The sequence below is a fragment of the Scyliorhinus canicula genome, chromosome 9 (assembly GCF_902713615.1).
Source record: "Scyliorhinus canicula chromosome 9, sScyCan1.1, whole genome shotgun sequence".
Classification (NCBI taxonomy): Eukaryota; Metazoa; Chordata; class Chondrichthyes; order Carcharhiniformes; family Scyliorhinidae; genus Scyliorhinus; species Scyliorhinus canicula.
This window is the reverse complement of record NC_052154.1, coordinates 69,023,313-69,084,344: the sequence shown is the minus strand read 5'-3', so window position 1 is coordinate 69,084,344 and position 61,032 is coordinate 69,023,313. Positions and strand designations below refer to the sequence as shown.

The 61,032-nt window shown below is 45.3% G+C and overlaps 1 protein-coding gene across 1 annotated transcript; it reads left to right on the top strand.

Annotated features, from left to right (window-relative positions):
- The first annotated feature begins 3,798 nt into the window (after window positions 1–3,798).
- On the top strand, window positions 3,799–53,290 carry LOC119971391 (ADP-ribosylation factor-like 2 binding protein). The gene is made up of 7 exons (XM_038806860.1): window positions 3,799–4,075; window positions 17,076–17,145; window positions 23,613–23,674; window positions 28,734–28,840; window positions 35,458–35,543; window positions 47,240–47,336; window positions 51,635–53,290. Exons 1-7 carry the CDS (start codon window positions 4,057–4,059, stop codon window positions 51,740–51,742), a joined length of 549 nt encoding a protein of 182 aa, XP_038662788.1. The 5' UTR covers window positions 3,799–4,056; the 3' UTR covers window positions 51,743–53,290.
- Window positions 53,291–61,032: the final 7,742 nt, after the last annotated feature.

Below are 61,032 nucleotides of genomic sequence, written 5' to 3'. Positions count from 1 at the left end.
AAAACCATAATGGGAGTTATGTACAGACCTCCTAACAGTGGTCAGGACCAGGGGCGCAACATGTACCGGGAAATAGAAAAGGCATGTCAGAAAGGCAAGGTCACGGTGATCATGGGGGACTTCAATATGCAGGTGGATTGGGTAAATAACGTAGCCAGTGGATCCAAAGAAAAGGAATTCATGGAATGCTTACAAGATGGCTTTTTGGAACAGCTTGTCATGGAGCCCACAAGGGAGCAGGCTATTCTGGACCTAGTGCTATGTAATGAACCAGACTTTATAAAAGATCTTAAAGTAAGGGAATACTTAGGAAGCAGTGATCATAATATGGTTGAGTTCAGTCTGCAGTTTGAAAGAGAGAAGGCAAAATCGGATGTAATGGTGTTACAGTTAAATAAAGGTAATTACGAGGGCATGAGAGAGGAACTGGCGAAAATCGACTGGAAGCAGACCCTAGTGGGGAAGACAGCAGAGCAAAAATGGCAGGAGTTTGTATGCATAATTGAGGACATTGTACAGAGGTTCATCCCCAAGAAAAGAAAGATTATCCGGGGAGGGATTAGACAGCCATGGCTGACAAAGGAGGTCAGGAAATGTATCAAAGAAAAAGAGAGATCCTATAAAGTGGCCAAAAGCACTGGGAAATCAGAAGATTGGGAAGGCTACAAAAACAAACAGAGGTTAACAAAGAGACAAATAAGGAAGGAGAGGATCAAATATGAAGGCAGGCTAGCCAGTAATATAAGAAATGATAGTAAAAGTTTATTTCAATACATAAGAAACAAACGACAGGCCAAAGTAGACATTGGGCCAATTCAAACTGATTCCGGAAGGCTAGTGATGGGAGACGAGGAAATGGCTGGAGAACTTAATAAGTACTTTTCGTCTGTCTTCAAAGTGGAAGACATGAGTAATATCCCAAAAATTATAGAGGGTCAGGGGGCTGAGTTGAGTATGGTTGCCATTACAAAAGAGATGGTGCTAAAAAAGCTCAAAGGTCTTAAAATTGACAAATCTCCTGGCCCCGATGGGCTACACCCTAGAGTTCTGAGGGAGGTGGCTGAAGAAATAGCGGAAGCGTTAGTTGAGATCTTTCAAAAATCACTGGAGTCAGGGAAAGTCCCGAACGATTGGAAGATCGCTGTTGTAACCCCCTTGTTCAAGAAAGGATCAAGACAAAAGATGGAAAATTATAGGCCAATTAGCCTAACCTCGGTTGTCGGTAAAATTCTAGAATCGATCGTTAAGGATGAGATTTCTAAATTCTTGGAAGAGCAGGGTCGGATTAGAACAAGTCAACATGGATTTAGTAAGGGGAGGTCGTGCCTGACGAACCTGTTAGAATTCTTTGAGGAGGTGACAAGTAGGTTAGACCAGGGAAACCCAGTGGATGTGGTCTATCTGGATTTCCAAAAGGCCTTTGATAAGGTGCCACACAGGAGGCTGCTGAGTAAGGTGAGGGCCCATGGTGTTCGAGGTGAGCTACTGGCATGGGTTGAGGATTGGCTGACAGAAGGCAGAGAGTTGGGATAAAAGGTTCTTTTTCGGAATGGCAGCCGGTGACCAGCGGTGTCCCACAGGGTTCAGTGTTGGGGCCGCAGCTGTTCACCATATATATTAATGATCTGGATGAAGGGACGGGGGGCATTCTAGCGAAGTTTGCCGATGATACAAAAGTTAGGTGGTCAGGCAGGTAGTGCTGAGGAAGTGGGAGGCTGCAGAAGGATCTAGACAGTTTGGGAGAGTGGTGCAGGAAATGGCTGATGCAATTCAACGTGAGAAAATGTGAGGTCTTGCACTTTGGAAAAAAGAATCCAAGCATAGACTACTTTCTAAACGGTGAGAAAATTCATAATGCCAAAGTACAAAGGGATCTGGGAGTGCTAGTCGAGGATTCCCTAAAGGTAAACATGCAGGTTGAATCTGTGATTAAGAAAGCGAATGCAATGTTGTCATTTATCTCAAGAGGGTTGGAATATAAAAGCAGCGATGTGTTACTGAGCCTTTATAAGGCTCTGGTTAGGCCCCATTTGGAGTACTGTGTCCAATTTTGGGCCCCACATCTCAGGAATGACATACTGGCACTGGAGCGTGTCCAGCGGAGATTCACACGGATGATCCCTGGAATGGCAGGTCTAACATATGATGAACGGCTGAGGATCCTGGGATTGTATTCATTGGAGTTTAGAAGGTTAAGGGGAGATCTAATAGAAACTTACAAGATAATACATGGCTTAGAAAGGGTGGACGCAAAGAAACTGTTTCTGTTAGGCGAGGAGACGAGGACCTGTGGGCACAGCCTTAGAATTAGAGGGGGTAAATTCAGAACAGAAATGCGGAGACATTTCTTCAGCCAGAGAGTGGTGGGCCTGTGGAATTCATTGCCGCGGAGTGCAGTGGAGGCCGGGACGCTAAATGGCTTCAAGGCAGAGATAGATAAATTCTTGATGTCGCGAGGAATTAAGGGCTACGGGGAGAATGCTGGTAGGTGGAGTTGAAATGCCCATCAGCCATGATTGAATGGCGGAGTGGACTCGATGGGCTGAATGGCCTTACTTCCACTCCTATGTCTTCTGGTCTTATGGTCTAAGGTGGTCCACGTGGTCCACATGATGGTAGTCTGGATGAGCAGGTTCTTTGAGGAGGTGGAGGACAGATGTGGGGGGTAGTCCGGCGAACCATGTACATATGCTTTGGGCATGTCTGAAATTGAGGGGATTCTGGCAGGGATTTCCGGACGTTATGTCAGAAGTCCTGGGAGGGTAACTCAGAGTCCAGAACTGGCAATATTTGGGGTATTGGAAGATCTGGGGGGAGGGAGGCCGATGTCCTGGCCTTCTCCTCCCTGGTGGCCCGGAGACGGATTTTACTAAGATGGAGGGACTTAGAGCCCCCAAAGTCAGGAGTGTGGGTCAGCGATATGGCAGGGGTTTTCAAGTCTGGAAAAATCAAGTACGCCTTGAGAGGATCCACTCAGGGGTTTGCCTGGAGATGGCAACCATTCATCAATATCTTCAAGGAAAATTGAGCGTCAACAGTGAGGGGAAGGGGAAAAAAAGGGGGCAGAAAAACAGGAGCCATGGCAATGATCGATAAGGACAGGGAACTTAGTATACGGGGAATTAGAAATAGGGCCGGGTAGTAGGGGACGTTGTTTTCTGCTTTCGTTCTTTGGGTGTTTTGCGTGTGTCGGCCCGCGGTTGTTTAAGAAATGGTAAGGTGTTAAACTGTGAAAATTACATGCTTCAATAAAATATTTTCTGAAAACCAGAGAACACTTTCACAATTGCGTAATAGATCACGAACTACATCAGAATCACTGCAAACTGTGGTGTCAGATACTTCAGCAGTTCCTAAGCATGAGAATGTTATGGAGAACATTGAATGTATACGTTCTGAGTAGCACAGTCATCTACCTATATACGTGTATATATATATATGTATGTATATATTTATTTATATGTCAGCTGACCCCTCAGACTGTCTAGAGGAAGTTGAAGAGAGGCTGCTTGGGCATGATTTCACTGTTTTTTCATTTGTTCTCGTGTATAGTTTACCCACAGTTAAAATTAATGAATTGTTTACAGCTTTAACTGCACGTTCTTGTACTAAATAAGGCCATCCGCCAAGAACATTGAACGGGACACAGCAGGAGTCTGATTGTCCCCCTGGCGGAGCTCAGCGCACCAGCAGTCTGATTGTCCCCCTGGCGGAGCCCAGCGCACCAGCAGTCTGATTGTCCCCCTGGCGGAGCCCAGTGCAACAGCAGTCTGATTGTCCGCCTGGCGGAGCAGAGTCGGACTCGCGGCTAACGGCTGCCGGTTCCAGAGCTCGCGGACCGGAAGTTGTGGGTCAATTTAATCCGAGGAAGAGCGCGGTTGGTTAGTGGGGAGATTACAGAGCTGAATGTTGCTGATCTGAGTTCAGTGCCACCGCCTGTCTCCCATTTCCCCGCACTCGGTCCTGGGAACCTGCGGCTTCCCCCATATTTGTAGTGGGGACGGTTCTGTGGTGGGACCGGTTACTTCCGTTGCTGTGGAGAGGAGCCTTTCAACAATGGCCTGGAGATTCCCAGGTGAGAGATTGGGAATGGGGGGTGCTGGAGATTCCCAGGTGAGAGAGTGGGAATGGGGGGGAGCAGGGTTAGTGGGGACTGGAGATCATCAGGTGGGAGACGGGGTTGGATATCCCGTGTGTATAATATTTTACGGTTAGCTACGGAAAAATACAATGAGAGATCTTGTCTAACAACAATTGATTAGGTTAGGGCCAATTTCAGTGGGAACTGATCTGACCCACGTAAACTGAAATCAAAGATTCGCAGGCAAAGCTGAAATGGAATTTTAAAGAGATGGTTGGGTGACGGTGGTGGTACATTCCCACAAAAGGGCAAATGTAGGGTAACTAAAGCCAAGGCTCCCTTAATGATGAAAGTGATTAGAGTATAAGAGAAAGCAGAAAAAAGAGTTCATATTACAGATGTCATGTTGACGATACATGTGAGAATTTGAATATAAACCCAGTGGTTAGTGCTACTGCCTCACGGCCCCAGGGTCCCGGGTTCAATTCCGGCCTCTGGTGACTATGTGGAGTTTGCACTTTCTCCCCATGTCCGCGTGGATTTTCTCCGGGTGTTCTGGTTTCCTCCCACAGTCCAAAGATGTGCAGGTAAAGTGGATTGACCATGCTAAATTGGCCCTTAGTGAACAAAAGGTTAGGTGGGTTACGGGGATAGGGTGGAGCCTCGGCTCAATATGGAAAGTTCAGAGTGGAAGTGGGAAAAAATCAATACAAACATCAAAGATTACAGGAGAAAACTGGCAGCTAACATAAAATAGAATCTAAATGTCTTCTATAGGCATTTAAATAGTAAAAGTGGGGATTAAAGGCTTGAGCCATTTCAGTACTAGATGGGGACTTGTGCTGAGGTACTAAATGATGACATTGCATTTGTCTTTACTATGGAAGGAGAGGTTATTGGGACACTGGGTGGGTTAAAAATTGATTAAGAGAAGGTATAGGAAAGACTAGGTGCGGGATTCCCTAGTTCCCCAGCCGTGTGTTTCTCAGTGGCGCGTCATTCACTGATAGCAGGATTCCCTGTTCCTGCTACTTGTCAATTGGATGTCCCATTGAAGCCACCCAACACCGCCGAGAAACCTGAGGACGGGGGTATATTTTGTATAATGAATTTATGCTTCAGCAATTCTTTTGCTGTGGTCTAAAACTTGGTTCTTTATTCAAGCAGTCTTCTACAAATTCTTTAATGGGGTTAACTGTAATTTCCCTCCAATATTGTGCATTGTTCTTCGGAATATGGAATAAAACTTTAATTGGATGTAGCTCCGAGTGCGGCGGTTCTCCTTTTGTAAGTTCTATTGTGGGAAAAGGGAATCCCAACGGCTGGAGAGTACTCGCCTAGCTTCACTTAAGGTTGATAAATCCAGATTCAATGAAGATGGGAATTGAAGAGGCATTTGTTATAATCTCCCAATCCTCCTTCAGAGTTGGGGGTGGTGCCAGCGGACTGGAGAATTACAAATGTGGCACTTTGTTCAAAAAAGACCAATGCCAACAGGCCAATTACTTTAACCTTGGTGGTGAGGACACTAATTCAGAACAAAATTACCAGTCACTTAGACAAATGTGGATGAATTAAGGAAAGCTGGCATAGATTTATTCAGGACAAATTGTGTTTACCTAATTTGATTGAGTTTTCATTGAAGTAACAGAGAGTTGATGAGGATAATGCGGTTGATACGGTATAAATGGACTTCCAAACACATTTGATAAAGTGCCATATAACAACTTTGTCAGCAAAGGTAAAGACCGTGGAATAAAAGGACAGTGGCGGCATGATACGTGGTTGGCTGAGTGATAGGATGCACAGAATTCTGCTGAACAGTTTTTCAGGCTGGAGGAAGTTATATAGTGGTGTCATACAAGAGTCACTATTAAGACCACTTTTTAAAAAATCTATATTGATAATCTAGTCTTGGATGTGCGGGGCACAACTTCAGAATTTGCAGATGATACAAAGCTTAGTATTGTGATATAGACAGGCTGATGGAATGGAAATGTACCAAATGAAATTTTATGCAGCAAAGTGTAAAGTGATAAATTCTGGTTGGAACACTGAGGAAAGCATACAATTCTAGAGGAGAGGGTCGTGGGAGATCTATGTTAGCAAATCATTGAATGTGGCCGGGCAGATTAAGAAAGTTGTTAATGGATTTTATAAATCGAAGCATTGAGTGCATTGAGTACAAAATCAATAAATTGTGATGAAGCTTTAAAAAACTTTCAGGTAATCTGAACTGGCACAAAGTCCAACATGATGGCATACTGGTGTGACAGTTTACTTAACTTGGGGGATTTGACAAAGTTTTAAGGGTCAATCTCTTTCTAAAATCTAGTCAAGTTTGCATTTAGCATTTAACTTAATTTTGGCATTAACTTGTAGTTTCTTTCAGTCTTATTCAGTGGTAAACTAACTGCCTGCTAGAGGCAGTTACACAGGTGGCTAATTAGAGCTGGTTATTTGGTAGGCAAGGCCTAACTCGGGCTTCTGGAATTTCAGCTGGTATAAATACAAGAGATTTTGCTTATGCAAAAAGTAAATTGTGTGAAGGCCTGCTCGATAGGGGACTGCTGCGACACGTTACTTAGATAATTTGGGAAATTTGGTGATTTGCTCAGTGTAAAGCATCAGTTTATACGGTGACATGGTACTTTGTCTTTAACTTCCTTAGGCCTGCAAACAATTTTGGAAAATCATTTTGAAATCTAGTGTTGTAGTTCTCATGAGCAACTTGATCCACTTTATAGGTTAATTTCAGTTTTAGGCATGCCTTTCTGCCTGGTAGACAGCATTCTCATTTTGAATTCCATAGAGGTTGAGAAATTCTCAATGTTTTCGCAGATTTGCCATGGGTTGGCCGTTGACTTTTTATATTTGTCCCAAGACATCCGGTCCCGTAATATAGGGGGATGGTGTGCACAAGGTGGCTCCTGCTGGAGTATTGTACTTCCCCCACCCCCTTTTTTTTAGTATCAAGGGGTGTTTTCTTTTCATACTTAATGGTATAATGACTGAAGTGCCCAGAAAAGGCAGGGGAAAGAAGGTCAACAGTAGAAATTCGTCGACAGAGTTGGAGCCCTTTCCAAGTTCGGCGGCAGGTAAAATGGCGCAGTCAGTCTCTGAGGCTCCAGCCACTCCACTAATCATAATAATCTTTATTAATGTCACAAGTAGGCTTACATTAACATTACAATGAAATTACTGTGAACATCCCCTACTCGCCACGTTCCGGTACTGATGTAGTCCTGATATTGATGAATCCTTGTGTTTTCTCTCAATAAAAGGACCAATTCCGTGCAGTGGTAAAAGTTCACTTTTCACTTTAATATGAGGCAGTGCAGCTGGCGATTCACGATTTCTTATTCTTCAATAAAACAATTTGGCCAACTGACCAGTACAAAACGTCATAAACTTAGAAGATACTTAGAGGTGATTTAAAAAAGAAAGCACATGGCAGAGTAAAGGAGCATAGGTCAAGGACAAGCTTAGAGAGAGATAGTTAGAAGTGGTTAGAACAAAGGCTAACTTTCTGGGCACCTCTTTTAAGGAGATGTTTAGCTTTTGGTTAACCCTTGCTTTGTCTCTAATTGGCTCTTTGCCTGGAGGACCTTGTCTTTGGTTTGCCCAGCTAGATGTCCATCAATTAACTGATGAGGTTATCAGTATAGATTGGATGGAATTTACGGCAGCATGACTTCGTTTTATTCAAGTTTGTACCTCTGTGTGTGCATCTTTTTCGGTATGGAACTTGATCTCTTTAATTGTTTTGTCTGAGGAGATTGAAACTTGACTAATCTCTGTCCAGCAGGGCTTCCCTTCTCTGGCTGTTTCTGTGACTACAAATGGCATTCTAGTATTGGGTGCATACCTTTGTAAGATCAAATCACACTCCATACACATATTTCTCAGTTTTGGAGACTGCATTTTCCAAGTTCAGAAACTTACTGGGACATGGGGCGGAATTCTCGGCTGAGTTTCACGACGGCCTCTGAGGCCGCTCCTCGCCCCCTATTCTCCCCTCCTGGCGGAGCTAGGAGCGGCGCTCCGTAACTCTCGGCCGCAGGGGCATCGCGCCGAGAATGACGCGGCCGGCGCGCCTAATGACGTCAGCCGCTCATGCGCAGGTTGGCCGGCTCCAACCCGCGCATGCGCGGCTGACGTCATGATGCTGACAGCTCGAACCCGCGCATGGCGCGTTGGCCGTCTTTCCCTTCAGCCGTCCCACAAGACGTGGCGGCTTGATCTTGCGGGGCGGCAGAGGGGAAAATAGTGCTCCGATTGAGACGCCGGCCCGACGATCGGTGGGCACCAATGACCCTCCCGAGCACAGTTTGTGGTGCTCATTCCCCACCAGGGGGCCCCCTACAAGCCCCATACGGGCCATCTCACACACGTTTCACAATGGCAGCGACCAGGTGTGCTGCCGACGGTCGTGAAACGGTCGCGAACGGCAGGCCGTTCGGCCCATCCTAGTCGGAGAATCACCGTTCACCGTGAAAGAACGGCGAGCGGGCGATTCTTCCGAGCGGGGAGGGGAGAATCAAGGGGGGGCGTGAAATTTGTCGGGGGGCCCTCCTGCGATTCTCCCATGCGGCGTGGGGAGCGGAGAATCGCTCCCATGGTTCTTGCAATCAGTACCCTTTGCTAAAGTAACTGCAGCTTTCCTGATTAAAACATGATTCTTGATTGTAGGCTTTCAACAAATCCCTCGAGTATCAAAACTTAGTTCTATCAGGTACACAGAGGGCGAATTCAGAATGTCCAATTCACCTAACAGCACGTCTTTCTGGACTTATGGGAGGAATCCAGAGCACCCGGAGGAAACCCATGCAGACACTGGGAGAAGGTACAGACAGTGACCCAAACTCTGTTGGCGCTGTGGTTGGAGCCCTGCCTCCCAAAGACTATCTCGCAGGATCAGACGGGCTTTGTCAAGAGTCGACAATTGTCGGCCAACATGCATCGCCTTCCCAAACCGAAGGTGATTATGTCCCCGGAAGCTGAAGAGGCATTTGATAGAATGGAATAAGAGTAACTGTTGAGATTCTTGGGAGCTTTGGCTTCAGCCACAAATTTATTTCCTGGATTTCACTATTATTTAGGGTCCTCACCGCCACTGTTCGTATGAATGTCCTGAACACTGGTTATTTTCTGTTGAATAGGTGTACAAGTCAAGGCTATCCACTGTTTCTCCTCCTCCTCTTTCCCCCCCCCCCCCCCCCCCCCCCCCCCCCCCCCCACCTCTCCTTCCCCTACTGTTTGCTTTGGCAACAGAACTGCTCGCTATAGGGCTGAGGTGTTCTATCAATTGGAGGGGGATAAATTGGGAAGGAGTGGAGCATCGGGTGTCACTTTATGCGGATGACCTACTTCTCTATTATGGACCCAGTACACACTCTATAGACGAGATTATGAAACTGATTAGTGTGTTTGGCTCCTTCTCTAGTTACAGAGTGAATGCTTCCCGTCAATCCAACTGGGGATGTTATCTTTTTGCCTGGCCATGTCTGGTCACCTGGCCTTGGCTTTTGCTATTTGTGGATCTGGGTGGACCACAACTGGGCCTTGCTTCATAAATTAAATTACGCTAACCTGGTCAAAAGTATCAAAATAAATGTACGTTTTTTAAATTTAGAGTACCCAGTTATGTTTTTTCCAATTAAGGGGCAATTTTGCATGGCCAATCCACCTTACGTGCACATCTTTGAGTTGTAGGGGTGAGACCCACGCAGACAGTGGGAGAATGTGCAGACTCCACACAGACAGTGACTTAAGGCCGGGCGCACAAAAGTATCAAAATAGACTTGCTGAGGTGTGATAACCTCCCCCTATCCTTAACGGGGAGGGTTCAAACTATTAAAATAAATGTGCTCCTGAGATTTTTATTTCTCTTTCAATGTCTCCCAAATTTTCTTCTCAAGTCCTTTTTTGTCAAAGTCAACAAATTAATATCTTCCTTTATTTGTGCGGGCAAGACTCCCAGAATTTGTGAGGCTTTGCTCCAAAGAGACCGGTAATCGGGAGCCTGGCCTTAGTCAATTTATTGTTTTACTATTGGCAGCCAGTGGTCAGAAGATATTGTTGTGGTTCAGTGATCCCGGTTCCATTTGCAGATAAATTAAAGCGAGCTCCTGCACTGCTTCTAGTTTCCATACAAGAGTTACTGCACCGTTGCTTTTTCCCCGGCAAGATTTTCCTCTAATCCAGTGGTGATCTGGCACCCTGCGGGTTTGGAAGCAGTTCAGGCAACATTTCAAACTCTGTTCCCTGCCTTCGCTAGCCCCCATCTGCAACAACCACCTTTTTCTACCTGCGAGTTTGGACTGGATGGTTAAGTCTTGGGAGAGGAAGAGTCTGGAGAGGTTTGGAGACCTGTTCGTCCAAGCGAGATTTGCTAGTTTTAAAAAGTTGACTGAGAAATTTCACCTAATTGGTTCCAGTCTTTTCAGGTATTTCCAAATTTGTGATTTTCCATGCAAGATTTTCCTCTCCTTTCCCTTGGCATCACCCTCTTCTGAGTTGAAGACGGTCTTGCCTTTGGCCACGTCTGGTGGGGGGGGAGAATTATTTTGAACATACAGTCCCATACCCTTTCAAAGGAGTCTGCTCTGTTCAGTGAGGTGAAGACAAATTGGGAGGGTGAATTGGGTCCCATTCTTGATGGTGAAGTGTGGAGTGGGGCCCTTCACAGTGTCAACTCCACATCTTCACGTGCTCGGCTAAGTTTGATTCAATTCAAGGTTTTGCATGGGAATCATCTGACTAAAGCCAGGATGAGTGAATTCTCCCCCGGGTTGGATGATAAGTGTGAGTGTTGCTCTCGTGCGCTGGCTAACCATACACTTATATTCTGGTCCTGTCCCAAGTTGGTAATCTTCTGGAGCTCTTTCTTTAACACCATGTTGAAGATGTTCCATGTAGATTTGGATCCATGTCTGCTGGTGGCCATATTTGGGATATCGGACTCGTCGATGCTTCTGACGGGTGAAGGCGGATGTTCTTACCGTTGCCACATTGACAGCTGGAGACGAGTTCTGCTTGGGTGGCGGTCTCCTACTCAGTCTAGAGCCTCGGCTTGGTTGAGTGACCTCGTGTCTTTTCTACATTTGAAGGTCAAGCACATATTAGAGGGTTGGTAGAGAGGTTCCTCCTGAGATGGCAACATTTAAGGAGCTAGTCACCGTCCGCTGTTGGGATGTTTAGTTTAGTGTTTGTGTTAATATTAATATGTGCTTTCGTTTTTTTTTCTTTTTCTTCTATTGTGTATTTCTGTTTGATTGTTTTGGATGGTTTTGTTTCATATGAAATTTTTTTAATAAACATACTTTTTTTAAAAAGTATTTGTCCGGGGCTTCCAGTGACGGCGGGCGGGAGGCGGCCGCGCAACGGAGGGCTCCCGATCAGGAACGGCATTTTCGGGGCTTTAAGCCCAGTCCCCGGGTCCACGGAGGCGCCAAAGGCAGGGAGAAGGCACGGAGGAGGCACAGTAGAAGAAGATGTCCAGGATCAGCAAGAAAGCGGCCGGTAAAAGAACAGCTGAGGGCCCGTCGGGGAGTGGAGAGGTCACCAGGGAAAAAGGAGGCTGGAGCACTAGGGGAGGCCGCATGGCTGAAGAAATAACTAAGGTAATGGCTGCAGAATTCAAAAGGCAGTTTACAAAACACCTGGAGGCGATGAGGAAGGAGACGAGGGAGGTTTTGAGTGTGCTGGTGGAGGAGGCGATTTCCCCGGTGATAACGGCGGTGGCGAGTGCAATGGCGGAGGTGCGGGCGCAAGGGGAAGCGCTGAAGGTAGTGGAGGAGACGGTGGCGCAGCATGATGATCAACTTGCCTCGATGGGGAAGGAGATGTGGAAGGCAATGGCGGTGAACAAGGATCTGCGAGGAAAATTGGAAGACCTGGAAAACGGGTCCAGGCGACAGAATTTGAGGATTGTGGGGCTGCCCAAAGGAGTTGAAGGGCCGAGGCCGACTGAGTATTTTGCCGCTATGCTGGCAAAAGTATTGGGACAGGGTGAGGATCCCTCCCGATATGAACTGGATCGGGCTCATCGGTCGGGGTGAGGTGAGCCACCAAGTGTAGTGACTTTGTGCTTCCGTAGGTACTGTGTGAAAGAGAAGGTCCTGTGCTGGGCCAAGCAGAAGCGGGTGGTGCAGTGGGCTGTAGCTGGTATACGTGTCTACCAGGACTTTATGGTGGAGCTGGCGAGGAGGTGGGCTGCTTTCAACCGGGTGAAGAGGGCACTGTACATTAGCAAGGTGCAGTGCGGCATTGTATATCCAGCGAAGCTGAGGGTGACTTGTAAGCTCAAGGACTTTTATTTTGGAACGGCGGAAGCAGCGGAGGAAGGCAGAAGGACTGTGGCAGAATTGAGAAATAGCCAAGTGCCGATGTAACCTCAAGACTGTATTTTCTTCTTTTTTGTCTCGTCTTTTTTTGTTTCACTGCGTCCGGGTGCATGGGCTAAAGGAGCCAATGGTGCATATATTTGGACAAGGGAAGTGATGGGATTTGCACTCGAAGTGAGGGCTCATTGGGGTGTAGGTGGATATGCGGAGTGTGTGTGCTAAAAGGAGATTTCTGGGCTTTCCGAGGGCCAGGAAAGGGACCCGGGCGGGGGCCTCCGCGCTGGCCGGTTTAAACCGGCCAGTGAATGGGAGTGAGGTGGGGGGAGGGGCTGCGGCCATCGGAGCCTGGCAGAAAAGGGTCCGAGTGGTCTAGCCGGAGTGGAAAGTTGGGGGGAAGGAACCGAGGTTGGGGGAAGGAGTTTTACAAGAGGCAGTGGGCGGGAGGAGTTGGAGGGGAGGGGTTGTATGGTTTACAACTCTTCGGTATCACATACGGTACTCTTTCGGAGGTTGGACAGCGTTGAGTGTGGGGGTGGGGGGGGGGGGGGGAGTAGATTCTAGGGTGACATGGGGTGTTTGGGGGGGGGGGGGGTGGACTCTCGGGTGACCAGGGGCGGTCCCGGACTCCTTTTTTCTCCTTTTTTTTTTGGGAGGGTTTGTTTTATTGGATGCATATATTGACAGGTGGGCTGTTATTTGGGGTGGTGGGAGAAAGGGATCGTTGTTATTGTTAAGAGGATTGACTTTGTATTTGTTACCGTTTACTGTTTGGGGGTGGGGTGGGAATTTTGGAGGAAAATGTGAAAATGGAGAATAAAAACATTTTTTAAAAACAGTATTTGTCCGACTACAATCTTGTAATTTGATAGATTAGGATTGCAATGTAGGACAGCACGATGGTGCAGTGGTTAGCACTGCTGCCTCATGGCATCGAGGTCCCAGGTTCGACCCCGGCTCTGGGTCACTGTCCATGTGGAGTTTGCATATTCTCCCCGTGTTTGCGTGAGCTTCACCCCCACGATCCAAAGATGTGCAGGCTCGGTTACGCTAAATTGCCCCTTAATTTGAAAATATGAATTGGGTACTCTAAATTTTAAAAAAACCCAGCATCCCCTGCTCCTATGTCTCGTTTAAACTCTTGAGGGGTGTCCATCCATTCTGAGTTTAATACCCCAATACCTGTTTATGTCGCTTACCTTCCCCAGGAAGGTTAGTTTATTTGCTTGTGGTTCATCTGTTTCTTGTATGTGACTATTATACAGGTTTTCAGTGTTTTCGAGTGACAAACAGTTTAAAAGTACTCTATTTTTCCACAGTTGTGACATATTGTACAGCCTTACAGGGCATTCTTCTTGCTTGAGCAATTGGTTCCCGCAACACCAAAGACATTTTAAGATGGCGGTTGACAGGCTTCAGCTTTGGTACGCTTTCTCTTCTGGGGCATACAAACTGAATGGTCTTGCTTGACCTTCTCCACAGGATCTCTCCTTGGCCGTGAACAAACACCCAGTTTCTGTTTCGTGAATTCTGGGTTTGCCTCGCAAACCGCTGTTTTCTCTAGTGCTTTGCCTAGGACCCTGACTGCAATTCTATCATCAATCAGCTCATCTTTTAAGATTCCATAATCACAGTTTCCTATCAATTTATAGAGATCTTTATGAATGAATCCATACTTTCACATTTATTTTATTAAATTCAGTCCTTTAGTATTAAATTCCAACGGACACTAAAAGTTTGTAGAACTTCTTCATAACAAGTTGAAGTCTCATCAACCCCTGCCTTGCTATCACATTGTCAACGGTGGATTCTACTGCATAAAGTAGTGTATTGGTCCTTTGATCTTTTTTGTATAATCCTGAAGCAGTTTTGTGCCTTGTGAAGCTTTGCTGGGCCTCTTGTGAGCCTCCTGCACTCCAAAATGGGGTTCCAGGAGTGATAGTGTGAACTTCATACTTCTGCTGAGCTCTGGAATTGTTCCTGCTTCTGTGCTGCTACTTGATTCTTCAGGCCTCTGCTCACTGCTGTCCAGTCCCTGGGCCTCAACTTGTATCTGCTCTGACATCTTGATGAGCTTCCTTCGAGGATCTCTTTGTTTGCCAAGCCTGTATATTCTTTTCAAGGTTCACTGGATCCTGAACTCACTGCCACCATGTTCTATTGCATGGTCAAGGTCTGGATGGGGATTTGGGGGATTGTCTGTTCTCCCAAAGAATGCTACTTGAGTATGTAGTTTGTCAAAATTATTGCTCTTTATTTACATATATTTGGATCTTTACACAAGGCTGGAGCTTCTCTTTCTTTACTTCTAAGTCCTGTGATCTGACGTCATTATCATATCAGCATCATGTATGCTTCTAATGTTAACCCTGTTACTCTGCAGCTACCTGTGAGGACAAGGAGAAAGACTGCAGGGAGGACAGCCACAACGCAGACCAAGGCACCATGACTTAGAAGGCTGTCCAGGGAAAAGTGCAGAATAGAAATGTGGTAGTATAATAGGAGACTCAATTAGGGTTCTGGTTAATGTCTTCGTCAATGAAGAACAAGTATCCCGAAGGGTGTGTTGCCTGGAAAGGTTATCTCTTGGCAGCTGGAGAGGACCTTGGAAAGGGAGGCGGTAAATCCTGTCGTTGTGGTGTGTGTTGAAATAAACAGCATAAGTAAGAATCGGGCAGTGCCGCACAAAGTGTATCAGGAATTAGGTTCTGAATCAAAAGCAGGACCTCCAGGTTAATAACATCCGGAATGGCACATGAATAAAAAAGGTAGGCTCTATTTGGAGTAAGACCACAAAGGGATAAACAGGATAATTACTCAGGTAACAGAGAGATGGCAGAAATATTTTAATTGATTTGCTTTGGTATTTATCAGGGAGATAGAACAGGTAGTTATGACATTGAATGAAAAGATGAGTAATGAGGTAAGTATATTAAAAAGTGAGGCATTACTACTTATATTCTATAATTCATTGGGAAAAGGTGTGGTGCCAGAGAATTTATTTCTTCTGCTATCAGTGTAGTATTGGTAGCTGAGTAAAACTTATTTTTATGTTGTGGATTCTGTGTAGGCATCTTGGATTGCTTTGACTCAGTTATAAAAATACCAAATTCACAGGAGTATCCAATAACAAAATCACAATTTGGGTGTCTTTCAGTCAGCATCCAAGCCAGTACTAGATGCTGGTTTATAGGGTTCCCTCTCGAGCAGCTCAGTAACACATCAACACGGCACCTCGCTCAAGTGGAATAATAGTGTTCTGATGTATTTTATCGGCCTGACTGTTGTTCTGGTTCAGAACACGAGGAAAGTTAGTTCTGGCGAAATTATTAAGTGAAATAATTTTGTCAAGAAACTGATTACATATATTCACTCCACTTATAAATACAATTATGGGTGAAGTGTTGAAGGCTTTGACGTAGCTCAAAGCTTTATAAGTAGTGCAACAATCTTATTGACTTTAATAATTATTTCAGCCAGTGGTGCCTATAATCGCTATTGTGCCAACTCACTTCATCTCCAAATCTAAGCTTATCCTGACCCATTTTCAACATGGCGATTGCTCCTTCTTCTGTGTTCGCACTTTTTTCCACTGAAGCTGGGCACAGAGTTGAGACTGAACCTTCCTGATCTGGATGGCACCATTCCATATTGAGCAGCGAATTGGGCAACATTCTGCTAAGGAATCGGGAAATATTTCTGTCTGGTTTTGAAACGGAGACTTTTCATGTGTGAGATGAATCTGATATCCACTACACCATAGGAAACACTGCTAAAGTATCGCCACAGTTCCAGAGGACCATAGGCTGCTCTTTCCCTTTGAGAGCTGATTATTCATGATTAAACCCGAGAATTACCACATCTCAAACGAGGGGCAAGGTTGAGAAAGCGGGGCCTTCGTGAATAACCTCAGCCGGTATGGGAATTCAACCTGCGCTGTTGGTGTCACTCTGCATCACGAACCAGCTGGCCAGCCAACTGAGCTAATCAATCCCCAAAAACAGTTTTACGGGCAGCACGGTGACTCAGCGGTTAGCACTGCAGTCTTATTGCGCCTAGATCCCAGGTTCGATCCCGGCTCTGGGTCACTGTCTGTGTGGAGTTTGCACATTCTCCCCATGTTTGCGTGGGTTTCGCCCCCACAACACAAAGATGTGCAGGTTAGGTGGATTGAACACGCTAAATTGCCCCTTAATTGGAAAAAATGAATTGGGTATTCTAAATTTTTTTTAAAACAGTTTTACTCAGTTGCACTTGATTTATCTGTAAAGCGATTGCAGCAGGACTTGAACTTACATTGTTAAGCCAATTAATTGCATTGCTAAAGACCAGTGATAAGCATTGGCTTGCCTATAAATGGACACAGCTGTAACAGGGTGTGGATGGAACTGAGACAGTCTTTCATTCGACTGAGCTGTTTTAAGAATAAATCTATTTGAGGTAAAAGACTAGTTTTAGACTAATTGTTTCACCATATACAATTACTGGAATTAACAGAGCTTTCGATTCTTATCTGAGGTAACCTACCTATATAGTTTGTATAGCATAGAACTTCAATCTCTAACATGATACATTTACAAATGAAAAATTATATATAAAAAATAAGAACTTGGCCTACTTATGTGACTTGTATTTTTTGTTCTGGATAGTTGTGTTTGGTACTGGAGATCGAGTGGTAGAAATGGAGGATACAGAGGATGACGATCTTGCCACATCTGTGTAAGTAAGCTTCTGCCATTGATTTATTGTGTTAAGATTTGGAGTACAAAATGTGAGACTTGGAGAACTTTTTGTAATTTTTCAATGGTCTCAATAACACGAAACAACAGCAAAAAAGGACTTTTTTCAATGGCAAGGACAGAAACTGCATTGTAACACAGCCTTGATGATGCATTATTCATCATTTGGTGTCCTCTAGTGATCTTATAAGCATGTGAATAATCAATTTTTCTTCAAGTCTCCTATGCTCAGAATGTCCTTGAAACCGCAACAGAAATTATATAATCAAACTTCTTCCTTCATATGAACTTATTCAGGTTAAATTCAGGTAACCTCAACTTCATATTCCCGCATACGCCCAATAAATTTTCACCCCCTTGCTTATTAAGAATCTATCTGCCTTTGCCTTAAACAGTGGCCCCTAGTTCTGGATTCTCCCTCAAGAAGAAACATATGGATGAAAATGGAATAGTGTAGGTCAGATAGGCTTCAGATGGTTTCACAGGTCGGCGAAACATCAAGGGCCGAAGGGCCCGTACTGCGCTGTAATGTTCTATGTTCTACATTTAAGTAATGACACCGTGGCAAATGTTACTGCGGTGATATAAACATCAAATATCTACCCATTTTGTGGTCATTAGTTGGGAATCCTATGCTTCCCCTTTCAAGCAGCTTACTTTATCTCAGATTTTGTGAAGATCTTAAGATACCTCCAAATTCAAATGTTGTCTTGTACATTTAAGACTCATCACAGAAATGTTCAGGATATTATGCAACCAAAAATGAACTAAATTTTAATCATATCCCATGATAAGCATCTGAATGGGGATGCTACCAAAAAGATGACCAGACATTCCAAAAGGGAAAGTATACAGGAACAGCCAGGAATTCATTTTCACTTTTAGCCAATCTTGATAACAATTGGTATGCAGGAGGACACCTGTCATAATCACAGAGTTGTTACAGTGTAGAATGAGGCCATTCAGCCCATGGTGTCTTGCACTGGCTTGCCAAGTGAGCAGTTTACCCAATGCCATTCCCCTTTTTTCCCATAATCCTGCATATTCTTCCCTTTCAGATAACACGCTAATTCCCTTTTTGAATGCTTGACTGAACTGGCCTCCAATACACTCTCAGGAACTCCATGCCAGGCCTCAACCACATGCTGCGTGGAAAACTTGTTTCATATCACTTTTTTTTGCTTCCTTTGCAGTTACATCAAATCAGTACCCTCTCGTTCTCAGTCTTTTCATGAGTGGGAATCGTTTTCCCTATCTACCCACATGGTTTTGAATACCCTTCTCTCTAATCTCCTCTCAGACGTCTCTCCTCCCAGGAAAACATCTGTCCAAAGGAGGCCATCCGGCCCTTTTGAGCCTGCTCCACCATTCAATGAGAACTTGGCTGATCCGATTGTAACCTCAACTTCATATTCCTGCATACGCCCAATAAACTTTCACCCCCTTGCTTATTAAGAATCTATCTGCCTGTGCCTTAAACAGTGGCCCCTAGTTCTGGATTCTCCCTCAAGAAGAAACATCTGCTCCACATCCACCCTCAGGATCTTGTATGTTTCGGTCAAGTCGTGCCTACTCTTCTAAACTCCAGCGGATATAAGTCTAGCCTGTCCAACTTTTCCAAATCAGGTGTAAGTTTAGTAAACCTTCTCTGAACTGCTCCAGGTCTCACCGATGCCCTGCATAACTGAAGCATAAGCTCCCTATGTTTGTATTAAATTCCCTATTCGATAATCAGACCTATTAGCTTTCCTAATTACTTGCTGAACCTGTATACTACCTTTTTGCAATTCATGCATGAGGACCCCCAGATCCCCTTACATCTTAGAGCTCTGCAATCTCTCATCATTAAGATAATATTGTTACGACACCCTGGGCCAGAACGTGGTCAATTTCAACCCCACTTGACCCGGAGTTGCAGCACGGTGGAAATTAACTTTTATTTTAAAATACCCCAGGCGTTTGGCTGCCGAATAACTACAGTCACCAACTTGTAAATTTAAATACAATTTAACTTTGTATTATTAACAATAACTAGAATTAAATAGGCAGTAAATACAACTGGTTAACTTATAACTAATCTGACCCCCCCCCCCCCCCCCCCCCCCCAACCCCCAACCCTTTTAAGTCACGGCATTCTATACATACACACACACAGACAAACAAACACAGAGGGGAAAGAGGTGTGTAAAATAATAATGATACTAATAGGATAAGAGTCTTTGTTTCAGTTGGATGTTTCCCAGTTTGTTTCTTTAGTCTGGGCTTTCGGATGGATGTTATCTTTTCTTTCAGCTTGCAATGGTTTTCACTTGGGCTTACAGAAGTAGCAGGTTTTCAGCATTCAAGAAAAAAGAGACAGCTTCTTTAAGGGCCTGGAAGGTTTTGACTTCAGACAATAGGCAGCAAAGCAGACAGAGAGAGCTGCTTCCATGGTGAGGGTCCAGTGGTTTCTCCTGGATTCTCTCCAAACAGCTCCATCTGACAGGAACTAGTCACTGTCGGTTGCTGATCAGAATACTGTTCCTGCCCAATCCCTTGGCCACCACCAACCAATCAAAATTAACCCCTCCAATCTCTTGGGTGTCATAAAGTTCCTCTGTCCATAATACATAACTTTACGCAGTGTACTACTTTGACAGTTTGAGATCCTTACTTCCTCTGCTCAACTTAAAGATATGCCTCCATTAACGATCCATGGATCAAAATCTATAAAGTCAAAATGAAAGAAATAGGACGAAGGGAATCAACAGTAAAGGGCCCTTACAATATGCTTGCTTTTTATATTTTCCTGCCAAAATTGACAATTTCATACTTCTCCACATAATGCTCCATTTGCCAGATCTTTGCCCACTCAATTAACCTATCTTTACTCTTTTGTCGCCTACTTGTGTCCTCTTCATATCTCACTATCCTACCTATCTTTGTCATCAGCAAATTTAGCAACCATACCTTTGATCCCTTCATCCAAGTAATTTCTATAACTTACAAACTTTTGACGCCACAACACTGATCCCAGTGGCATACCACTTGTTACATCCGGCCAACCAGAAAAAAATTAATTTATGTCTATCCTCTGTTTCCTGTTAGCTAACCAATCTTCTATCCATGCCAATATGTTACCCCTTACACTATGAGCTTTTATATTTCGCAATGACCCTTGATGTGGCACCTTATTAAATGCCTTCTGGAAACCTAAATACAGTGCACAGATTCCTCTTTATCCTCAGCATAAGTTGCTACTTCAAAGACCTCCATCCAATTGGTTAAACATGATTTGCCTTGCACAGAACCATGTTGACTCTGCCTTCGTGCCATGCTATAACGTCTTTATCATCTCAACTTCTGCACTCTGTCTACGTAACTGAAGTTCCTCATCCTTGGACCATTCTTGTGAATCTTCTCTGCACATTCCAATGCCATCACATCCTTCCTAAAGTGCAGTGCCCAGAACTGGGTGCAATACTCCAGCTGGGGCTGAACTAATATCTTAGACACATTCAACATAACCTCCTTGCTCTTGTACTCTATGCTCCTATTAATAAAGTCTAGGATACTACGTGTTTTATTGAGTACTCTTAACCTGTCCTGCCACCTTTGATGTCAAATGATAAAACAACTCCAATGTGATTTTCTCTGACATTCATACCAGGTCAATTTTAAACTTAAAATACCAAAATCTTTCCAATATTGAAAAAAACATTTATTATCAGAATGATTGATTGCACTAATAATTTTTTTAAGAGGGTCCAGGAACAGAGAGACTTGGAGATGTATATAGATAGACCTTTTGAAGGTGAAAGGACGGGTTTTGAAGGTTGTTAAAAAGCATTTGGAATTCTCATCATAAACCTCGGCACAAAAACAAGGGAGTTCTGCCAAACCTGTATAAAACACTGGTTAGACAGCAGCTGGAATATTGTTTCTAATCCTTGGTACCACTCTTTAGAAAGGAAGTTGAGGCTGAAGAGATGGTGCACAGATTTACTTGAATGGCATTAGGGTTGAAAGACTTTTATTATGTGAAGAGAATAGAAGAATGGGCTTGTTCTCCTTCGACGAAAGAAGGTTAAAGGGAAACTTGATAGCAGTATTTAAAATCATGGGTTTTGATGGAAGAAATAAGGAGAAACTGTTTCCTTTGGCAGGAGTTGGCAAGCAGCGAATACAGATTTATAGTAAATGGCAAAAGAACTAGATAATTCAGCAACAGTGAAGTCGTCGAGAGGGATGAGGTGGGAAAATGCAATGAGCTGTTGTGATATGGAATACACTGCCTGAAAGACTACTAGAAACAGATTCAATAATAACTTCCAAACAGGAATTGCAGAGCTGTGACAAATGAGAAGGAGATTGGGACTATTTGGATAACTCTTTCAAGGATATGGGTCAAATGGGCCACTTCTGTTCTGGGTTATTCTATGATTCACAGTGATTGAATGCCAAATTGTAGGTTTTGTTGCATCCTGCTATTGGAGTGTTAGTGATAATTTCAGGACTAAATTAGGTAATTATGTATATAATAGTGTGGAAACCTTCCACCTTTGCTGTTCAAATATATCTTCAGCTTCTCTTGGAGGGACAAGATCACCAACTTGGATTCTGGAGCTTACTAATTCTGCCAGCATACACTCATTACGGAGCCAACAAAGTCTGCGATGGTTTGGCCGCATCATCGAATGTATACCCAAAATACCTTTTTTTGTGCGGTGAATTGGCCACTAGGTCACCACCTGACGGACTTTCATGCCTTCACAACAAGGACACCTGTAAGTGAGAGATGTAGATAGCAGACACCAATACAGCCAAAGAGAAATAGAAGATAGCCATCGATGATTGGGACCTCTGAAGGAGCATCAGAAAAGACGAGGAGAAATGGAAAGCTCACCTGGCTGAGAAGAGGCCCAGAGAAAACAGGCCAATGAATTGTGTACCTTCTTTATCCACTATCCTGTGTGCAGCAAATAGAAAAGAGTTTGCACTCCAGAGTGGGGCTCCCGAACCACACCAGGCGATGTTTAACACTGAGTTGACCACCACTCCCAAATTGTCTCATGAAATAGAAGGCTGCCAGAGAAAAATAGTTGTGTGGAAGTAAATCCTTGATTCCTATTTATCCTTCAGGTTAATTTACCCCTCATTACAATTTTTAAAGCTTAGCATACATAGCAAGTTGCACCTAATTTGGTTGTAGGAAGAACAACAACTTGTATTTATGTAGCGCCTTCACAGAAGGATTATAAAGCAAATTCGACACCAAGCCAAAGGAGTGAGGAGACATTTGAGCAGATGGTCATCAACCTGGTTGAAGAGGTGACTTTAAGGTAGTATCTAAAAGGAGGGAGACAAACACAGGGGTTTAAGAAGGGAATTCCTGCCTTTTGGGGCTTAGGCGGCTGAAAGCGTTGCCAAAAATGGTGGAACAATTTGATGGGATGCTCAGTGGGCCAGAATTCAATGAGCATGGACATTCCTGAGGGCTGTGAGGCTGGAGGAGATTACAGAGCTAGGTAGGGATGAGGTCATGGAGGGTTTTGAAAAGACGGATGAGAATTTTAAAACGGAGGAGTTGCTAGACCAGAAAGCTAATACAGGTCAGCGAGAACAGAGAAGATGGGACTTGGTGTAAATAAGAAAATTGTCAGCAGAAGGTTTAATGACGTCAGGTTTAGGAGGATGGAGTATGGAAGGACAGACCAGGAGTGTTTGCCACCAATGATTGGGACCTCTGAAGGAGCATCAGAAAAAACAAGGAGAAATGGAAAGCTCACCTGGCTGAGAAGAGGCCCAGAGAAAACAGGCCAGTGTCAGAGGTCACAATCATTTGTGTTTGAAGTAACAAATACTCGGATTGGGTTTCAGCGGCAGATGAGTTGGGACAGGCACAAAGTCAAGCGATGTAGAAATAGGAAGTCTCAATGATTGTTTGTTTATGTGGTCAATAGCTCATTTTCTGGTCACGTGTCACCAAGGCTGGTTTAACCTCATACTGTTGCCAGAGAGAGGAATGGAGTTTGTAGCAGGGACTGAAGATGGTGGCTTCAAATTCCCAATGTTTGGTTGGAGGAAATGGCTGCTCATTCAGTGCTGCATTTCAGATAAGCTGACCGATGAGGTAGAGCTGGTGGCACCGGTGTACATGTGAAACTAGCACTGTTTTCAGATGATGTCGCCGATGGGAAACTTGTAAATAAAAGGGGAGCGTCAAACAGATATAGTTTGAAGGATCTCAACTTGCACACAGCAATCAGGACATGTCAAAAACATGTCATTCATATTAGCTGAAGGTGCAATATGGCTCCCCCTCCCACAATAGTGATGTTTGAATCAATGCCCATTTCTGGAAATTAGATATACATGATGCATAAAAAATAGTAATATTGTATAACTATGCAATAATTACATTTTTAAAAAGTTGATATCCCTTTTTTCATCTCTTTATTCATCCAGTTCATCTGCTATTGATGCTGAGTTTGATACAGTCATTGGGCACATGGAAGATATTATTATGGGTAGGTGAAAACAGTGCTAAATAAATTAATTTAAAGTTAAATTTTTTACCTTGTTTTCGCACTTTGTAGCTACCGCCAGTTTCACAACCATTTGCTCCAAATTACATTTGTAGCATTCTAAATATCTTAACCCTTATATTTGGCTTGTTATTTTAATTGGTATGTCATTGCTGTACTATATGGAACCAAATTTGAGATATGAGAGAACAGAATTGGGAATAGCATCAGCTGTTGGAGTTTATTTGTATCCAGAGTTTGTGTTCACATTCATAGATTTCTTTTACAGTTCAGACAGATATTTTACACATTGCTTAAGATAATATAACAGCAGGAGAGTTACACCATGTAATGCATGGTTAATTTGTATTAACAAGGGAAGTGTTTACATGTTGACTTACTAGTATATGTAAAGGACAGCCTAAAAGAAAAGTGGCTGCTACTAGGCTCATCTGCCCATTACACTGGTGCTTTATTGAGGCTGATTTGACTCTTGTAAGTCACGAAACAATTCCTGATCCTCTAAGCAAACACACTTTGTTAACTTAATGCTCCTGGAAAAAAATCCTAGTTTTCAAATTGGCAGTTGCTTGTAAATTGCTCACATTTCTGAAGTCAATTTGATTTCAGAACCAAAGTATAATCTCTGTAATCGCGTCATGAATTCCTGTTCTTCCTTATCAATTGAGACAAGAAGAATGTACATTGATTTTAGGAGGGAGAAACAGATCAGAGAAGAGAAATAAACAGTGCACAAATTTAAAAAAAATATGCAGGGGGCAACTTCCAGCATGAACGTTGAATACATAATTGAATGCGGGGGTCTTCTGTCATCAACCATCACCCTCCGCATTCTTGGGGAGGAGAGGGAAGGCTTGGTCCTTGCCAATCGGATCCTTGGGAGTGCCGATTCAGTGCAATTTCCCCTACACCGAGGCCAAGGTCACAGGCTGGGAGAAATCAGCATAACATTTCTAATGGCGCAGCCCATCTCTTTCCTTCCCCTGGCCCCAAGCAGCATTAAAACTGCAGGTCCAGACACTGCTGTTGCTTCTTCTCCTCAGGGGTTGGGGGGTGGGGTTGCAGGGGCTGGTGTGGGTGCTGTTTCTTTCCCCACCCATTCTCCCTCCCACCATATTTCCTTCTGGGTAAAAGCAAATTACTGCGGATGCTGGAATCTGAAACCAAGGTGAAAATGCTGGAAAATCACAGCAGGTCTGGCAGCATCTGTAGGGAGAGAAAAGAGCTAACGTTTAGAGTCCAAGATGACCCGTTGTCAAATCTGAGCTTTCATATTTCCTTATAAGAACATAGAACATAAGAACTCGGAGCAGGAGTAGGCCATCTGGCCCTTCGATCCTGCTCCGCCATTCAATGAGATCATGGTTGATCTTTTGTGGTCTCAGCTCCACTTTCCCGCCCGAACACCATTACCCTTTGTTCTTCATAAAACTATCCATCTTTATCTAGAAAACATTTATTGAAGGAACCTCAACTACTTCACTGGGCAGGGAATTCCATATATTCACAACACTTTGGGTGAAGAAGTTCCTCCTGAGCTCAATCTTAAATCTCTTCCCCCTTTATTTTGAGGCTATGCCCCCAGTTCTGCTTTCACCCGCCAGTGGAAACAACCTCCCTGCATCTATCCTATCGATTCCCTTCATAATTTTATATGTTTCTATAAGATTACCCCACATCCTTCTAAATTCCAACGAGTACAGTCCCAGTCTACTCAAACTCTCCTTGTAATCCAACCCCCTCAACTCTGGGATTAACCTAGTGAATCTCCTCTGCACACCCTCCAGTGCCAGTACATCCTTTCTCGGGTAAGGAGACCAAAACTGAACACAATACTCCAGGTGTGGCCTCACTAACACCTTATACAATTGCAACATAACCGTCCTAGTCTTAAACGCCATCCCTCTAGCAATGAAGAACAAAAGTCCATTCGCCATCTTAATCACCTGTTGCACTTGTAAACCAACTTTTTGCGACTCATGCACTAAGACACCCCTCTACACAGCAGCATGTTTTAATATTTTATCATTTAAATAATAATCTCTTTTGCTGTTATTCCTACCAAAATGGATAACTTCACATTTGTCAACATTGTATTCCATCGGCAGCATGGTGGCACAGTGGTTAGCATTGCTGCATCACAGCGCCAAGGTCCCAGGTTTGATCCTGGCTCTGGGACACTGTCCGTGTTGAGTTTGCACATTCTCCCTGTGTTTCCATGGGTTTCGCCTTCACCCCCACAACCCAAAGATGTGCAGGGTAGGTGGATTGGTCAAGCTAAATTGGCCCTTAATTGTAAATAATGAATTGGGTACTCCAAATTTAGAAAAAAAACATTGTATTCCATCTGTCAAACCCGAGCCCATTCACTTAACCTATCCAAATCCCTCTGCAGACTTCCAGTGTCCTCTGCACTTTTTGCTTTACCACTCATCTTAGTGTCATCTGCAAGCTTGGACACATTGCACTTGGTCCTCAACTCTCTTGTGAGAGCCATGTTAGGCTGGAGGGTTTTAGTTGAAAGTAAGTCCCTCAAAAATGTTATCTGTTAGCTTTATGCCTGAAAAAAATCAAACTTTTACTCTGGTATGTATGGTATGTAAACACATAAAATTGAAGAGCAATAAACGCAAATAATATGATGCAGTGGCAATGAAGGAAACATAGCTTGAATATGTTGAGGACTGGGCCCTTAATATTCAAAGATATAGGGCGCGATTCTCCGCCCCCCACGCCGGGTGGGAGAATAGCGGGGGGGCCTCCCGTCATTTTTCACGCCCTCCCACTATTTCTCTCCCCCCCCCCCCCCCCCCCCCTCACGCCACGAATCGCCGCTCGTCGTTTTATACGGCGAGCGGCGATTCTCCAAGGCCGAGCGGCCGGGCCTTCATGCCCGTTTCAACACGGCAGCAAACACACCTGCTCGCTGCAATCGTGAAACGGGTGCCAGATTCCCGTTTGGGGCATCTGGGGGCCCGATTGGCACGGCAGTACCACGGCCTTGCCAAGGGGGGACATAGGCTCGCGATCGGTGCCCACTGATCGCCCCGCAAGTTCAAGCCGTGGGGCTGCTGAGGGAAAAGACGCCAACTGCGCATGCGTGGGTTGGCGTTGTCCAACCTGCGCATACGCAGCAGACGTCATCGGCCGCGTCAGCCGGCATGACGCTTGACGTGCGGCCTTGACGACCGTCGTCAAGGCCACGCCGCCATGACGCACGGGGCCACGCTCCTAGCCCCGCCTGGGGGGGGAGAATCGGCCCCGGAAGTGGGCGTGAAGGCTGCCATGGGTCACGGCCTGTCCCACGGCAGTCTTTACGATTCTCCGCATTTGCGGAGAATCTCGCCCATAAAGCTTTCAAGAAAAGTAGAAAAAGGAGGTGGGCTGATAGTACTGATTAGGCAAGGTGTTATCGTGTTCGAAAGAGCAACAAGGACAGAATCCATTCGGTTAGAGTTGAAAATGATACGATCACACTCCTAGGGATATTCTGTAGACTTCTAAATAGTGTGAAATTTAACTTCACCAGAGAGGACTTTGATCAACGTCTTGTTCTTTGTTCCGTTAACCTAACTGTATTCCTGAGACATACTTTTGTCCCTGCATCCTGGTTATGGGGGCTTTCTTTTGGGAAATCTGCTCTCTGAAGTTCCCTTGTCCTGTCCAACCTCTCCTGATACTAGCTTACAACTAACTCAAAGTTATTTCTGTCCCAGAGTGGTCCCTGGTTGCTAAGCAACAACCTAGTTTTTCTTTAAATTCGGTTTGCTTTCATGTCGTAAACCGTCAGACGTCTGAAACCAACCCAACTTGTCATTAACCCGTTCAATACAAAATTAATTTAATTAAAGATATACTTTATTTCTAATGCCCAAAATTATAAATCTAAACTACTTAAAACTACCTCTGTTTTCTGACACTGTTAGTTGATTGAGCCTGCATGTGATTTCTATAGAGCAATCCAGTCCGTCCCTGTAAGTTTGTTTTCTTCAAACATCCATTCATATTCATTTTGAAATCATCGATTCACCATCATGATGGGCTGTGAGTTTCAATTCCTTACCGTTCACTGTGCAAAAATGTTCATCCTCATATTTCTCCCCCCCTCCCCGTACCTATTTCCCAAACCATAAATCTGTGTACCCTGGTCCTTTGTACCATCAACCATTGGGAACAGTGTGTCCTTGCCTACCTTACTCAAACCTGTCATAATCGTGCATGCCTCTATCAAATGTCTGCTCAGTCTCCTTTGCTCCAAAGAGAACAATCCCAGTTTCTCTAACCTAACCTTGTGGCTAAAATCTTCCATCCCTTGAACCACTAAAACGCCTCTCCACTCTTTGAAAGACTCTCATACCTTTCTTAAAGTGTAATAATGAGAACTGAACATAGTACTTTAGTTGTGGCATAACCAGAGCTTTATAAAGCTTAAGTACAACTCCCCTGCTATTATACCCTCAATACCTCTACTTATGAAGCCCAAGGGGCAGTACGGTGGCACAGTGGTTAGCATTGCTGCCTCATGGCATCGAGGTCCTAGGTTTGATCCCGGCTCTGCGACACTGTCCGTGTGGAGTTTGCACATTCTCCCTGTGTTTGTGTGGGTTTCGCCCCTACAACCCAAAGATGTGCAGGGTAGGTGGATTGGTCACGCTAAATTGCCCCTTAATTGGAAAAAATGAATTGGGTACACTAAATTTATTTTTAAAAAACTTATGAGGCCCAAGATCCTATATGTTTTGATAGCCACTCTCTCAACATGTCCAGCCATATTCAAAGATCTATGCACATGGATCCCCAGGTCCCTCTCTCCTTGCACACTGTTTAGAACTATGTCATTAAGTCTGCAGAGAGCCACCATGCATGCGATGGGCCAAATAGCCACTTCTGTTCTGTAAATGACTCTGACTGCAGAGTCTGACTGGTTACGTCAACAATTTCTGTATCTGTTTAGTGACACTGCAATATATGCAAATACAGTTGGTCATCGAAACTTGTATTTAATGCTGCAGAATGTGTTCTTTTAATCTCTTTCTTTCAGACGAAGACTTTCAGCAGTTACAGAGAAATTTTATGGACAAATACTATTTAGAATTTGAGAATACTGAAGAAAACAAACTTATTTACACTTCAATTTTTCAAGAATATGTGAGTATCTTCCCTTGATTACTTTTTTTGGTATTTCTCTGACAATCTTGAGATGTTCTAGAATACATAGATTCTATCTATAATTTCCTGAAACCTCCTAATAAAACTAACATTCTGTACCAATGGCAGTATGATTTTTATATGAGAATCATAGTAAAGATGGGGTGATGAGAGGAACTAGAAAACTGAAAAGGATTTTGATATAGCTCCAAAGGGGAAAAGAAACTGGGAAATATTGTCTGAGAAAAAAAAAGGAACTCTAGTGTCAGTAGATATCAGTAATAGTATCCAAAGTAAGAATACCTTCCTCTGGAAATTTTTGTATTCCAGGACCAAGTAGCCATTTATTTTCCATATCTTTGTGTCATATGTTGTTCTGTGGGGGAGGGCTATTCAGTTGGTTTGATTTTCAAAAGATATAAAGTCTTACATGATTCTTTTAAAGTGTGCGATTTAAAAAAATATATATATAAATTTAGAGTAGCCAATTCTCTATTTTTTCCAATTAAGGGGCAATTTAGCGTGGCCAATCCACCTACCTTGCACATCTTTATGGGTTGTGGGGGTGAGACCCACGCAGACACGGGGAGAATGTGCAAACTCCACACGGTCAGTGACCCGGGGCCAGGATCGAACCTGGGTCCTCTACGCCATGAGGCAACAGTGCAACCATTGCACCACCATGCCGCCTGTAGAAGTGTATGATCTTAAATTATTTGATGTGTCTACGATCGAGCTAATATGAGAACATATTTTGCACGACAGACAATCCTTGGACTTGCGACACAATTAGTTCCTGACAACTGCAACTTATGTTGAAACATCTTAAGTTAGTACCGATTTTCCCATAAGAACAATATTAGAAATCAGGGACTGGTTCCTGATACCTGATTTTCACCAAAATAACCAGGAATGTTGTCCTGAGTCAATTATTAAAAATAGGAATATAGCAATAACTTAATATTGTGAAATAGTTTTAAGAAAAAGTTTGGAAACACAAAGATTCACTAAGTTGCGTCAGGACAGCAACTGAGTATCTTGAGCCAGGAATGATGCAGAACGTTGATGTGCACTTATGAATTAACTCGTTCGCTGGCATGGCATTGTTTTTTTTTATAAATAATTTTTATTGAAATTTTTACAAAATATAAACATCTTAACTCTATTAACGTACAACCGCGGTAACACCCCATAAACAATGCCCCCCAGCTTCAAGAGCAACTTCAAACAAAAGGAAGAAACAAAAACAAAGAAAAAGAGAAAAGAAAAAAAAACAAACAAAGGAGAGAGATAGCACCCTCCACAAACCCTTGTGCACAGTTCTCCCTCCCCCCAATCCTTACCCCCCCCCCCGGGTTGCTGCTGCTGTTGGCCTGTTTCCCTACCGTTCCGCCAGGAAGTCCAGAAAGGACAGTGGTGGGAAGTTGTGTGTGGAGGCTGAGGAGATAAGCGAGATACTAAATGAATACTTTTCGTCAGTATTCACTCAAGAAAAAGATAATATTGTGGAGGAGAATGCTGAGACCCAGGCTATTAGAATAGATGGCATTGAGGTGCGTAGGGAAGAAGTGTTGGCAATTCTGGACAAGGTGAAAATAGATAAGTCCCCGGGGCCAGATGGGATTTATCCTAGGATTCTCTGGGAAGCCAGGGAAGAGATTGCTGAGCCTTTGGCTTTGATTTTTAGGTCATCATTGGCTACAGGAATAGTGCCAGAGGACTGGAGGATAGCAAATGTGGTCCCTTTGTTCAAGAAGGGGAGTAGAGATAACCCCGGTAACTATAGGCCGGTGAGCCTAACGTCTGTGGTGGGTAAAGTCTTGGAGAGGATTATAAAAGATACAATTTATAATCATCTAGATAGGAATAATATGATTAGGGACAGTCAGCATGGTTTTGTGAAGGGTAGGTCATGCCTCACAAACCTTATCGAGTTCTTTGAGAAGGTGACTGAACAGGTAGACGAGGGTAGAGCAGTTGATGTGGTGTATATGGATTTCAGTAAAGCGTTTGATAAGGTTCCCCACGGTCGTCTATTGCAGAAAATACGGAGGCTGGGGATTGAGGGTGATTTAGAGATGTGGATCAGAAATTGGCTAGTTGAAAGAAGACAGAGAGTGGTAGTTGATGGGAAATGTTCAGAATGGAGTTCAGTTACGAGTGGCGTACCACAAGGATCTGTTCTGGGGCCGTTGCTGTTTGTCATTTTTATAAATGACCTAGAGGAGGGCGCAGAAGGATGGGTGAGTAAATTTGCAGACGACACTAAAGTCGGTGGAGTTGTAGACAGTGCGGAAGGATGTTGCAGGTTACAGAGGGACATAGATAAGCTGCAGAGCTGGGCTGAGAGGTGGCAAATGGAGTTTAATGTGGAGAAGTGTGAGGTGATTCACTTTGGAAAGAATAACAGAAATGCAGAATATTTGGCTAATGGTAAAATTCTTGGTAGTGTGGATGAGCAGAGGGATCTCGGTGTCCATGTACATAGATCCCTGAAAGTTGCCACCCAGGTTGATAGGGTTGTGAAGAAGGCCTATGGTGTGTTGGCCTTTATTGGTAGAGGGATTGAGTTCCGGAGCCATGAGGTCATGTTGCAGTTGTACAAAACTCTAGTACGGCCACATTTGGAGTATTGCGTACAGTTCTGGTCGCCTCATTATAGGAAGGACGTGGAAGCTTTGGAACGGGTGCAGAGGAGATTTACCAGGATGTTGCCTGGTATGGAGGGAAAATCTTATGAGGAAACGCTGATGGACTTGAGGTTGTTTTCGTTAGAGAGAAGAAGGTTAAGAGGTGACTTAATAGTGGCATACAAAATGATCAGAGGGTTAGATAGGGTGGACAGCGAGAGCCTTCTCCCGTGGATGGAGGTGGCTAGCACGAGGGGACATAGCCTTAAATTGAGGGGTAATAGATATAGGACAGAGGTCAGAGGTGGGTTTTTTACGCAAAGAGTGGTGAGGCCATGGAATGCCCTACCTGCAACAGTAGTGAACTCGCCAACATTGAGGGCATTTAAAAATTTATTGGATAAGCATATGGATGATAAGGGCATAGTGTAGGTTAGATGGCCTTTAGATTTTTTCCATGTCGGTGCAACATCGAGGGCCGAAGGGCCTGTACTGCGCTGTATCGTTCTATGTTCTATGTTCTAAAGGGCTGCCACCGCCTGAAAAACCCTTGTACTGATCCCCTCAGGGCAAATTTCACCCTCTCCAACTTAATGAACCCCGCCATATCCGAGATCCAGGCCTCCATGCTTGGGGGCCTCACATCCTTCCATTGGAGCAAGATCCTCCGCCGGGCTACTAGGGACACAAAGGCCAGAACCCCGGCCTCTATCGCCTCCTGCACTCCCGGCTCCACTGCAACCCCAAAAATTGCGAGTCCCCAGCCTGGCTCGACCCTGGATCCTTGGAAAATTGCCCCTTGGAAAAAAATAATTGGGTACTCTAAATTTAAAAAAAAAAAATCTCTCCAGCTTCGGACAAGCCCAAAACATGTGAACATGATTCGTGGGCCCACCCGCACATTATCCACACCTATCCTCCACCCTGAAAAGTCCTCAAACACCCCATTCACCCCTAGCGAGTCTAAAACCGTGTTCCCATTCCTTTCCAATCTCCCTCACCGCCTCCAGCTTTCTCAGTTGATGTGCCTACATCCTACTCGCCTTTTCCCCATATTCATAGACTGCCCCCCGGCCCTCCTCAACTGCCCCACCGCTTTACCCGTAGATATCAGTCCAAACACCATCTGGAGTTTCTGCCGCTCCCTCAACAACTCAGCCTCCGGGGCCTCCGAATACCTCCTATCCACCTGCAGGATCTTATCCACTAACCTCGCCATCTCTGCCCGCTCTGTCTTGACTCTATGTGCCTGTATTGATATAAACGTCCCCTCACCACTGCTTTCAACTGCTCCCATAGCGTGGCGGCCGAAACCTCCCCCATGTTTTTCCGCTCCACGTAACCCCCAATAATAGCCCTCACACGCTCACAAACCTCCTCATCTGCTAACAGTCCCACACCCAGCCTCCACAGTGGGTGCTGGCCCCCTCCCTGATTCACCTGCAAGTCCACCCAATGTGGCGCGTGGTCTGAAACCACAATTGGCGAGTACTCCAAACTGACCACCCCCTCCCACGACGTCCTATCCATCACCAAATAATCGATCCGGAAGTACATCCTATGCACATGGGGAGAAGAACAAAAATTCCTTCACCCTCGGCCTACAAAATCTCCATGGGTCCACTCCTCCTATACACTCCAGAAACTCTTTCAATTCCCTCACCATCGCTGATACCCTCCCCGACCTCAGACTCAACCGATCCAATTTTGTCTCTTTCCCCCCCCCCTCCCTGTTATCAGCCGATGCAAGTCCAGGTCAGGGATCTTCCACAGCACCCGCCTCATAAACTCAACACCGTCCCAGTTTGGGGCGTAAACATTCACCAAAACCACCAGCACCCTTTCGAATTTCCCACTCACCATAAATAATCTCCCCCCAGAGTCAGCCACTATTTTCCCAACCTCAAATGTTTTCCCAACCTCAAACGCAACCCGCTTATTTATAGGAACGCCACTCCCAGCATCTTCAATACTAATCTTGAATGAAAGACCTGACCTACCCAACCTTTCCTTAGCCTGGTCTGAATGCAAGATCCGCCTTTAAGGTCCTCAAATGCACGTACACACGGGACCTCTTGACCAGCCCATTCAAACCCTCTCACATTCCATGTGATCAGCCTGGTCAATGATCTCTTCCCCCCCCCCCCGGGCCGATCAACCATAGCCGCTCTTGGGCCAGCCTCTGGCCCGTGTCCCACAACCCACCAGGCCTGCCCTCGGATGTCCACTGTCATCAACCCCTCTCGGATCGTACTTCAGAAGTCCCTCCCCTTTCAGCTGTCCCTCCTCCCCAGCAACCCCCCCCCCCCCCCCCCCCCCCCCCCAAACAAAGCAACAATCCCAACCCCTTTTAACACACTAACCACCTGCTCACCCCCACTGCGCACCAGCTAGCCTGGCAGCCCCAGCCATACCGTGGCACCTAACATTCAACTCCCCCCACTGATCCCCCTCAACACACACACACACACACACACACACACACTCTCCCTTGATGCAAACAGCAATAACAACAAAATAATTTTTTTTTAAAAGAGGGCCAAAGGAAAATAACCTCCAGAGAAAAACAAAAAAACAAAACCCAATGCACACATCCAACACTACCCTCCCCCATTCCATCAAAATAGCCCTGAGTGAAGCAACAAACAAAGACCCCAAAGAAGCCCCCCCCCCACCCTCGGGCGACAAGCAAGTTACAGCATTAACAGCCCAATAAGAAAGAACAATCCCCAAGGCAAAAGAAACCCAGACCCTGAACTCTCCGGCAAGGGGGGTAGAGAGAACCAACCTCCCCAAACACTTCCTCCTGCCAGTCCATTGTCTCTCGCAAACTCCATCGCTTCCTCCGGTATACCAAAATAATATTCACGGCCAGAGGCGGGCCGGGTACAGCATCCCTAACTTTATCCCATTCTTAAAGAGGGCATCCTTCACTCGATTTAAATCCGCTCTCCTCTTGGCCAGCACTGCACTCAGGTCCTGGTATACCCGAAACTCGTTACCCTCCCAGGTACATCGCCTCGCCTGCCTGGCCCAACTCCAGATCCTTTCTTTATCAAGGAACCGGTGCAACCGCACACCATTGCCCTCGGCGGTTCGTTAGCCTGCGGCTTCCCCATGAGCGGTCTGTGTGCCTGATCCACCTCCAGGGGCCGTTCGAAGGCCCACTCCCCCAGCATCTTCTCCAGCATTATGGCAACATAAGAGCCAGCTTTCACTCCCTCAATGTTCACTGGCAACTCCACAATCCTCTCTCTCTGGGAGAAGTTTTTGAGATCTTCCACCTTCTCTCTGTGTATCTCTCAACACCCCCTATTTCAGCCACCAAGGAATCAAGCTGCTCTTCGTACTCTCCCATCGTCTCCTCCACCTTCTGGATCGTCTACCTTTGGGTCTCCAGCCTCATCTCCACACGGTCGATCCCCGCCTTAAGCGGGTCCACCTTCTTTGCCAGGTCCTCCAGAGACTCCTTTCTCTACTGGCTGAATTCAAGAAGTCCACCAGCTGCTCCATCGGCCATTGAGAAGGTAGGACTTTGCTCTCTGCCATCTTTCCATGTGTCGCAGGAAAAAATTCTTCCTCCTACAGCTCCTGTCGCCTAAAACCACTTCTGGTCTTCCTCCACCACTCCTGCACCTTTTTCCATCAAAACACCCACCTGTTAATTGGGGGGGAAAAGGACAAAAAAAAAACGCCACAAGCGGGAGCTGCAAATGTGCGATCACTCACACCATGGCCGCCACCAGAAGTCTAAAGTGTCAATTTATAAAAATCATAATTGCCATCTGTCACAACTCGAACATCGTAAAGTCAAGGACTGCCTGCACTCATTTGTTTTTATGGTGAAGTGCAGGTTCAACATGTTGGGCCACTAAACATTTTTTCATTAAATATTTACAAGAGTTGTCATTATCCCATAAGATCATCCATTTTAATGTTTTTTTACCCTGGCAAGCTGTAAATAACGGTACCTTTTTGCCCCCCCAGATTGATTTGTTAGAGAAGTACATTGAACAGCAGTTGATAGAGAGGAGACCAGCCTTCAATATGACTACATTCATTACATCACTACAGTAAGTTAAGCAATTTGGCAAATAGTCAACTAGCCTAGATGTGCAGAGTTAATTGACCTCAGCATGGCTGGTGGGTGAAACACTGTAATTGGCATGAGAGCTATTGGATTGGAGAAGTAAAAATCAATCAACGTTTCTACTCTGTCAGTATCCAGTGTCCTCTGCTGGAAGTAATTGGACACCAGGTGAGGACAAGCTGTTAATCTGCAGGCACACAAGAATAACGAGCCATGTATGTGAGGGATCAGAGATTGACCTGATTCGTGAAATCATACAGCAGCCATGAGTCAATTTAAAGAATGCTGGGGGGGTTTTTTGGGGGGGGAAATGTTAGGTTTTGCTGTAAAACCCTTGCAAAGGTTGCACCTTATTGAATGGAGTGGAACTGAGTTTTAGCAGTGTAATAAATTCATAATTACTGCCAAACAGCCTCGCTGATCCTGAATGAGTAATTTTAATATTTGTTGAATGTCAAAGTTCTCTATTATAAGCAATTCCACCTTTTTAAAAATGTTTTTATTGATATTTTTGGAAATCTGTAAGCTCAGGTACTTAAAGATTGAGACCGCAAGGTTTACTGTTAAATACAAAAGAATTTTACAAAACAACTTCAAAATAACACGACTTTCATAACTACACTCTTATCTTGAATAGTCCTGGAGAGTGCACTTTGATCATTAAAAATATCAAAAGTGCGGGGGTAGTTGCATGATGTGAGCACGGGGACGGTTGCGTTTTCGCAAGCTCGAGCTCTGTTCGTCTTTTAATCTTGTTTCATCCTGATGCACGTTTTATACTTGATTTTTCGTGGGCTACATCCCTAGAAGTTCTAGATTGGTCATTTTTTGAGAGAGAACCAAAATAAAATGGTTGAATACTTGTTTGTGGCGGGCGGAGTGGGCTATGGTGGGGCCCGGCTGGTAGTGGCGCAGTTACTGCTCAGCCGGCTCTCGTCTTGGCGGTGCTGTGTGCATCTGGATGATGGTCGCCATTTGAGATGTTGCCTTGGACTGAGAATTTTACCTCTGTGCTGCAGGTTATTAGACCTCACTTCGAAGGACTGCAGGGTACCTTTTTAGAAGAGTGGTGGAGGCACATCAGAGGGTCCTTGCACTCGAAAGAGCACTGTTCCTGGTTAGGGGCCACCTTCATGTTGTCAAAATCCTACTGCCTGGTGTGTCCGTTATCCTGATGGGTTCAGGAGATGGGGGCTGGGCGGATGTCCCCCTGAGCCCAGACCCTGGCGAGAGATGGGAGATGAATTCCCGATTAAGTTCGAAAATTGACTGCCACGCTTTGGTAATCTTGATTTGAAGGCTGAGTGCATCAGATTCGTTGGAGACACAATGTATCCTGTCTGCAGGGCCACCGATCACTGGTCCCATTTCGTTCTGTTCTTGATGCTCATCGTGAGGGGTTGGAGATGGCCGATGGGTCGAGTCATTCCCCCTGGCTAGGGCTAGGTTGTGGCCCGTCTCAATGTCAGAGAGACGACATGGTGAGAGTGATGGTGTCTCGTGCTTCGATCGATTGACTTCTGGAGGGATCCTGGAGTGTGTACATTGATCCTGCCTTATCCTTTGCCTTCTCGTGTGAGATGGAATACATCTTTATCCTGCAATCTACCCTTCGGCTCTTCGATAATCCTGATAGTTACTACCGTTGGACATGTTGTTGACTATTGTTGTCTTTTTTTCCTGTGGAGGAGTGTGAAATGTGAGCGTGATAGTCTGTGCCATTAATTATACTTATCCTGTTCTAGCAAGATCATTTTGAGTCAATTATGGGAATGTGATATGTGCAGTTTTACTCCTTTTGGTTATTGTGTCTTATAATCTAGTGTTTTTGGTCGCCTGTCTCATTTATGAAGAGGACGAGTTCAGTCCTCACTGAGATTGAAGATAGCATGCCCCCGCCCCAGTTACAGCTAATGTGTTCCAGGTTTTTCTTTTTGAATTAAGAATCCCTGTCCTCATTCATGTTTGGCCTGGGCAGAGTTTTAATCCTGTGGACGACTGGGTTCCTTCTGTCTCTTTTGAGGCTGTTTTTTCTTCTCTCTGTTTGGGTCACTCTTTGTGTTCCTCTCCTGGGCTATTGGTGGCTGGGTTGTTGAGGAGGGAGGTTGTTCTGGATATCCTTTCAACAACGGTGGTCATTTTGTGCTAGGCTGGGTGTCCCCTCCCTGAGGGATCTCTTCTCCTTTTCTCCTCTTTATCTGGGTGAGCATGTGTTGGTGCTTATCCTGATCTGGCCCGGTGGTTGGGGGGAGTGGGGTTCCGTGTTTGTGCCAGGGAGAAGAGAATTGGCCCTCCCTCCAGGGCACCTAATTTTTGGGCGTCTTGACAATTCCTCCTCTTCTCGGGCACGGGACTCCCTCTTCTTGACTGGGACTTAAGTAATCCTCTTGAGGTACCTTGCTCTAGATGAGGTTGGAAAGGTACATGCTCATTGGGAGTGTTGTTTTTTTGAGGTGTGCTGGAGGCCCCGGGTGTATAGCTTTTGTGTTGACTGGTGCTGGGCTAGGCCAGGACTGATGTGTGGCTGTTATTCTGTTGCTCCTGGGGGCTCGGAAAGCTCCTCTCCGAGGGTGTGGGGAGGGGCTTCCTGGGAGGCTGGGTTTGTTTCCTTGTCTCTCTGGTGCACAGGGGCTTGGGGATGGGTTGGATTCTGTGCCTTGGTTGATGTTCTGTGGTTCCTCCTTTGGGGGGGGGGGGGGGGGGGGGCTCTTGTTGATTGAGTGGCTTGTTCTCCTCTTCAGCGGTGGGCATTGTCATCTGGTGGGATAGCTCAGATAGTTTTTTTTTCTCTTCTTTCCTTTGTTTTCTACCTTGGGAGACCCTGCAGGTTTGACTATTGTCTGAACATATTGTTACTGTTCCTGATCCTCTCTTCCTTTCCTTTCTTTATAATTGTGGTTTTACCTTGGGCCTGTTTTGTTGCATTATGGAGCACGCATGTATTTCCCTGTAGATCTTTCTGTGTATTTCCTTTGGTTTTGGCATGGGTGACAAATCCTTTCCTGGCTCTTACATGGGTGCAGGTGGTCTGGATTCCTGAAAGAGGAGGTTGTGATGGGTCTAGTTGTGATGTTGTTCTCCTGTTCTATGCTGTGCTCATGTGGATGAAGCCATATTGTTTTTTTCATGTTTTCTTGTGGTGATATCTTATTTTGCAACTTTGTTGTGCTATTTTATGAAATGTAAAATCTCAACAAACATACTTCCTAACTCAAATTCCTTTCTACACCCGTTTGACTTGCATCCCCAAATAAACTCAGGTCAGATACTCATCAGAAATTGGAATATTAACACTTGGTCTGAATACTGTTTCAAAGATTTACATAAGAGTTGATATTTCTTCGGCCCTCTGCTTGCTTCTGGCAAGGTTGTCCTTTCAAATCTCCTCCAACTGTCCCACGATTGTAGATTCCCAGTGAAATACAGATGGCACTGAAATCTTAAGCATAGCCACCCCAAGGGAGAAATCTCCTGGTTCTAATGTACTTTAATTCTGGAATCTTACATCTAGGATCTCTATCTCACTCTCTTCTCAGCTAAGCTGAGCTATCCCAGAGATCCAACTCCCTTTTAGTAAGTCCCTCGATTAATTTATTTTTAATTTTAGAGTACCCAATTATTTTTTTTTCCAATTAAGGGGCAATTTAGCGTGGCCAATCTACCTACCCTGCACGTCTTTGGGTTGTGGGTGTGAAACCCACACAGACACGGGGAGAATGTGTAAACTCCACACGGACAGTGACCCAGGGCCAGGATTCGAACCCGGGTCCTCAGCGCCATAGGCTGCCATGCTAACCTCTACGCCACTTGCCACCCCAGTCCCTCGATTATTATGGGTATTTTAGTCAGCACAGAATTTCAACTGAATTTTCCAGGAAGAGATGTTTCCTGCACCCAGCTCGTTCTAAACTAACCTGCCTGAAAAACAGAACAACGCACAAGAATTTGCTCCCTGCTATAATTACTACTTGTTTACCCTTTGCTTCACTGTTATTTATCTCCCAGGCAGCTTGCTCACATGACCAGTTCCTGGAAGCAGTTTTTTTTTACACAAAATCATCTTCTTCCGAAATCTAATTCTTAAAGGGATCATCACCCTAACATAAAATATAGGTTTTCCCCAAAATGCACATGGGCCATCACATAAATGTATTACCCAAATGTTTATTTCAGTTAAAAAAATCTTGTGCTTTTGATATTCTAGTTTGCAATTAGTTTTTTGTTTTTTAAAAAATAATTTTTGTGGAAATTTTAACAATATAAACATCACAACAATATTAACAAAACAACCGCGGTAAAAACCCAAGAACAACACCCACCCAGCTTCATAAGCAACTACAAACAAAAGAAAAAACACCCAAACAACAAAAGGGAAAGAGATAACACCCGCCACATCCCACAAACCCATGTACACAGTTCTCCCTCCCCCCGATCCAAACCCCCCCCCCCCCCCCCCCCCCCCGGGTTGCTGCTGCTGCCGGCCTATTTCCCTACCATTCCGCCAGGAAGTCCAGGAAAGGCTGCCACCGCCTAAAGAACACTTGTACTGATCCCCTCAGGGAAAATTTCACCTTCTCCAATTTAATGAACCCCGCCATATCATTGATCCAGGCCTCCACGCTTGGGGGCCTCGCATCCTTCCATTGGAGCAAGATCCTCCGCCGGGGTACTAGGGACGCAAAGGCCAGAACACCGGCGTCTTTCGCCTCCTGCACTCCCGGCTCCACTGCAACCCCAAAAATTGCGAGTCCTCAGCCTGGCTTGACCCTGGATCCCACCACCCTCGACACCATCCTTGCTACCCCCTTCCAAAACTCCCTCAGTGCTGGGCACGCCCAAAACATATGGGTATGGTTCGCTGGGCCCCTCCGAGCACCTAGCACACCTATCTTCGCCCCCGAAAAACCTACTCATCCTCGTCCCAGTCATGTGGGCCCTATGCAGCACCTTGGAACTGTATGAGGCTAAGCCTCGCACAGGAAGAGGAGGAATTCACTCTCTCCAGGGCATCCGCCCACGTCCCCTCCTCAATCTTCTCACCCAGCTCCTCTTCCCATTTACCCTTCAGTTCCTCCACCGAGGCCTCGTCTACCTCCTGCATCACCCGGTATATGTCCGAAATCCTCCCTCCTCCAACCCACACCCCCGAGAGCACCCTGTCCCGCACCCCACGTGGGGGCAGCAAGGGGAACCCCTCCACCTGCCGCCTGGCAAACGGCCTCACCTGCATGTACCTAAACATGTTCCCCGGGGGGGAGCCCAAACTTCCCCTCTAACTCCCCCAAGCTCGCGAACCTCCCCTCCACAAACCGGTCCCTCAACCTCCTAACCCCAACCCTGTGCCAGCCCAGAAATCCGCCATCAATTCTCCCTGGGACAAACCGATGGTTCCCCCGTATCGGGGCCTCCATCGAGCCCCCCACTTCTCCCCTATGCCGTCTCCATTGCCCCCAACTTTTGAGGGGAGCCGCCACCACCGGGCTCGTGGTATACCTCGTTGGAGGGAGCGGCAACGGCGCCATTACCAGCGCCTCCACGCTCGTGCCCACACATGACGCCACCTCCATCCTCTTCCATGCTGCCCCTTCCTCGTCCATTACCCACTTACGCACCATCGCTGCGTTGGCAGCCCAATAGTACCCACAGAGGTTGGGCAACGCCAGCCCCCCCCCATCCCTGCCCCGTTCCAGGAACACACTTCTCACCCTCGGAGTCCCATGCGCCCACACAAATCCCGTAATACTCCTGTTAACCCTCCTAAAAAAAGGTCTTCGGGATAAGGATGGGGAGGCACTGGAACAGGAACAAAAATCTCGGGAGCACCGTCATCTTAATGGACTGCACCCTCCCCGCCAGTGACAGCGGTAACATATCCCACCTCTTGAACTCCTCCTCCATCTGCTCCACCAACCTTGTGAGGTTGAGCTTGTGCAGGGCCCCCCAACTCCCAACCACCTGGACACCAAGGTACCTGAAGCTCTTCCCTGTCTGCTTCAGTGGGAGCCTACCAATCCCCTCCTCCTGATCCCCCAGATGCACCACGAACAACTCGCTCTTGCCCAGGTTCAACTTATACCCAGAGAAACCCCCGAATTCACTAAGGATCCTCATCACCTTCGCCATCCCCCCCACCGGGTCCGCCACATACAGCAACAGGTCGTCCGCATAAAGCGACACTCGATGCTCCTCCCCACCCCGCACTAGGCCCCTCCAGTTCCCTGACTCCCTCAACGCCATGGCCAGGGGCTCAATCGCCAACGCGAAGAGCAAGGGGGACAGGGGGCACCCGTCTCGTCCCCCGGTACAGCCGAAAGTACTCCAACCTCCTCCTATTTGTGGCTACACTCGCCATCGGGGCCTCGTAGAGCAGCCTCACCCAACGGATAAACCCCTCCCCAAACCTCTCCAACACCTCCCACAGATACTCCCACTCAACCCTATCAAAGGCCTTCTCCGCATCTAATGCCACCACTATCTCCGCCTCCCCTTCCACAGCCGGCATAATAACGTTGAGGAGCCTTCGCACGTTCGTATTCAACTGCCTTCCCTTCACAAACCCCGTCTGGTCCTCATGAATGACCCCCGGCACGCAATCCTCTATTCTTGTGGCTAAGATCTTTGCCAGCAGCTTGGCATCGACATTTAGCAGCGAAATCGGCCTATATGACCCGCACTGCAGAGGGTCCTTGTCCCGCTTCAGGATCAAGGAAATCAGCGCCCGTGACATAGTTGTGGGCGAAGCCCCCCCTCCCTTGCCTCGTTAAAGGTCTGGACCAACAGGGGGCCCAACAGGTCCACATACCTTTTATAAAATGCCGCCGGAAACCCATCCGGCCCCGGCGCCTTCCCCGACTGCATGCTCCCTATCCCTTTAACCACCTCCTCCAGCTCGATCGGCGCCCCCAGTCCTTCCACCTGCTCCTCCTCCACCCTCGGAAATCGCAGCTTGTCCAAGAAGCGCCCCATTCCACCCCCCTCCACCGGGGGTTCCAACCGGTACAGTTCCCCATAGAAGTCCCTGAAGACCCCATTAACATCTACCCCCCTCCGCACCACCATCCTGCTCGCCTTCTCCCCATACTCATACACCGACCCTTGTGCTTTCCTCCACTGAGCTTCCGCCTTTCTGGTAGTCAATAGGTCGAACCTGGCCTGAAGGCTCCGCCGCTCCCCCAGCAATCCCTCCTCCGGAGCCTCCGCATATCTCCTATCCACCCTCACCATCTCCCCTATCAGTCTCTCCCTCTGCTCCCCCCATTCCCTATGGGTTTGGATAGAAATCAATTCCCCTCTAGTCACCGCCTTCAATGCCTCCCAGACCGTCCCCACTCGGACCTCCCCATTGTCGTTGGCCTCAACGTACCTCCCGATACACCCCCGAACCCTCTCGGCCACCTCCTCGTCTGCCAGCAGCCCCACCTCCAAGCGCCAGAGCGGACGTTGGTCCCTCTCTTCCCCCAGTCCGAGGTCCACCCATTGCGGGGCATGATCTGAAATGGCAATGGCGGGGTATTCCACATCCTCCACCCTCGAAACCAGCCCCTTGCTCAGGATAAAAAAATCAATCCTCGAATAGGCCTTATGCACGTGGGAGAAAAACGAGTACTCCCTGGCCCTTGGCCTCACAAACCTCCAGGGATCCTCCACCCCCCCCCCCCCCAAATCTGGGCCATAAATCCCCTCAGCACCTTAGCCGCCGCCGGCCTCCTACCCATCCGGGACTTGGATCGATCCAATGGGGGATCCAGTACCGTGTTGAAGTCGCCCCCCCACCTCCAGGTCCAGAATGCAGCCCAACATACACCGCATAAACCCCGCATCGTCCCAATTTGGGGCGTAAACATTCACCAACACCACCCGCTCCCCCTGCAGCTTACCACTCACCATCACATACCTCCCGCCACTGTCAGCCACCACATTTAACACCTCAAACGTCACCTTCTTCCCCACCAGGATCGCCACCCCCCTACTCTTCTCATCCAGCCCTGAGTGAAATACTTGGCCCACCCATCCCTTCCTCAGCCGAACCTGGTCCGCCACTTTCAGGTGTGTCTCTTGGAGCATGGCCACATCCGCCTTCAGCCCCTTCAGATGCGCAAACACCCAAGCCCGTTTGACCGGCCCATTCAGCCCCCTCACATTCAGGTTATCAGCCGGATCAAAGGGCTCCCTGCCCCCCTCCCCTGCCGATTAGCCATGACCCATCCCTTGCCCACCACTGGCCAGCGTCCCCCGCTCTGCCAGTTCCCCACAGCGGTAACTCTTCTCCCCCCCCCCCCCCCCCCCCAGCTCCTTCCTGACCATTTCAGCAGCAACCCGGTAACCCCCCCCCCCCCCCCCCCCAAAGGCTAGGACCCCTCCTAGCCACGCCCCTCCCTCCATAGCACTCCCGTGAGCCAGCTAACTTCTACCTCTGACTCCTCCCCATGTGAGACTACCCCTCCTCCATCGTGCCGATCAGCGGGTCCTTCCCCCCCCCCCCCCCCCCCCCCCCCCCCGCTCTTGCACGGGAAAAGAAAACAGCCAGCAACGGCCCTTGCTTCTCATGCCCCGACTCCGCCCCCACCATCTCCCAGCGCGGGAAACCCGAGAGAAACCCGCGCTTTCGCCCTGCCCAGCCCCGCCTCCTCTAGGGCAACTCCCATTGTCAGTCCTCCCCCACCAGCTCCCCGAACTCCCCATTTAGCCCCCTGCCCGAACCCGTCCACCAGACCCATACAGAAAAACCCATACAAAAAAGACATAACGACATCACCCCACCCACCCTAAGGCCAACCCACATCTTGCATTAAACCGAGCAAGTACAAGTACGGTATTGTACAATATCCCCCATCTTAGACCCTCAGTTTGAGTCCAGTTTCTCAGCCTGCACAAAGGCCCACGCCTCCTCCGGGGACTCAAAATAATGTTGCCGATCCTTATAGGTGACCCACAGGCTGCAACATGCCAAACTTCACGCTCCGTCTGTGGAGCACCACCTTCGTCCAGTTAAACCCGGCCCCCCGCTTCGCCACCTCCGCACTCCAGTCCTGGAAGATCCGCACCTCCGTGTTCTCCCACTTGCTGCTCCGCTCCTTCTTGGCCCACCGGAGCACACACTCACGATCCACGAACCGATGAAACCGCACCAACACCGCCCGCGGCGGCTCGTTTGGCTTGGTCCTCCTAGCCAGAATTCTGTGGGCCCCCTCTAACTCCAGGGGCCCCTGGAAGGACCCAGCCCCCATCAGCGTGTTCAACATAACAACCACATAGGCCGCCAGGTCTGACCCCTCCAGCCCCTCCGTGAGGCCCAGGATCCGCAAATTCTTCCACCTCGACCGGTTGTCCAGCTCCTTGAACCGCTCCTGCCACCTTTTATGGAGCGCCTCGTGCATCTCCACCTTCCCCGCGAGGGCCGCGGCCTCATCCCCCCTTTCGGAGGCCTGCTTCTGCAGCTCCCGGATCGCGGCCCCCTGGACTGTCTGAGCCTCCATCAGCTCTCTGGTGGTAACCTTCAACGACTCCAGCAGCTCCACCTTCAGCTCCTGGAAGCAGCGCAGCAGAGTCGCCTGCTGCTCCTGCGCCCACTGCCTCCACTCCTCTGGGCCTACGCCGGCCGCCATTTTGTTTTTCTTCCCCCGCTTTTCCAGGGGTGCTTCCACCGTTTTTCTTCTTACCCCACTCCTGGTCCGGACCATAGGACCGTAGGGGTCGACTCCTGTCCTCTTCCCACGTCGGGATTTGCCAACAAAGTTCCGTTGGGGGCCCTGAAAAGAGCCCCAAAGTCCGTTTTCAGTGGGAGCTGCCGAACGTGCGGCTTAGCTCCGCATTGCCGCCACCGGAAGTCCTAGTTTGCAATTCGTGAGAATCCTTCACTATACTTGCCCTGACACCACTGCTGTCGGATGCCGAGACTTCCTTTTGATAGTGCCAGATTTAAATTAAAGTGGGACAAGAGAACATGCATGCCACAGGGATCACAAGATATTTGAGAGCATCTTCTTTCAAGGTTCGGCACAAAAGACACAACTTCGCCATTGACTTCAAAATTCACCTCTAAGGATTTCAACCTAGTGACTAATTACTTGAAGAGTTCAAAGTGAGAAGATGGTGCCCCCTCATATTGTAATGTGTCCAAGCTTTGGAAAAAGGTGCAGTTTCCCACACATTCCTGCTCTTGGTCTAAGGTGTCATCTTAGGGCCTTTAGTTGTAGGAAGACACTGTAAGTTCCATTGATTGACCCTGGGGTGGTTTCACACACCCAGTAGAAGTTTGCGGAACTCTCTTGGTAAGATTTCCACAGAAGGTTGAGTGTATGAGAGGCAATGAAATCAGGAAAAACAACAAGCAACTGAAGATGCGAAGGCTGGCAATCCAGGACATTATTTCTTACAAGAAAATGCAACATGCAGTTTTTAACATCTATATGAAACTGGATTTTAGAAAGCTATTGCATGCACGGGGCAGATGCAGTTTTGCAAGACTATCCAGCACAATATTGAATAAATAATTACAGTTTGAGGTGGTTTGTGCTATCAGAATGCCTTTCTTTTGGAACGCAGTGAATCTTGTTAATGAGGTGAATACAATCTGTAAACATTCTGGCAAATGTTACAAATCGAGCTATTGTGAAAATTAATGTGACATTTGAAAAGTCATCACAAGGTGGTGCTATAAACAACGTTGGGTAAATGGTGAAAATTTAATTTATGCTTTGTTGAAAGCATATGATAATGAATTTGTTTGTAAGATACTAATTTTTTATTTGTTAGTCAGAATTCAAATTGGAATCTCTCTCTCCCAACTACAATCAAACAATTGTTAATGGAACCAACCTCGGGAAAACTCGAGAGTTGAACTGTTAAATGCTACTTTATTATTTTGAGTGAAATTATATAGGTATTTGAAAATCTTGGGCCAATGTTCTGGAAAATTACAAACCTTGATTTAGCACTTCTTTTTAATGGGGAGGTGTAGTCTGATGAATTACCCCATGCTCCTAAATGTTTATTAAAGGAGGAGGTAATTGTCATGCTTTGCAATCAGCAGGTAAGTGGAATGCTGGAAGTAAAATCCCTGGGTGGAATTCTTTATTTTTCTCTTGCTTGTGTAATAGCAGGATAAAATAATTGTACCTCGGTGAATGAAGATTTTGGAGGCATCCATAATTTCAATGGAGATAGTTGGCTATTAGGTAAAAATGTAAACAAAATGGCACATGTGAGAAATGTATGGCTGCCAATTATTACCTGGTAAGTGAGTACCAGCCAAGGATATCCAACCAGTGGCTTTTAATATTTTTATAGGGCAAGGAGGCCCATTTGTGATCCTACCTACAGGATCCATGCAGAAGCTGGTCGATTCCTCTGCTGCAGAAAACTGGCAAACTGTGGCATTGTGCTTGGAGCGAGCTTACTGATTAACATTTTTAGACCCAAACCTGAAAATGGTTCTGACCTTCCAACTGTCGTCATCCATTTTGTGGCGACACTATTGATATTACCAACAATTTGGACTGGTCTTGAAAATCTCCCCCACTGTTTCTCAGGAATTGGCTCTATCTTTTGGTGGTTATGAAGTTTTCTGAAAACTTCAGGGTTGTACCTAAAAATTGAAGTACTGTGGGCAAAAATATATATTTTATTTGAAGAGAATTTATGGGATAGTAACAACAGCGCGATTATGTTTCATTTCAGGCAACATAAAGATGAAATTTCTGGAGATATATTTGACATGTTACTGACTTTCACAGATTTCTTGGCCTTCAAAGAAATGTTTCTTGACTACAGAATGGTATGTACAATATACCTGGTATTTCATTTAAAATTAAACCATCGCATCATAATGGCACGCAACGTACAGGAAGATGTACGGTTGTCTGTTGTCCCTGGCTGCTAATGAGTTAGATTTAACCCTCGAGACCCCAGGATAGCGAAGAGATGGATGACCTCAAAGTGGAAGTCAAAATTCAGCACAGTTTTTGTTAAAGGGTATCGAGTTTTTGCATTGATAGTGAAAAATTCATTTGCAAGACTGGCCAGCTCCTTGTGTATTAAGTATACTGGGGACAATCATATTTATATGGTTGTTGGCAAAGTGACTAGAGTAATCCATGTTGTCCTTTTGTAGTTATGAAATTTAGAAGGAGCCAAGATCACTCTGTTGGTCCACATCATGTACTAGGCTCAGAAAGATTAACGAAGCAGGCATCCACTTGACACTCAGAAGTAACCTATATACTTCCATTAAATATTCTTCTTTGGATCTTTTGATCAAGAAGACTTGATTGTTGAGATTTTTCTTGGTAGATGATTGATCCCCCAGGGCATCAAGGAGATTCTCTCCTTGGAATTATTGTTCTTGTGTTTATGTTGTATTTTATGGCTTTGCTGCATCAGCATGGAGGTGGTGCCTTTACATGGTGAGATATTGGAAAGATTTACATTTATCACCATTATCAAATTATATCTCATTACATAGGCGATGCATCCATTCAAAGAATGAGGATGGCCCTTGGGTAGCAACTGTGCCTTAGTTGATAGTACTCTCACCTCGAGTGAAAGGTTGTGGGTTCAACTCTGACTTCAGACACGTGAGCAAACAATCAAGGCTGAAAGTCCAGTTGAGTACTGCACGTGTTGGGGACCAGATTAGCTCAGTTGGCTATACAGCTGTTCATGATGGACAGTGCGGGTTCAATACCTTTAACAGCTGAGGTTATTTATGAAGGACCCCTCCTCTCAACCTTGCCCCCTGAGGTGTGGTGATCCTCAGAGTCAACTCTCCCCCTCAAAGTGGAAAGCAGCCGTTGGTCATCTGGGACTATGGCAACTGACCACAGGTGTGCTGCAATATTGGAGGTGTCATCTTTTTGATAAATTGACGCCACAACTGTTCTCTAAGATTAGCATAAACAATCACGTGACACAACTTTGGAGATGAGCAGGGAAGTTATCCCTAGTTCCCTCGCCAACATTTATCCCTCGAGCAACATCACAAAAATATGTCATCATTAACATTGCTGCTTGTGAGGGCAGCATGTGGCACAGTGGTTAGCACTGCTGCCTATGATGCTGAGGCCCCGAGTTCGAATCCTGGCCCTGGTCACTGTCCGTGTGGAGTTTGCACAATCTCCCCGTGTCTGTGTGGGTTTCACCCCCACAATTCAAAGATGTGCAGATTAGGTGGATTGGCCCCTTAATTGTGAAAAAAATAATAATTGGGTACACTACATTAAAAAAAAATTGCTGTTTGTGGGCCTTATTGGTGTAAATTGAGTTCCTCATTTCAACATTAACTGCACTTCAAAAGCACTTCACTGACTGCAAAATGCTTTGGAAGAACATGAGGTGAATGGTGCTGTATAAATGCAAGTTTTTCTTTTCCCTAAATGTATGGAAGTATCCATAATTTGTAGCTAGCATCCACTTGCTACAGGCTCCGGGCCTGTAGCCACTCATATCCTTCCACTAAACATTTTTCCTTGGAAAATGCGAGTAGGGTAAAAGCAGCCTTCACTATCCACTTTCCCTATAAATTAGATGATTTGTTTGTAATGTTGATGAAAGGATACATTTTGGCTAGGACACTGAAGCGGACCCCTGCTCTTATTGTGCCGCAAAGTCATGTATGCCTACCAGCAAGGGCAGATCAGACATCTGGTCTGAAAGATAGCACCTTCGACAGTACCACACCAAAGTGTCAGCCTAGATATTGTGCTCAAATCTCCAGAGTGGGACTTGAACCCATGATCTTCTGACCTGTGAACAGTAGCACCATGTATGAGGCAAGGCTGAATCAGGTGAGATTTGACTTCTCAAACACCGACCTGCCAAATTATCCTACTTCAACCCACACTGGTCTGCCTCCTCACACTACTATCACCTTTTAAAACAAATTTAGAGTACCCAATTATTTATATTTTCCAATTAAGGGGCAATTTAGAGGGGTCAAACCCACGCAGACATTGGGAGAATGTACAAACTCCACACGGACAGTGTCTACTATCACCATTGTCCTCTACTGGCTGCACTAGTTTCCTGTGTCCCAGTGACTTGAGTTTAATGTTAGCACATCCTCCAGTTTTCTAACAATGGGGTTTTCTTTACCTTCCTTCAACCCTTGTTGTTCAGCAATTATGCACGGTAGCATGGTGGTTAGCATAAATGCTTCACAGCTCCAGGGTCCCAGGTTCGATTCCCGGCTGGGTCACTGTCTGTGCGGAGTCTGCACGTCCTCCCCGTGTGTGCGTGGGTTTCCTCCGGGTGCTCCGGTTTCCTCCCACAGTCCAAAGATGTGCGGGTTAGGTGGATTGGCCATGCTAAATTGCCCGTAGTGTCCTAAAAAGTAAGGTTAAGGGGGGGGTTGTTGGGTTACGGGTATAGGGTGGATACGTGGGTTTGAGTAGGGTGATCATTGCTCGGCACAACATCAAAGGCCTGTTCTGTGCTGTACTGTTCTATGTTCTATGCCTATGCCCTCTGGTATTCTTTGTCCAAATTCATATGCCTTCCAGTTTCTCCCATCTTGCAAGGCATCCACCAAATCATATTGTTGAACCATACCTTTGCTCTTCCATTCCAACTGTCTCCATTTTACATGCTATCCACCTGCTTAGCATTCACTCTTTAGTCCTCAATATAAAACATTTGAGAAGTGTTTCTCTACATCTGAAGAGCTATATAGAAATGCAAATTGAAGCTGATGGTTTTAATTTTGGCCATATATATAGTTTGCTAGAAGCTAAGAATCTAATTTTCAGATTGCACCAGTGTCAAACTTCTTTCTGTTCTCCAAATCTACATGAAAGATAGACTTGCATTTATGTATGGCACCTTTTATGTCCCCAGGCTGTCCTAAAGCACTTTACAGCCAACGAGGTACTTAGGAAGTGTAATCATTGTTGCAGGGAGCAAGTCAGACAATTGTTGCACATCACGTTCCTACGCACAACTTGATAATGACCAAATAATTTGTTTTAGTGATGTTGATTGAGGGACAAATATTGGCCAGTACACCCAGTTCTTCTTTGAAATAGCACCATGCATACTTGGATTGGATTTGTTTATTGTCACGTGTACCAAGGTACAGTGAAAAGTATTTTTCTGCGTGCAGCTCAAACAAATAATTTTAGTACATGAAAAGAAAATACATAATAGGGCAACACAAGGTACACAATGTAAATACCTACTCACCGGCATCAGGTGAAGCATACAGGAGAGTAGTATTAATCAGGTCCATCCATAAGAGTACTTTTACTCAAGCGAGTACATGGGGCCTCCGTTTAACGTGTAAAACATGGATATGGTAGTTCCAAATGGAGTAAGAGAGATATTAAGAACATAAGAACTAGGAGCAGGAGTAGGCCATCTGGCCCTTCGAGCCTGCTGTACCATTCAATGAGATCATGGCTGATCTTTTGTGGACTCAGACAATATTGTCTATCTTTCTTTTTTATAAGTTTAGGGTACCCAATTATTTTTTTTCCAATTAAGGGGTAATATAACATCCAATCTACCTAACCTGCTCATCTTGAGTTGTGGGGGTGAAACCTACGCAGACGCGGGGAGAATGTGCAAATCTACACACACTGACCCAGGACCGGGATCGAACTCTGGTCCTCAGTGCCAAGGCAGCAGTGCAAACCACTGTGCCACCGCATCGCCCCCTTTTGTCTATCTTTTTTATGTTGAAAAACTGATAAGATGTTCAGGATCAATTTAATGTTAAGTGCTTCTCTGTATTGTAGTTATGGAAAACATAACTGACTGTCATACTTGTTTAGAAAAACTTTCTCACCACTTAACACTTGAGACTTTCTTATTCTATCAGATACAAGAGGGGAAAAGAGGAGTGTCTTTATATTTGGGCTGTGGAGTGAGACTAATTAACTTGTTATTTTGTTGGACTTTGGTTCTATTGGGAATACTGCATAGTTAGGAGTCACAGACCAGTCAAATGTAAAGCAAATGTTTAAATTTATTTCCATAGTCATTTGTCAGCAATTTGTATGAACCCAGTGACTTTATTGTTTCACTAGTGATTTAAAGATGGTTTATTATTCCTTAATGATAAATGTATTTACTTTACAGGAAAAGGAAGGGCGTGGCCTTGACTTTAGTGGCGATCTTGTAGTGACATCGTTGTCAAAATCATCTTCAATGCCTCAGACCTCACATAACATGAGACCTTTCCAGTAATTCTACTGTATCTGCATTTATTCCTGTATGCTTTCATGTTCCAAGCACAATTGGTATAGACATTTTTACACATTGCAGTATTCTTCCAAGAATGGTTGTACAGGTTCACCATAAAACCCACAATAAAAGACTTCAGTTCTAATATTTCTATGTTTTTCAGATCCTACTTAGTAAGAATTCAAAGCAAGAATTTTGTTATCTTTAACAACATTTTCAAATATAGGCACAGATCTCCTTTTGCAGGTTTGCATGCTATAATGAGCATTCACCTTACAAAGATTCTAGTGGCAGTACCTGAAGGTAAGGCTATACAGCCACCTCTATATTCTCCGAGACCCATTTGAGACATGTTTTTATGCAGAACTCTTAAGTAATAGAAACATCGCAATTAGAAGTAGTGGTCACTGTCTATCATTAACAGCAGTCCATATGTCATTTTTGGACGACTGGCTTGCATGTAGCTTCCTGAACTGGAAACACTAATATCTTTTTTGTTTTTGGCTCCTATTGGTAGATTTCAAACCCCTCATCTTGCAAAGTGATTCTTGAAATGGAATCTTCATTCCAGAACTGATTTTATTTAAAAACACGGAGCCTATATCCATGACATACTGTTTTCCATTACATTCAGTACATGCAGAAAATACATTCCTTAAAGCAAGTGTTCCTGAGGTTGGCCATTCCCACATGCTGGTAATTGGGTCAATGTTGCTACTTCGACCTCTGTCTGGGAACCTGTAAATATAGGTGCAGTTAAATCAGGATTTTGTATCTCGTCTATGCTTGACATTTCAAATTGTGTTTTGGTTTGTTGCGGTTGTCACAGTATTTCCTGAACAAAAGCTGAGAATTCCACAGGATAAGCATTGGTTGTAATGCAGTTAGGTAAAGTCTGTGTCAATATTGTACATATCTCGTTAACACTCCCAAAACAAAATTAACATTTTGCATTACCGTAACAAGAGGATCCTGTAACGTATTTGTCCTGTTTATAAAATGTATTTTAAGATATCAGTTAGGAACTTTCAACAGTGTTTTAAGTAGTGAAATAGAAACATTGTGTGGTTAATTGGCCAGTACTATAGACTTTGACTTTTTAATCCAGTTTATGGTTGTAAATTCAGATGGTTCATGATACATAGTGATGTCAACAGCGCGGGTGCAATTCCTGTACCAAAAGGCCCCACCTTCCCAACCTTGTCCCTCACCTGGTGTGGTGATCCTCAGATTAAATCACCACCAGTCATCTCTCAAAAATGGAGAGCAGCCAATGATCCTCTGGGACTGTGGCGACACATACATTGTAAATTCTAAGTCTATAGCACTGTTGCTTCCAACAGTTAAACATGTATGTATAAAGGATCTTGTTGCGACAATTCAAAGATATTATGGCTTTCCCAATATGTTCAAAGTGAAATTGCTGATTTAGCTCTTGTTTCGCTATGAGTTACAAATTCATGCTTACTTTATTTTTCATATTTGTACATATATTTTTATTCCTATGTATTTTAAATAAAAGATTGCTGAAATGCACTTTTGTAAGATAAATCTTGGGAGTTTTGTTTTTTAAATATATAAGTCCTAGTTACTCGCAAGATATAAATTCCACAGTGTCAGAAACAACATGATCACACTACATAAGTCCAGTTATCCTTAATTCACGACTTAATTCTGTCTGCTGGCTGTTTTCATCTTTCCTCAATTCGGGGGGAAAAGTGCATCTGTGTCAGTGTAACAAAAAAATGCAGGGCTGGATTCTCCGTTCCCCCAGCCGCGTGTTTCTCAGCGGCGCGCCATTCACTGGCGGCAGGATTCTCTACTCTCACCGCTTGTCAATAGAATTTCCAATTTCACAGGAAATTCACAGGCAGGGGTACACTGCTGGCGGGTAAAGAGAATCCCAACATCTGGAGAATTCCAGCTGCAGTAATGGAAAAGCAGAATAAAGATTGAACATCCCTTATCCAAAATCCCAAAACAAAAATTCTGAAATCTGCACTTTTTTGTGAGCGGCTGCACACGTGCAGTTCCCAACACTTGCCGCACGTAGGCAGTTCCCAACGTGTAGCGCACATACGTAGTTCCCAACGTGCACCCCACATATGCAGTTCCCAACGTGCACCCCACATATGCAGTTCCCAACGTGCAGCCCACATATGCAGTTCCCAACGTGCAGCCCACATATGCAGTTCCCAACGTGCAGCCCACATATGCAGTTCCCAACGTGCAGCCCACATATGCAGTTCCCAATGTGCATCCTACATACACAGTTCCCAACGTGTATCGCACATACATAGTTCCCAACGTGCACCCCACATATGCAGTTCCCAACGTGCAGCCCACATATGCAGTTTCCAACGTGCAGCCCACATATGCAGTTCCCAACGTGCAGCCCACATATGCAGTTCCCAACGTGCAGCCCACATATGCAGTTCCCAACGTGCACCCCACATATGCAGTTCCCAACGTGCACCCCACATATGCAGTTCCCAACGTGCAGGCCACATATGCAGTTCCCAACGTGCAGGCCACATATGCAGTTCCCAACGTGCAGCCCACATATGCAGTTCCCAACGTGCAGCCCACATATGCAGTTCCCAACGTGCAGCCCACATATGCAGTTCCCAACGTGCAGCCCACATATGCAGTTCCCAGCGTGCAGCCCACATATGCAGTTCCCAACGTGCAGCCCACATATGCAGTTCCCAACGTGCAGCCCACATATGCAGTTCCCAACGTGCAGCCCACATATGCAGTTCCCAACGTGCAGCCCACATACGCAGTTCCCAACGTGCAGCCCACATGCGCAGTTCCCAATGTGCGCCGCACCTGTGCAATATATTCCGAAATATTCTGAAAAATTCCAAAATCTGATACAGACTTCGCCCCAAGCATTTCAGATAAGGGATTTTCAACCTGCAATTGCTGAAAATCTGCAATTTAAAACCTAAAATACTGGGTGTGACAAGGCTATAAGAAAAGTCTTTGATAGAGTGGATGACAGGAAAAGTTGAATGTCAGAAACGTTATTCCCATAGGGTCAAAGAAAATGACGATAGGGCAAGAAAGAAACAAAAAGATGTGCTGGAGCTGGTTGGGAACTACTATCTGAAAGTGAAAATAAGTGAAAAAATTAAATATGCAACGAACAGGAAACAAGGGACTAAGTTCACTGTCTGAAATTGCTGAATTCAATGTTGAGTCTTGAGTAAACTAACTGAAAGATGAGGTACTATTCCTCAAGCTTACGTTGAGCTTCACTGGAACAGCACAGTGTTCTCCTTTTATTCTCTCACCAGCTGTTTGCTATATTTCATCTAGTTGACGGAATGGGTCAATAGAAGCTATAGATGTTTCTATGGTTGCTATCTTTCTAATCACCCAGTCCATTTAATTGTTTATCAGAGGCTAGTACTTTCAGTTGTCCTATTACATTGAAATAAATATTTTTTTCCTGCACAGTACTCAAGAGCTTAGCCAAATTCTAATGATCTTTGCCAAATATGGGAAAGCTATTTTCCGTATCTATTGCCCCACAGAAGTCAATGCATAAGCCCTACTTTGGTCAACCAATGGAAATCTAGATTTGGTGGAATGATTTGCATAAGATCGCAAAGGTTCCAGTTTAGTTTTTTTTTTAAACAAAGCAGGATTTTTTTGAAAGTTTTAGGTTTAAATGTAGCGCTACCTTAACATTTACACCCTTGTACACTCTCACCAATACTGATTTTTAATTGGTGTATAATGAAAATCTTTTCTTTAATTCTGGCAATTCGCTCCCTCCACATTTAGTACAACCTCTGACCTATTCAGCCTAAGCTAACTATCTCTAGTCCACCCAAGCATGGTCAGCTCAGGTTGCCTCCTTCCATCCCTTCAATTCAGCATTTGTCAGAACTCATCTGGTTTGTTGTCTCTTTCTGATCATGCTCCTGTGAAGGGGACAGCACGGTGGCATAGTGGTTAGCACAATTGCTTTACAGCTCCACAGTCCCAGGTTCGATAGCCGACTTGGGTCACTGTCTGCGGAGTCTGCACGTTCTCCCTGTGTCTGCGTGGGTTTCCTCCGGTTTCCTCCCACAGTCCAAAGATGTGCAGGTTAGGTGGATTGGTCATGCTAAGTTGCCCTTAGTGTTGGGTGGGGTTGCTGTGTTGTGGGGATAGGGTGGTGGTGTGGGCTTCGGTAGTGTGCTCTTTCCAAGAGCCGGTGCAGATACGATGGGCCGAATGGCCTCCTTCTGCACTGTAAATTCTATGAAATGCCTTGGCATGTATTTGTGTTAAAATGACAGCAAGTTGGAGTAATGAATAAAATAGACTTTGTGCGAGTGTAAAAAAAAGTATGAATTGATCTGCACAGGGCTCCAACTTTCCTGTGAACAAATTGCAGCGTAAAGTTAGTTTGATTTTGGTGTCAACCATTTTAGCTCCAACACAACAGTGCAAGAACTCCTCTGGGTAGTATCCACGGTCTACCCATCTTCAGCTCCTTTAACAATGCCTATCAATCACAGGCAGTAAGACTTGATCAACATGCTACTGCGGCAAACACCATTTGTGCCTACAAATGCCAGGCAATGACCAGCTCTATTAAATAGAAAATTACCATCTCTCGCTGGGAACTTCAAAAATCCAGAAGCTTAAAAAAAAGAAGAAAGAGTCCAAAGATGTGCAGGTTCAGTGGATTGGCTATGCTAAATTGCCCGTAGTGGCCTAAAAAGTAAGGTTAATGGGATTGTTGGGTTACGGGTATAGGGTGGATACGTGGGTTTGAGTAGGGTGATCATTGCTCGGCACAACATCAACTATATCACAGTATAGTGATCTAGTATAAAGAACCATCGATTCCGTAAATTAATTCTGGATGTGTTGAAATTGTGGCATCATTTTTATTTTGAACATCAAAACATATTAAATGCCCTATGTGGTGCGAGACTTGTACAAATCAGGGAAGCCATCAGGTTGGATCTTGGACTGTGCGCACCATTTTCTCGACAAGATGGCAGCACAGGCCATTACAATTGGCATTGGCAACTTTGATGAGGGTGGGGATGGAGGGTCCCCATTCCTGGTCCAATAATCTCTACTCAAACTGTGTGTGTGTGTAATACCCCCAATAGTTAAACCTCTGGGCTCAATGTATAAATAGGGACCACCCAGTGGCATGTCAGCCCCCATCACCATATCCCACAATAAGTTCAACTGCAGGGAAACCAGGGCAGAGAAACTGGAAAAAGGTTAACCACACTACAGTATTGATCAACATGATCATCATTTATTAGAATTTTGTAACACATTGAAAATTGATCAATTTAGTAAAGACAGTAACCAGCGGCCACACTGGAGGTTGGATGTGGGACTTTTGGCGGATGAAGGGGTGTGCGAGCAGCTGAGGAAATATATTCAGAGCTACCTGCAGGACAATGACACGGGGGAAATGTCAGCAGCGGTGGTGTGGGAAGCACTGAAGGGGTGGTCAGTGGGGAGCTGATCTCGATCCGGGCCCATAGGGAGAAGGTGGACAGGGCAGAGATGGACTGACTAATAAAAGGAGATACTACAGATTGATAGGAGGTATGCGGAGACCCCAGAGGCAGGGCTTTTAAGGGAATGGCGGTGGGTACAGGCGGAGTTTAGCTTGCTGACCACAGGGAGGGAGGTGGAGCAGCTGAGAAAGGCGAGGGGGGGGGGGGGGGGTGTTGTTGAAAACTCACCACTATTCTTAGAAATCCCCCTATACCAAAACGGGCCGACATTCTAAATGGTGAACAGGGATTCTCACTCCCTGACTCCTATGCAGACTTTGGTGGGTGCTATTCAGGTCAAACTATATTTTCAAGTTATCCCCGGTATAACCCATATCTTCATAGAAGGTTTCATCTACTTACCACTTAGTAGCATCGGTCCTGGGTCCTGCATTGCTAAGTAAGTAAAGTAGACTTTGCAATAACCACTGTTTCAGGTTAAATTAAGTTATTTTATTATATTTTTTTCTTTTAAAAGCTGCAATCACTTTCTTTACAGAAAGGTAAAAAGATCTTGCTTCTGAATCCTTCTGGTTGGTTGAAGGGACCTTCAGGCCCAACTTGACAATCAATCTTCTTTTTAAAATCTGGTCTTCTTTAGATGTATTCGCTGGTGAGCTCGGTTGCTATGTCCTATCTTTCCCATGTACCGAGCTGGGAATCTCTGAGCTGACTCTGCCTCCTCTTTAAATTCTAGTCTTCCTTAGATGTATTAGCTTGGCTGCTATGTCTTATCTTTCCCATGGCAGAGCTGACTGCAAGCTGACTCTGCTTGCTTCTCTTGTTCCTTCTCTCGGAGTTCTGGTTGTTCCTGCTCTGGTCTCTGGGTTTATATTCTCTTTCTAACAGTTAAAGTTTTTATGACTTTATTGTAAAGTAACTTTTATTTCACTTTGATTGTAAAAAGTATCTTTGATCTAAACATTCTAATACAACTAAGTATTCATTTTGACATGACCTCCCCTCTCAGGTCTCTGATTACATTGTTTCCTTTGTGATGTTCAAAAATGCTTTGGTTTCAATAGGGGTGTAAATTTTGGTTTGGTTCCTGTCATTTCTATAGTTTTATTTTCCAATTGTGTCCCCAGCTCATAATTTTGACTTTGATTTTGGCTTTAAATTATGTTTCTCGTAGACCGATGGTCTCCAATTTTCTTTTAATTTACTTGGTGTTTGCAGAATTTCACACCTAGAATTGTCACCAAATTCAACTGAACTTCATCCTTTCCTTTCCAGCTGCTTACTAAGTTAGTTAATTTCAACAAAGGTGTGAAACATTGCTTTTAGCTGTATGCTAACATCCACTTGGTTATAACTTGAAAGGTTTACATTTATCACTCAACTCAACTGAAACCCTCATCCATGCTTTTCCAGATGCTTACGAAGATAGTTACTTTCAAATGAAGGTGTGAGCCATTGTTTTTAGCTTTATACAAAAATCCTGTTTGTTTGGGAGAAGGAATCTGCATTTTATAATCCTGCTCTTTGCAGCTGCTATTAACCCTTTGTGGGATCTTTCCCTGTATCTTCTCATGTTTCTCTCAGACCAGATATTGCCAGACTTCTATGTTTCAAATGACACATCTTTCCATATTTTCAATAACAGGGGCGATCTATGAACATGGAGAGAAGGCCAGCAGAACGCATGCACAGCAGTTTAGGAAGAGGAAGGCAGCTAGGGAGATATGGAAAGTAAAGAACGGAGATGGGAACCCGATTGGTGATTCAGTAGGGGTGAATAAGGCGTTTAGGGATTTCTACAGCAGGCTGTACAGGTCGAAACCCCCTACGGGGTCAGAGGGGATGAGGCACTTCCTGGAGGGGCTGACTTTCCCAAAGGTGGACAGGAAGGGGGTAGAAGGACAAGGGGCCCCAATCGGGCTGGAAGAGATAGTGGAGGGCTTGAAGGCCATGCAGGTGGGTAAGGCCCCGGATCCAGACAGGTACCCAGTGGAGTTTTCTAAAACGTTCCTCGGGGATGTTGGGACTGGTGTTGTTGAGGATGTTCAATGAGGCAAGGTAAAGAGGGGTGTTGCCCCTGACAATGACACAGGCAACGATTTCACAGATTCTTAAGTGGGACAAGAACCCAGAGCTGTGTGGGTCCTCCAGGCCGATATCCCTGTTGAATGTGGATGCCAAACTGCTGGCCAAAATCTTGTCCTCCAGGATCGAGGATTGTGTTCCAGACATTATTGGGGAGGACCAGACGGGGTTTGTTAAGGGTAGGCAGTTGGTGGCCAATGTAAGAAGGCTGCTAAATGTGATCATGATGCTCCCGGAAGGTAGGGAGGTGGAGGTAGTGGTCGCAATGGATGCAGAAAAGGTTTTTGATCAGGTTGAATGGGATTATCTGTGGGAGATACTGGGACGGTTCGGATTCGGGTGGGGCTTTATTGACTGGGCCAGGTTACTGTATCAGGCTCCTGTGGCAAGTGTACAGACGAATAGGACAACATCAGACTATTTTAGACTTCACTGGGGGACGAGACCTCTCCCCCCTGTTGTTTGCGCTGGCAATAGAGCCGTTGGCAATTGCTCAGAGAGCCTCGAGGGGCTGGAGAGGACTGGTCCGGGGGGGGGGGGGGGGGGGGGGGGCTGTATGATAGGTAAATGGCTTTTGCACTATGTTTATGGTTTCATGTATATTGTTTACTTTGTTGTTGTTACTATACCAAAAATACCTCAATAAAATGTTTATTAAAAAAAAAATTTTTATTAAAGAAAATTGATCAATTATGTGCAGATGCAATTTTATATAAATGCAATTCAGGATTATGTTTCCGAATGAAAGAATATCAGTGTATTTCAATTATATAATTTTAATGTTTTTAAATTGTTACAATTAGAATCAACGTACTGCAGAAACCAATCAGATTAGTTTTAGATATTGCAACTATAACAAATGAAATGCAACAGTAATAAATATACAATGGAAGGTGCACTTAAAGTGCTGGGAGATCTTAAACTCAAAAATTAGAACTTCTTTGAAATAGCATTCAATCTCCTATGTTAACTACAGCTTTATATTATATTTGAAATTATATTTTGAAGGTTATTCCTGATATTTGAAATTATATTTTGAAAATTATTCCTGCTTCAATCAAAGGTTTGCACTTAAGCTCTACTAAAAAAAAATTAAATCTGTTTTGAAAGATTTATATCTCATGCGCCATTTAATTTTCCTTCCCCCCCATACTCAGTTTTAAATTGATATAGCACACATACATGTAGAGCTGGTTTAATTCAGGCCATTCACTTTCGTATTACAAAAGCAAACATTCATCTCCTCTGACCTAAACCCCAAACAATGTCCAACCTTAAAATTGCTGAAATTAGACACATGTTGCCAAAGCTTTTTGTCTTCCACCCATCAGGACAATGCAAGAATGCCAAATTTCAAACAGTCGCAAAAATTTATACTACAGGGAAAAGGGATACCGATTGGTTGGAAATCAGACCTCAGCCAGAATCAACTTGCCAACCAAATCAACACCCTTTTCTCATGCAGTATAAAAATAGTTGCTTTCTTTGAAATTGGGCATTCTGGTGTCAGTCCCGATGAGCGCAAGAAAAGCTTTGACAGCGTCTCTCTTTTCAGCAATACCACACACTGTGCCGCCGAGCTACAACCTCTAACCTCCTTCAGCACTCCCAACACACCGACTCTGGCCTCCCTTTACCTTCAATCCTGCATTGCTAGACTTGACTTCAATCACCAAGGCTCTGGATTCCATCCCTATTCAGCACCTTCTAATCTTACGA

What these genes read in the sequence shown, in the direction of transcription:
- LOC119971391 (XM_038806860.1), top strand. An exon ending in CATGGAAGATATTATTATGG is followed by an intron (nt 23,675 to 28,733) that starts GTAGGTGAAAAC and finishes TCTTTCTTTCAG; the next exon opens with ACGAAGACTTTCAGCAGTTA. An exon ending in CTTCAATTTTTCAAGAATAT is followed by an intron (nt 28,841 to 35,457) that starts GTGAGTATCTTC and finishes TTGCCCCCCCAG; the next exon opens with ATTGATTTGTTAGAGAAGTA.